Genomic DNA, 72089 nt, shown 5'->3' on the forward strand with positions numbered 1-72089 from the left:
CCTAACGTAAACCAAGTACCTCTACTTATACTTGCCAAAATGACCTATAGAAGATTCTAAATCATTACATAATAGAAATTTTGGCATTAAGATAGTCCCCACTCATCCCAAAACAATATCATATCATTAAATTCATGATCCAAATTAAATATAGAAGTTCTCTCGAACTAAGAACCAATCATAGACAAAGTCAGTCAAAAAGGGAATGGAGCATCAACAAACATCAAGTTCACTCAGCACATGAAGGAATGCTTGGATAATATTCAACAACTTGACACATACAAAAATGCTTAGCCAACAATGGACAACTTGGTCAACACTAAACAACTTGACAAACACTGAACAACTTGGCAACATCTGCATCTTGGAAACCACTAGAACTTGACACTAACAAGAAAAATGAACTAAGACAAGTAGGATAGAAAATCAACCTAGGATGTTCTTGCATCAGGTTTGGTGAAATTACTTCATCATTGCTCACATCATCAGGATGCACTCCTCCTCTCTTGGCTATTTCCATAGCATCTAATCTAGATACAATTTGTCTCAACATGTCTATAGTAGAAATTTCAACATTTTCTCTATCATGAACCATCTTTATTGATCCAGGTGGATCTTGAAAGGCCTAAAAATTTATAGCCTCATAATCTCTCAAATTTAGCAACATGCAAAGAGCTCAAAGAATGAAACTTGATACAACTTGAATGGGTGAAAAGGAGCTTAGATGTAGAAGTTATGCACAGTTAAACTTTGGTCAAATGAGGGAAAGAGGCCATTAAAAAGATGAAAAAAATAATCATCTCATAAGTGGTCAACAATGGATTTTAAATTAAAGATCTTGGCAATAGCTTTCCAATGGCATTCATTTTATCAAAAATAGAGTTCATATGTTAAAGATATAGTTGTTTGAAATTGGAGGGAAAATGTAAGCTTTATAACATCATCATGATGTCATCATTCTCATTTCATGCTCTTAATAATATAACAAGTTTTAAAATAAGGTATACTGCTAAATATAATATATGGTTTATATGAACCATATATTATTATGATTTTTATTAGATAAACAGGTTTTACAGGGATCTTGAAACCCAATAGTTAATACATAAAAGGCTGAAAATAAGCATGAAACCCTAGCCAAAAAAGTATAAGTTCATAGGTTGATAATAAGCATAAAGCCTAGCCAAACAGTAGATTTCTGAGAAAAGATCAGGAAAAAAGACAATCAAAACCATGGCCTAAAGTTAGAACAAAAAGCCAAAAGACAATGAGAAACAAAAGAACAGGCAAGAGTTATTCCTCGTTCTTTTGCTCCAGCTCTTGCATAACCTGAGCAACCTCAAAGGCCAGTTGATTCTCCTCTACTTCTATTTGTTGTGCCCTTTCATTCCCCTAGTTTTGATTAGGAATGGTGTTTTCCCTTGCAGAGTCATCCTCCATTCTAGCTTCATCCCTATCTTTTCCTTCCTCATGATCCTGCATTTCTCTGTCTTTGATCCAACCCATAAGAGAGATGATGTTGTTGTTAATGGAGCTTAACAAAGAGAACATCTAATTTTCTAGGTTGTGATTGTAGTTCTCCAAGTTATGTATCCTTTTTTCTACTAGATTGAGCCTGTCAATCGAATACATCCTCATGTTAGCATCCATCCCTTTCCTTATTGCCTCAATATGTTTCACCTGATCTTTGACCTCCTCCAGCTCATGGAAAAGCCATTTGATTGATCTAAAATTGTCAATCATACTATTATGAGAATTATTCAGAAGATTCATCTATGTCTCCCTAGCTTTGTTCAAAATAGCCACAATCGTTGGGTCAATGAGTTCTTTCAGCTACTATTCTTCTTGATTTTCCACGATGATTTGCAGATTCATGGCCTACCTGAAGATGCCCATCTTTGAAGTCTTGACATTGAAGTTTATCCAAGCTTTCCTCCTATCATTGGTCTGCACTTCCCCTTCTACATACCCAACTTTCTCCTCTTTCTGCTACTCAGGTTGAGGATGGACAGGAGGTAGGGGCAGCACAGATGCTTCCTCAAACTGAGAGCACACTTCCTCCAAACTCTCCCTCTTGCATTTGTTCCTTCCACTTTCCTCCTTAATTTCCTTCTGCGTCTCCTTAACTACCTCCTTAGACTCTAGCTCCTCCTCATCATCCCTATCTCCCTCCTCAGCCTTATTAGGAGGCTTCTACCCGAGATCCCTAGGGCTTTTTCGGCTAGGGGTTATGGGGGAGGGCAATTTTTTAGCTTGGTAAGTTGCTACTTTCCCTGAAGAAGAGATCCCACCTTTCTTAGAGCTGAGGCTCTATATTTCATCCAAGTCAAAGGAGTAACTAGAACTACCAAACTCCACAATCTCTGCTTGAGGGAGAGTGATGCTTATAGTCTAAGCCTTGAAGTGCTCATAGATAAGTAGCATCAACCCCTTGTGCAGAGCCGAGTTTGCAGTGGACTTCTTTTTGAAGATGTCCACTGCGTTTCTCATAGAGGTTAACAGATAATATGGAAAGGAAATTTTGACATTATGCCGAAAATGATTCAATATAACAAAGTGTTGGGTATGAGCTCTATCAAACCTAGGGTCCAAAGTAATATACTCGATAACAACTTTCAGAACATACCTCCATCACTTCTTCATGGAGTAGGGGACATAGTAGGTGTCAATATTTTTTAGCACCTTCAATTCCTTCTCTCTCCAAAAAGTCCCTAACCGCATTGGCCAAGAGCTTCTTGTCCCTGAAGAATTTAAAACCCTTGATAGGGATTTTGGTGATAGTCGCAATCACCTCCTCCATTATCTGGAAGTAGACACCATTTAGCTTTACCCTACCATCCTTCCAGGACCCCACCATACTTTTGGTCACCTCCTAATCGAATCCATACAACTTCATGATATAATTGGTAACCCCACCCTCTTCAAGCTTTTCCCACACTTTTTCCCTACTTCACTTCTCAAAATCTCCCATAGGCTCCTTTCTACATCTCTTGCCAACCATTTCTGCATACTACACACCCTCTTCACTCATGTGCTCTTCACTTTGTGACTAAAATGGACATCTGAGAGTAAGCAATGAATAGAGAAAAAATAGCCCTACTATTGCCCCAAAAGCGATTGCGAAAAAAACCCAAAAAGCATGTCGATTAATCAATAATGGATTACTGCATTTATGATTTCCCATGCTTCCATCTTGAAAAGTACCCTCATTTCTTAAAACCTTCATATTCATAATTATAGCTTGATTTTCTCTGTACTTCCTTAGATTTTATCCAAGTCGATCAGACATTTAATGTCTGTCAAAAAACTAGTTCTGGGAAGCCAAGTTATTTTTTGGTCTGTGCCAACCCCTATATTCACAAACTTGTCGGCAATTGAGTTTGCTTCCTAGAAAGTATGAGTGATGTGGATTCTATTAAATTTGGTGAGGGTCACATGAGTCTCATCAATAATATTAGCAATCGTCCATGATGGATGTGAGTTTCCATTGATGCACTTTATAATGTTATTCAAGTCCCCTTCGAGCCATAAATTGGTAACCCCAATTTCAAAAGCCACTTTTACTACATTGTACATAGCAGTGGCTTCCCAAAATGATTTGTTTGGAATCCCAGTAGGAGAGAAAAATCCACAATACTATCTCCATTTTCATTTCTTATCACACCTCCACTACCCGAGGATCCAGGGTTTCCCTTGGAGGCTCCGTCAAAGTTGGCTTTATTGTTATTTGTTATGGGGTTGGTTTATTTTGTATGAATTAAAATTATAAAACCGAAAAAGGGAGTTTATTCATTTAGATATAATTTTGAATAGGGTTTCATATATTTTAGAGATTATAATGTATGTCCAAAATTATAAGGGCCATTGTTTTTAGGGATAGTGGTAAAATTTGGAGATTTGGGTTATTTAGTTATTTTAAATAAGGAAAATAGTAATTATATTGGTTATATGGTTTCATGCCAAATATAGTCAATATCAAATATAAAAGGGGAATTATTATCCTTTGAAGGACAAGCCTAGAGAGGAGAAAACTCTAAGGAGAAAATTCTTGTAAGAAGAGAGAGTATTCTTATTTCTTAAATTCTTGGATAGTTATTTTACTCTTGATAAATAGTTTTGGGGAAGTGAGAGTTTTTCTTATATGTAAGCTAAGTTGTATCTTGAGAGATAAAAACTTTATGAGTTCCTTGAGAGAGCTTTCATGATTTTTAAACTCATTTTTGTAAAGGCTTAATGCCCATTGAGAGAGAGTTGCAATTTTATTGCTTAGCATTGTAAAAAGTGACAAAGGATCTAGGCACGAACATGTTGCTAGTAAGTTCCTATCATCATAGTATGGAAGTAGGAAGTAGGTTGTAACTCCATGGAAGACAATGGTGATGTCTGAATTTTGCATCATAATAATGGCATTGATCTTGCAAGTTTACAAATCCAGAGATGTAGCCAAAGTCTTGTGAACTCTAAAGTCAAATCCTTTGTCTCTTGTTCTTTCTAATGCATATTTTTGTCTACTTAGTTATTTGCTACATTTCTAGGTATTATTTTCTCAATTCACAAGCAATGTCAGTGTCTATCTTTATTATAAATCTATATCCTAGTGAATATTAAAATTGCAAGTCATTCATAACACGGAGTTTATAGATCAAGTTTTGTATTAGAGCTAGTCTGACAAGTTGAAGGTTATGAGATACTTGTAGAAAATTCAAGAAAAGTAAGCCAAGATGGCTTCACATAAGGAAAATCAGTTTCCTATTATCTTTAATACATAATTTTACAAGGTCTTCATGGAGATGAAAGCCAAGGTTGATGAGATGTACGAGGAATGGAAGTATAAAGAAGAAGGCTTCTCAAAGGAAGCTAAAGATGCAGACTCGGTGAAATCTCCTCATTCTTCTTATTCTCTTCCTTGCTCTCTTGGTAATTATCAAAAACAATCTCAAAATAAAGTATGGTTGAACCTATGAAGGTGAAAGCTAGACCTCTTGATGCAAGATTGGGGGTTGGTGAAGGAGAATGCTCCCATGTAGTGGATGGAAATAATTCTCTAGATGAAGAACAATCTAAGAGAGGAAATGGAACATCATCTTCAGGAAATGGTGACACATGAAAAATGTCCCAGAGAAGAGTGAACATAGGTTCTTCTCAGCATCCATGCATTAAGGATAACCATGAACAATATGTAAATCCTAGTAAATCCAATGTTTCTTTTGATTTTAAAATTTTTGACAATGTAAAATGTTTATGGTTTAAAAAATTGTGCACATTTTATGGGTTGAATAACCATAGTGTTGCCAAGTGTTGGAAAAGAAATATTTTGTATAGGAAGTTCAAGTTAGCCAATAAAGAGACTATGCATGAAGAACCATCCCCAAATTAGAAGAAGGAAAAGGGAAAGAAAGTTTGGATGTTGATAACACCTTTCTCTTATTGCAACAAAGTTGGACATCAAAAAGCTCATTGTTGGAAGCTTCATCTAGAGCTTTGTCCAAAGGAAAAAAGGAAGATTGTAGTTGATTCTCCATTGGTGAACAATAGGAAAATGAAGAGGCTCATTTATGTAAGAAAAAATTATTCACTCATGTATATAAATGTGGGAAAACAAGGTGATCCAAAGCATGAAAATGATGTTATTGCTTGTATGCCTTTGAACCATCATGTGCTTTAGGGATCATCAATGCTACAACATGAGGATTTGTCATGAAAACCTATTACAAGGATTAAGATTATTATTAGTTCATTGACATTATCATTTTTTTATTTTTTATTGTTTCTAATGTGTTGTATATGGATAGTAGCTAGGGTAATAAATACAAAAAGATGTGGGAAAATGTAAATGGGTAGCAATGTGATTGTAGTTTTCATAATTATTGTATAACTTTTTGGTGAAGTAGGTGTATAAATAAGGTACAAATAATACTAGACAAGTGAGGAAAACATGCCCTCACTTTCTTTCTATTAAAAAAAGATTTTTGGAGGTCCAAAAGCTTATTGGTGGGGAGGAATGATACAGGTGAATCTAAAAGGGCCTAAACATTTATAGCCTCATAATCTCTCAAATTCAGTAGCATGCAAAGAGCTCAGAGAATGGAACCTGACACAAGTTGAATGGGTGAAAAGGAGCTCAGATGTAGAAGTTATGTTTAGTCAAGCTTTGGTCAAACTAGGTAAAGAGGCCATAAAAAAGATGAAAAAAAAATCATCTCAAAAGTGGTCAACAATGAATTTTAAATTGAATATCTCAGTAAGAACTTTCCAATGGCATTCATTTCATATAGAATAGAGTTCATAAGTGAAAGTTATGGTCATTTGAAATTGGAGGGAAAATGCAAGCTTTGATGATGTCATCATCCTCATTTCATGCTCTTAATAATATAACAAGTTTTAAAATAACTACTCCTAAATGTAATATGTGGTTAATATGAACCATATATTATTATGATTTTTATTTTATAAAGAAGGGATATATATATTGTTATTTGTTAAGGGGTTGGTTTATTTTGTATGGCTTAAAATTACAAAAGCCGAAAAGGGCAGTTATTTATTTGGATATAATTTTAAATAGGTTTACATATATTTTGTAGATTATAATGTAAGTCCAAAATTATAAGGGCCATTGTTTTCAGGGATAGTAGTAAAATTGGGAGATTTAGGTTATTTAGTTATTTTAAATAAGAAAAATAGTAATTATATTGGTTATATGGTTTCATGCCAAATATAGTCAATATCAAGTATAAAAGGGGAATTATTTTTCTTTGAAGGATAAGCCTAGAGAAGAAAAACTCTAAGGAGAGAATTCTTGTAAGAAGAGAGAGTATTCTTATTTCTTAAATTATTGGAGAGTCATTTTACTCTTGTTAAAGATTTTTGGGGAAGTGAGAGTTTTTCTTATAAGTAAGATAAGTGGTCTCTTAAGAGATGAAAACTTGGTGAGTTCCTTGAGAGAGTTTTCATGGCTTTTAAAGTCATTTTTGTAAAGGCTTAATGCCCATTAAGAGAGAGTTGCAATTTTATTGCTTAGCATTGTAAAAGGTGATGAAAGAGCTAGGTACAGATATGTTGCTAGCAAGTTCCTATCATCATAGTGTGGAAGTGGGAAGAAAATTGTAACTCCATGGAAGACTATGGTGATGTATGAATTTTGCATCATAATAATGGCATATATCTAACAAGTTTGTATTTTCTAGAAATGTAAGCAAAGTCTGTGAACTCCAAAATCAAATCCTTTGCCTCTTGTTCTTTCTAATGCATATTTTGTCTACTTAGTTATTTTTTGCATTTCTAAGTATTATTTACTTATTTCACAAGAAATTTTAGTGTCAATATTCATTTTAAATCTATATCTTAGTGAATCTTAAAATTGTAAGTGATTCATAACAAGGAGTTTATAGATCATTTACAAATAGGTTCCTACTAGATCATAAGCCTCTACAAGTTATAGGTCAAATCCATGATCTTCCACCCTTCAACCAAACTCAACTTAGGGTTCTACACAATCTAATCTCCACAAAGAAAAACCTCACAAAAAAACTCAATCAAAGAAGGAACCCAATATCAAAGAAAAATATGGCTCACTTGGCACACAAAGGAGTACTCGGCTGATACTAGAATGCTCAACACATACAAAAATTCTCGGCTAACACTAGACAACTTGACACATATAAGAATTCAGCAATAACTACAAATTAGCAACCACTAGAACTCAATGTTAATTAGAAGATTGAATAACATGAGTAGGATAGCAAGGCAACCTAGAATGCACCTACATAAAATTTCCCACTATCATTCCTTGTTTGCATTCCATCCCCATTGTCTTCTCACAAGTCCTTCAAATCTCTATCATCTTGGGTGTCAACTAAGGTCACATTCTCATTATCCCCTTTATCCATCCTGATATCATCACTCTCTCTATATATTTTCCTCTTACCAAAACTAAGGTATTTCACCCTTCTTTTTAATTTTCAAACTAGCATTAGGAGTTCCCGCTTTATAATATTCTCCAAAGATTAGGATAAGACCTTCATCTAGTATGGGGTGAGTAGGTTTCTTCCTATGGTGAACCACTTTCTCTTTTAAAGATTTAATGATACAATAGAGAAATAATTTTCTCCCCATAGATGAAGTGGTTAAGAAAGAAAAAATTGAAATAATGGACCTGCTTCTTTCTACCATATAAAGAAAGATAAGCCCGTATACAAAAAAAAATGCCTCCATAGAGTCTTAATTTGAGTATTATAAAATAAATTTCCCACCTTAACTGACACTCTTTTCTTTCTACATTATCCTTGGAAATTTATTGCAAAGCCTCCTTAGTAGTTGATGTAGGTATGGTTGGATATTAGGGCCAAAGGAACACCTAACAGTCTAAACACCCTACAGAATTGACACAATGGAATAAAATAATAGAGAAACAAACCAAGGATTGAAGAAACAAAAATATCTTTATTGATTCATCAAATTATTCATCAACATGCCCAACTCTATGGCCTTCTAAGTTATGGCCAATATAAGAAGATGACAACTTCAAGAACCATGATCTCTACAATTTCTAACTCTAGACTTTCTCCTTACATTAAATTCACAATTCTAATTAAATGAACAAGTAGGAATTAGCATGAATGCTAATGATACTACTTTGGGGGAGTATCTTAAGAATTCGAGAGATGAATGTGTTTTTCGTTGATGTCAACATAGCATGGTTTTTGTATAGGCTAGCTAAGTAGCATACAAATATCTCAATAGTATGGAAAATGTTTTCATTTTCTAGTGATGTTTAGTTATGGACATGTTCAATACAATGTCCTAATGATGTGGTTCAATGCACAGAGTCTAAGTCAAAGACATACAGAAGTTATACATGATTTATAAAGAACATCTTAGAAATAGAGTATTGGAAAAATAGTTTTTGATTTATTTTTGTTATGTTACATGAAATATGTAATAAGAAGTTGCACAGTCAGGCAATGATAGAGGACAATCCCATTGATGATGTCAGTAACTGCACAAGCCCTATTGTCACACATGTGAATTTTTATATAGAGTATGAGCTAATAGTACTATTGTAATTGTGATTAACTAATTATCTTATTATAATTAATTGGGAAAGCCTCAAGGTTGTATCAAGGAATTATTATGAAGATATGGTATAAAGGAAAGATGTTTTCCTTGTCTATAATGAGAGTCTAAGAGTATTGATTATTCTATGAAGTGTTAAGTGTGAAAAGGAGTAGATGCTTACTAAATTCATGTAAGTGACCAAGGGATTATTGGATTCAAGATTTGTGATCTAGTTACAAGATTAGAAGGAGTAGAGGTCTGGTCGATAGGAAAAAAGAAGAGGAAGGAAGTACATTTTATTTCTACTATTCAATAAGGAATAGTAAAAAGATCATTTGGACAATGGGTTCATTGATCTTGCCCTTGAAGTTGTTCTGGTAGTGGGTCTAGCTATCTTTCACAACTCCTAACAAGGTTGGCACAACTCCTAATAGGGATTCAAAGTCTCCTAACAAGAACTCATATGTATTGAATGTATTCATAGACTCCTAATAGGGTCCATCCTCTAACAGGGAATATTTATATTAGTACATCATCTTGTGGGTACCATCCCGACTAAGGTTTTCCCTCTAACCAAGGGTTTCTCTAGTTAACATATTTGGTGTTATTATGTATGAGTATCTTATTATGTTTTTATTTTACATTGCTCATATGTTTAAGTTTTCTTAAGGATGATAATTGTGATAATAGTTGGATAACTAATTCATCCCCTCCCTTCCCCCACACCCCCTCTTATTAGTTATATTAGTGGACTATATATTCCAACAATCGGTATCAGAGCATCAAGTCCTTAAAGAGAAATCTTAACAACTTTGAGAGATCAGTGGTGAGAAAAGATAGCCCTAAGTCAGATAGAGGAAATTTTGAAACCCAAAAGATGGAGATTCTTGGTGAGATATTAGAATTGTGTATATAAATGACCATTGAGTTTCTTGATCTAGAATCCTTTTGTTACATACAAAGGAACAAAAGCATAACTAAAGACATATTTAGATTCAAAGAAGACAAGAAGATCAAAGAAGGTATTGATCTACTTATGAAAAAAGAGCCAAAAGGTATGGAAATTTTTGTTTGTTAGACATGTAAAGAGTTTAGTCATTTTTCTTCTAGCTGTCTAAAGAAAGTAAGAAAAGGTACAAAGAGATCACTTTCTAATAAAGATGAAGAATTTAAAGCAAGTATGGAAAGATTCTTGAATGACTTTGATGTTAAAGATAATGAGCTTGAATTGGTTAATAAAGAGGAAGTAGTAGAAGAGATAGTGTTGGTAACTAACTTTTATCAAAGGGATAACTATGAAAAATGTGGAAGTTTTCATTGAGACTAACAATGATTTGTAGAATGGAAATAAAATTGAAGAATAGAGATCTAAGCCTACAGCAAAAGAAAGAGTTGAGTTGATGAATCCTAGTAGAAGTATATCAAAGAAGATGAATGAAAAAGGAAAAGTTGTGATGAACAAGGCTAGACTTGTGTGAAAAGGATATTCACAACAAGAAGACATAGACTATGAGGAGACATATGAACCTATAGCTATAATGGAAGAAGCAATAATGTTCTTGGCTTATGCAATGAATAAGAAGTTCAAGGTGTAACAGATGGATGTTAAATTAACCTTCTTGAATGAAGAAGTTGAAGAAGAGATGTCTATTGAGTAGCCTAAAGGTTTTCCTTTGACAAAAGATAAAGACATAGTATGCAAACTAAAGAAATCTCTATATGATCTGAAGCAAGCACCTAGAAGCTAGTATGTAAGGTTTGACAATTATTTGGCAAAGCTTGGATTTGCTAGAAGTACAAAAAATAGTAACTCGTATTTCAAAGAATTTTAGAATGGTTTGTTGATAATAGAAATATTTGTTGATGACATAATTTTTGGAGGTAATGATGAAGCAAGTGGTAAGTTTGTTGAAGAGATGAAGAATGAGTTTGAAATGAGCATGATAGGAAAAATAAAGGTTTTCCTAGTATTTCATATTGTATGAAACAATGATGGTATTTTCACTTCACAAGAAAAGTACCTGAATGACTTGTTGAAAAGGTTTAGTTTAGAAAGTTGTAAACATGTTGATACACCTATGATAACTGGTCACAAGTTATCCAATAAAGATGAGAATAGATAGAAGAGAAGAAGTATAATTCCATGATTGGAGGTTTGCAGCATCTAACTCACACCAAACTAGATATAGAAAATGCAATTGGGATTGTAGCTATATTTCAAGCCAATCCTAAGAAGTATCATTTTGCAGTAGTAAAGAGAATATTAAGATATTTTAAAGGAACATCAAACTATGGAATTTGGTATGATAGATCGAGTGATCTCACTCTAGTGCATATACTGATGCTGATTGGTCAAGTAGTATAGATGACAAAAAGAGCACTAGTGGTGAAGCATTCTTTCTTAGAGGAAGAATGGTTTCTTGGCTAAGAAAGAAGCAAGATTGTATTTCTTAGAGTACAACTGATGCAAAGTATGTTGCAGCAACAAATAATTGTAATCAAGTTATGTGGATAAAGAAGATGCTAAAGGATATTAGAATTGAGTTTGAAGACCCTGTTATCATTTACTATGATAATAGAAGTATAGTGACTATGTATTAGAATCCTGTATTGCATTCTAAGAATAATTATATATCTATTAATTATCATGTGTTGAGAGAGAAAGCAATTTAAAAAGAGATTAGATTAGGATATGTGAGTATTAAAGATCAAATTGTAGATATATTTGTGAAGCCTTTGCTTAAAGATACATTTGATTACTTGTGAGGTATTCTTGGGGTTATGCCCTTTCCTACTTTTGAGTAGATGATGTAGAGAGTACATCAGTCTAGTGGTATAGAGCACAATTTTTAGTCTAGACTGAATGCTAATGCTTCCTATATGGGGGAGTATTTGTGATGAGTAGAGTCGTTAAGGACTCTTGGCATTTGGTCTTGAATAGTGTCTTTGGACACTTGAGCTGTTTAAAGACTTAGAGCAACATATTAGAAATTGGTATGTAACATTTGGTATGTTGTAACATTGAGATTGAGACCTTTGACATTGATGTCAATGAGGGAGAAGAATATGCATGAAAAACCATTCCTAAGTATGGGGGAGAGAATATGCATGAAGAACTATATGAATGAGGGAGAGAAATATCTTTAGAGAGATTTAGAAGGATTCATGAAAAGAAGTAGGAGTATGCACCTATTGTATTGAGATTTTTTTAGCATGTGGACAACTGATGCTGGTTAGTAGTAGCAGTAGAACACTATTTAATATTCTTCGAACTAGGATGTTTTTTAGTGGTGAATATTTGTAATTTTGTAAATTTTAGAAAAATTATTGCTATTAATTTATCTCATAATTTAAGATTTAATGCAACCTAAATCACCACATTTTTATTAAATTTAGCTCTAAAATATTTTAGATTGCTCAATAATATATTTTATTGAAAATTTTAAACTTAAAGATTCACCACAATATTCATACATTTTTAGATTTGATTCACCTAGATATTATATATTATCAAAGAAATTAAAATTAATTAACCAATAATTATCATAATTATTAATTACCTTAGGGATATATTACCAATACTTAGTTTTAGCTAATTATTTAAAATATAATGTAATTATCCTCATAATTTCCATGAGATAAAGCATGTTCAATTTTGATTTATAATATTCTATGATGATTAGCAAACTTCCTATTATTATTGAGATTCACCAATATTTTCTATTCAAAAATTATCATTCCAAAATAATTGCCAATATAAATAATATTTAAATTAAAAAATTGAGAGATTTGCCAAAAAAAATAATTTAGTTTTTCAAAATAATGAAAGATTTTTTAATGCCCCGCCAAGGGATCCAAAGAATTAACCTAGAATTTCACTGAGTTTGGTAGCATTTTTTTTTTTTTTAACAAGAAAGTAAATACCACATATAACTTATGCATAATAACAGAAGCAATATCAATGTCCATCAAAAGTAAACATAACATACACAACTGGTTACATTCTTTAAAGATCCCTTAACGTTGAATTACATCTAAACAACTAACATACATGAATCCATCTAATACAACACCCACATGAAATAATAATGATAAGTCCAATGTTTATAGATTACATTTCGAAATGCGCAATCATCCATTGTACATGTCACAGGGTATGAAAAGCCTAAAAGAATATATATATATGTGAGATAAGATACATCATCCTATTCTAATCCATGATACATCAAAGTAAAGATAATCACATGATAAACATGATACATGATCATAGAAGATATAAATCCATCATAAAGGTCAAACATAATAAACTAAGTGCATGGTTCCTCCCAACCGTTAATAGCATCATTAGACCATCATGGGCCCTAGCCATCCCTCCGTGCGTAACATTCAAAAATCACTGAAGAGATCATCGGTATTAACATATTTGGAATGTCACTCCTAACATATACTATATCATATGCAGAAAGTAATCTAACATGCAAATAAAAGCATAAGATAACATCATCTAACATATGCTAATCATCAATAAAAGGATACATATCCATCATCAGGAAGAACGCATCAGCCACGATGTCTCAATGAATCTCAAATGATAAGAAAGCAAAAACACTACCACCCAACTGTGTGGTACTTATGTGGTCCACTCCCACCGTGCTAAGGAGATAATCTACAGTCCCATACAGGTTATCCAAAAGCACATAGCATAAATCTCTTTAAGTCCAGCAATCCTAAAAGTATACTAACTCAAAGGTTCCAATCACAAAACCGGCATCTAATCCCAGAGGCACACAATGACATGTAGGAACCTACTATGCAAGCGGGAAAGTGTCATCGCATTTATCACGTACAAGTTACCCTGGTAGTTAGCTAAACTCCACAGGCCCATATACTGATCTCATGCGGCCACTAGTATCCTCTCATACTGACAAGGCATAATATGGAATGCAAGGTCGCAACCATACATTCTCTCTACTCCCATTCTAGTCTATACAAGCACTCAAGGCATGGGCGAGAACCAAAACACTTATCTTTTTAGGTTCATTCAGTTAGTATTAGGTGTGAATGTTTTCACTTATTAATCCAACTTAAAATGAGTTACCTTGGCAGCCTCTTAGGTCCCCGGCCCCCATTGCAAGCCACTTCCCGACACTACATGCAAATATCCTACTCTAAGCTCATGGAATCATAAATCTCAAAATCACAAAAGATAATCCATAAATTCATCAAATATGCATAAAAGCATCAAATCTCCATGAGCAAACATCCATAGAAAATCATGATCACAATAGCTCTCTATTGGCAACTGAAGTATCATTGATAATCAAAAGTATCCATTGGTTCTCAATAACCAAAATATATCTCAATCATACTGATCGTAGACTCCAAAATGGTTGAGTCAAAACATGTCACAACATGACATCATCAAGAATAAATCCACATTTCAATCGCATCATGGCGACTAGAAAATAACCAAGGATAACTAATCGATGACCAAAAATGGTTAAGTCAAGTGTCTCATACATAAGAATCTCAACTATAACAATCAGTAATTTGCAAACATTACATAGAGCATTCCATCACATAACCATGGTTGGGTTTATAAAGATTGAGATTAAAACATCATCATGACATCGCAATCACATCACCCCCAAGCCTTTGTTAGACGTCCTATAACTGGTCAACACTAGTCAACCCAAAACCAAAAACAATAGCATAAAGAATACATAATGCAAACACATGTTTTGGTTTTGCTAAATTTACATACTTGAGTTTAAATGCAGAGGTTTATGTTTCCAAGTTTGGGGAATGAATGGAGGAACATTTTGTACAGTTTTCCTAACACATATATTATTTTGGATGAATAAAAAATTTCCTTAAAATCCATCTTTCAATTATAATCTTTGTTTGAAAACGTCCCCCACCAAACTATCAATATACTTTATTTAATAATTTAAAATAATTGAATTATGAACCTTTAATCATTTATCAAATAATAATAATTTAAATCTATTAATAACATATTTACATATTACATATATACATATATATATATATATATATATTTAAATATATATATATACATACATATATAAATACGTAAATAATTATTTTTTCATTTTATTAAATCAAATTAATAATTTCGATTGATACCATATATCATATGAAAATTAAATAAAAATGAAAAGTCGAATTCATACAAAACGATTGTCATACCACATATATATCAGTGTGTACCACCAGCGGTACGCAGGACCCTGCGGTCACAAGGCTTACGATGTCAGCAGGTACTATGTACCCCTGCTATTGTAGTACCTACGGCAGCGGGTACACTGCAAACGCAGTGGGCATGGGGGCATAGGTCTCATCCCCCCTTATTAATGCATATCACCTTTTTTAAAATTGCATAAGCGATTTTCCATTCAGGTATGCGATTTTGATTTTAATAAGGTTTAACATTTTTTCAAAAATGTTTTCGATTACTGGTATGATGTTCGATTTTTAATTAAATAAATATTTTTATTATATATACATATGTATGTATGTATGTATGTATGTATGTATGTATGTATGTATGTATGTATGTATGTATGTATGTATGTATGTATGTATGTATGTATGTATGTATATATATATATATATATATATATATATATATATATATATATGTATGTATGTATGTATATGTATATGTGTATTCAGATTCAAAAATATAAACATGTATATACATAGTTTATTTAGAAATTCTAATTTTTTAGAATTTTCCTATAAACTTTTAATCTCAAATTTATCCAAATATTAATCTAATGGAATTTGCTACAATTTAAACCCTAGCCCCGTGAACTTTTCTGATCTATGCATATAATCAATTTTAACTACCCATATTGAGAATGCATACAAATTAAATTAAAAAAAAAACCTCAGAAGACATATGGAAGACACGAAGAAGATAGGGAATGCAAAAAGTGAAAATAGCATAAGTAAAATCACAAGAATCTACCCAGATTATGATGCTAATTCACTCTTCCTCAGAAAACTCGCAAGGCAAGCTCCTCCCTTCTTCAGAGTTCCCTAGTCCTCCAATGCTCCAAATGCTCTCCATGCTATGTCTAAGCTTCTAGGAAAGCCTGAATATAAAGAGCTCTCAGGAAACATCTAGAATGCTACTAGAAACAGCTAGAAGGTGTCACCAACTAAGCATGTGTCTTTTCCAACCTTCTAGATGAGTCATAGGGTTGTAGACACCATGTGCTTAATTGATGCACTAACCCCCATGTTGTTGACATATGAGAAATGAAAAGGTGCATTAACTCCCATGCAAGCTTATAACTCCAATTTACTTTTTATATAATTTCTATTTAAATTTTTATAACTTTAATTTTAATTTTTATAACTTTTATTATTATTATTTATTTATTACTTTATTATTATTTTTTTATTATTATTAATTTTAATTTCTAATTTTCTTTTATTTAATTCATTTTCCTCAATTAATTCTCATTTAATTAATTATAATCAAAATATCAAAACCCATGATATTTTATATTAATTTTCTCAAATAATTAATTTATTAATTAAATCTATTTATTAAGACTTAATTAATAGAAAATTCACCATAGACCTCCAAGATAAAATATAAAAACCCATCATAGAGCAATTCACACAAAATCAATCTAAAGGGTTAAAAGTCACGAAATATATCATCCGACACATTTGGTGGGTAAAATATCCAGATACTTGTCCTATCTCACTAGGACAAATGGTTTAAGGGTTTGGGATTTGGACTTGAGAATTTATCTCCCTTCTCTTATCATTGAGATAGTATAATAAGGTACACTCATCCTAGCAATTCAGAGAAATCGATACCCGGTACCTGCAACCTATAGAAAAACCATGCATGTACATACAATATATAATGCTAAGCTAAATAGACAATGGCAGGAAGTGGTGCATCATGTAGATCCTGACTAGTAGGTGACTATGACTCCCTTCCTTAACCATATTAGAAATGCCATACAATAAAAAAACACGCACACCATACACATGGAAGTATGGGGTAAGTATCCATAATAAAACACATGAAATAATAAACCATCTGACTAGTCATCAACAATAACTGAAAGTAATATAATGATCATCATGCATACATGAAATGTAAAGTCTAAATGATCTCATCATGTAACCATTGAATCCATAACATAATGTCTGATAGTCTCAAAAAAATACTACTAATCGATCAACATAAAACTAATCCAACATAGTCTAATAATAACAACAACAATGCCAGAAAAGATGTGAATGAGGGTAGGCACTACATCCACCCCCCATTGGATTAGGCTTACTCCTGGAAGCCTACAAACAAGTAGGGATATAACTCCCGTAATCTAGCTGCATCCTCTGAAGTAGCTGAAGTAGCTGAAGAGTCATCAGTAGGGTCCCATTGGACCCTTACCTGCTTGATGGTTTGACCCCTAAGGGTCAACTCCCGCTACTCCAGAATACAAATTGGCTCCAAAGCCAGCTGCCTGTCCTCTACCTACAATGCATTCCAATCCAAAACATGTACAATATCAAGAATATACTGCCAAAGCACTAAAACATGGAAAACATCATGAATGCGAGTTAGGCTAGGCACTAGATCAAGGTGATAAGCAACTGGGCCAATCCTCTCTAGAATCTTGAATGGTCCCATAAAGAGAGGTGCTAGCTTAGAACCCTTTCTGTATCAGATCAAACTCTTTCGTGGACGCACTCTCAAGAAAACCTTATCACCCACAGCAAACTGCTTATTAGTCCTATGAGCATCAGCATACTTCTTCTGCCTATCCTGTGCTGTAGTCAAGTGCTCACAGATACGCACTACCTGTTGCTCCACATCACGAAGCATCTCAGGACCCAACAGGATGTGATCCTCAAGATTGTCCCAACTCAAGGGTGTATGCTAAGGATGTCCATATAATGCCTGAAATGGTGCCATGCCAATAGAACTATGATACCCATTATTGTAAGCAAAATCCACTAGGTAGAGATAGTCCTCCCAATGTGTCTGCCTATCCATCACATACATCCGTAACATATCCTCCAAAACCTGATTCACCCTCTCTATCTAACCATCAGTCTCTGTATGATATGTCAAACTGAAGTTTAACTGTGCTCCAAGCTCATGCTATAACAATGTCCAGAATGCAGATGTGAATACAAGATCCCTGTCAGAAATAATCTTTCTAGGAATACCATGTAGTCTCACAATGCCACACATGAAGACATTAGCTACAGAAGCTATTGTGTAGGAAGACCTGATCGGTGAGAAATGTGCCACCTTAGTCAACCGATCAACGGTAACCATGATAGCATCATGACGTCGAATAGTCATAGGTAATCCTACTATGAAATCCATGGAGATGATATCCCACTTCCAAGAAGGAATGAGATTTGGCTGCAAAAGTCCAGCCAGGTGCTGGTGTTCTGCCTTAACTCTCTAACACTCAAGGCACCTAACCACAAAATCAGCAATGTCTCACTTCATTCCAGACCAAAAGAACAAACATCTCAAATCAGCATGCATCTTCTTTACACCCGGATGTGCTGAGTAAGGTGTACGATGGGCTTTTGCTAGAATCAAGGTGCGAAGCTCATCCAAAAATCCTCCCCAAATATCTCAAAAGACCATCTGATTCTTGAACGTAACCTGCAAACTTACCTTCCAAAGGTCTTCCTGAATCTATCTCTTTGCACACCTCTTGATACTAAGAATTTGACTCCTCTAATCCACACTAAGAGTCATCGATGATATCACATGTCTCCTGTGACTCAAGGCATCCGCCACCACATTCTCCTTACCTTGAATGTACTTAACCTCAAAATCATACTTGCATAGAAACTCCATCCATCGCCTTTGGCGAGCATTCAAATTAGGCTGAGTGAAAATGTGCTGAAGACTACAATGATCACTATGTAGCTCAAATCTGTGCCCCAACAAGAAATGTCTCCACCTTCTCAAAGCATGAACTACTGCTTCTAACTCAAGATCATGTGTAGGATAATTTCACTCATGATCCTTGAGCTTGCGTGATTCATACACAATCACTCGTCCATTCTACATCAACACTGCCCCAATCCCTTTAAGAGAAGCATCTGTATACACCATGAAATCACCCTCTGGATTAGGTATGGCTAAAATCAGTGCACTGGTCAAAAGCTCCTTGAGTTTCTAGAAAGCTTCCTTAGATTTTTCTATCCATACGAACTTATTTCCTTTCCTCTGAAGAGAAGTGATAGGATGTGCTATCCTAGAGAAGTTCTAGACAAATCTGCAATAATAACTAGCTAAACCCATGAAACTACGAATCTCTAACACATTAGTCAGTGTAGCCCAATCTATTATTGCCTGAATCTTTGTAGGATCCACTATAATATCATCACCTGAAATGACATGCCCTAAATACTGAATCTTCGATTTGAATAATTTGCACTTAGCTGCATTGGCATAAAGCTGATTGTGCTGATTTTGTTTATTACATTGAGCATTGTGGTTGTTCTTGGAGTTAGAACCTTTGCCACCACCTAGAGCCTGAGAATTTGATCCCTTCTATTGTTGTTTCTGCTGAGACTGCTGCTAATACTGTTTCCCCTTAGAGAAGGAAGACTTCTTGTTACCACCTAAATTGTAGTTGCCTTTAGATCCTGATGCTGTTGGCACTCCTACAAAACCTCCCTGACCAAGGTTGACACTTTTCTCAACAACGATAGCTCGACATACCGCATCCTTGAGGGTTTTTGGCTCAAATACCTTGACAACCCCAATTATATGATTGTTCAAACCCCTAATAAAGTGTTGTGTCAACTGAGCTAAATTTTCACTGAATCTTGAAAAAGACATGAGCTCATAAAACTTACGCTCATACTCGGTCACTAACATAGTGTACTGTCTGAGGTTATGAAATTCATCTGCCCTTTTCTATTTCCATTCCTCTGGTAGGAATCGTTCACGAAAACTCTCTAAGAATAGTTCCCACATGACACTGCTCATATCGATTCTCAGCTTCTTCTCCTCAATCGTCCACCAAGTGGCCCCAAAATTCTTCCAAATTAGTGATCGCAAATCTTGCCTTAACATTGCTGTCAAAATCTTGCATGGCAAAAATTTTATCAAGGGAAATAAGCCATTGTTGGGCCACATAACTAGAACCTTGCCCATTGAAAGGCCTAACTTTGGCTCTTGAAAGATCCTTCATCTGAGTGGACACAATGGACCTCTGACGATCCTTCTGAGGACTCCTAGATCTAGGTCTATGCTCTTGTTCTGTCTAGTGTGCTTTGGGCTATTCTTGAACAGGAGGTAGATGTTCAAGAATAATTTTCATCATCTATCTCAAACCAACCTCTTCAAACTCAGCTTGGTCCTCTCTACGGCTCTCTTCCTGTTGCCTACTAGTGTGCTCTTCCCTGCTCTCTACATGAGCCGATCCCTCATGGGCAGACTCATGGACACTAATAGCTCTTCCACAACCACGGCCTCTACCACGGCCTCTACCATGGCCTCTAATAGAAGAACTAGTCCCAGATACCATCCTACAATAGTACAAAGTACTATTACAATCAAAGGCACATGTTTGCAATAGACTAAGTTCAATTCTATATTTAGGTTTAAGTAAAATTTTCAGTTTTGAAAACTAAGTGTTGAAGTATGAAAAATATACAAGTAACAGTTCAAGTTCTGTTTCAGTTCACCTAGCTTCAAGTTTGAAAAGATACACTTAATAGTTCAAAGTTTTCTAGTTGTTCCAAAATACCCAGAGCTCCCAATGTAGAAACTCGGGCTCTGATACCAAATGTAATGCCCTGCCAAGGGATCCAAAGAATTAACCTAGAATTTCACTAAGTTTAGTAGCATTTTTTTTTTTTAACATGAAAGTAAATACCACGTATGACTTATGCATAATAACGGAAGCAATAGCAATGTCCATCAAAAGTAAACATAACATACACAACTGGTTACATTCTTTAAAGATCCCTTAACGTTGAATTACATCTAAACAACTAACATACATGAATCCATCTAGTACAACACCCACATGAAATAATAATGTTAAGTCCAATGTTTATACATTACATTTCCAAATGTGCAATCATCCATTGTACATGTCACAGGGTATGAAAAGCCTAAAAGAATATATATATATGTGTGAGATAAGATACATCATCCTATTCTAAACCATGATACATCAAAGTAAAGATAATCACATGATACACATGATACATGATCATAGAAGATATACATCTATCATAAAGGTCAAACATAATAAACTAAGTGCATGGTTCCTCCCAACCGTTAATAGCATCATTGGACCATCATGGGCCCTAGCCATCCCTCCGTGCATAACATTTCAAAATCATCGAAGAGATCATCGGTATTAACATAGTAGGAATGTCACTCCTAACATATACTATATCATATGCAAAAAGTAATCTAACATGCAAATAAAAGCATAAGATAACATCATCTAACATATGCTAATCATCAATGAAAGGATACATATCCACCATCATGAAGGACGCATCAGCCACGATGTCTCAATGAATCTCAAATGATAAGTGTGGAAAAACACTACCACCCGACCGCGTGGTACCTAAGTGGTCCACTCCCACCGTGCTGAGGAGATAATCTCAAGTCCCATACAGGCTATCCAAAAACACATAGCATAAATCTCTTTAAGTCCAGCAATCCTAAAAGTATACTAACTCAAAAGTTCCAATCACAAAACCGACATCTAATCCCAGAGGCACACAATGACATGTAGGAACCTACTATGCAAGTGGGAAAGTGTCATCGCATTTATCACATACAAGTTATCCTGCCAGTTAGCTAAACTCCACAGGTCCATACTAATCTCATGCGGCTACTAGTATCCTCACATACTGACAAGGCATACTATGGAATGCAAGGTCGCAACAATGCATTCTCTTTACTCCTATCCAAGTCTATACAAGCACTCAAGGCATGGGCGAGAACCAAAACACTTATCTTTTTAGGTTCATTCAGTTAGTATTAGGTGTGAATATTTTCACTTATTAATCCAACTTACAATGAGTTACCCTGGCAGTCTCTTAGGGCCCCGGCCCCCATTGCAAGCCACTTCTTGACACTACATGCAGATATGCTACCCTAAGCTCATGGAATCATAAATCTCAAAATCACAAAAGATAATCCATAAAATCATCAAATATGCATAAAAGCATCAAATCTCCATGAGCAAACATCCATAGAAAATTATGATCAGAATAGCTCTCTATTGGCAATTAAAGTATCTCTGATAATCAAAAGTATCCATTGGTTCTCAATAACCAAAATATATCTCAATCATACTGATCAAAGACTCCAAAATGGTTGAGTCAAAACATGTCACAACATGATATCATCAAGAATAAATCCGCATTTTAGTCCCATCATGGCGACTAGAAAATAACCAAGGATAACTGATGAATGACCAAAAATGGTTAAGTCAAGTGTCTAATACATAAGAATCTCAACTATAACAATCAGTAATTTGCAAACATTACATAGAGCATTCCATCACATAACCATGGTTGGATTTATAAAGATCGAGATTAAAAGATCATCATGACATCACAATCATATCACCCCCAAGCCTCTGGTAGATGTCCTATAACTGGTCAACACTAGTCAACCCAAAACCCAAAACAATAGCATAAAGAATACACAATGCAAACACATGTTTTGGTTTTGCTAAATTTACATACTTGAATTTAAATGTGGAGGTTTATGTTTCCAAGTTTGGGGAATGAATGGAGGAACATTTTGTACAGTTTTCCTAACACATATATTATTTTGGATGAATAAAAATTTTCCTTAAAAGCCATCTTCCAATTATAATCTTTGTTTGAAAATGCCCCCCACCAAAATATCAATATACTTTATGTAATAATTTAAAACAATTAAATTATGAACCTTTAATCATTTATCAAATAATAATAATTTAAATCTATTAATAACATATTTACATATTACATATATATATATATATATATATATATATATATATATATATATATATATATATATATATATATATATATATATATATATATATATATTTTAAATATATATATATATACATACATATATAAATATATAAATAATTATTTTTATGTTTTATTAAATCGAATTAATAATTTCGATTGATACCATATATCATATGAAAATTAAATAACAATGAAAAGTTGAATTCATACGAAATGACTGTCATACCACATATATATATCAGTGTGTACCACCGACAGTATGTAGGACCCCGCAGTCGCAGGGCCTGCGACGTCAGCAGGTATTGTGTACCCCTACTGTCGTAGTACCTTTGGTAGCCAATACACTGCGACCATAGTGGGCACGGGGGCGCGGGTCCCATCTCCCCCCATTAATGCATATCACCTTTTTTTAAATCACATAAGCGATTTTCCATTCAAGTATGCGATTTTTATTTTAATAAGGTTTAACGTTTTTTCAAAAACATTTTCAATTACTGGTATGATGTTCAATTTTTAAATAAATAAATATATATATATATATTATATATACATATGTATGTATATATATATATGAAGGTGTGTGTGTGTGTGTGTGTGTGTGTGTGTATATATGTATATGTGTATGTAGATTCAAAAATATAAACATGTATATACACAGTTTATTTAAAAATTCTAATTTTTCAAAATTTTCCTATAAACTTTTAACCTAAAATTTATCCAAATATTAATCTAATGGATTTTGCTACAATTTAAACCCTAGCCCTGTGAACTTTTCAGATCTATGCATATAATCAATTTTAACTACCCAAATTGAGAATGCATACAAATTAAATAAATAAAAAACCCTCAAAAGACATATGGAAGACACGAAGAAGATAGGGAATGCAAAATGCGGAAATAGCATAAGTAAAATCACAAGAATCTACCCAGATTCTGATGCTAATTCACTCTTCCTCAAATAACCCGTAGGGCAAGCTCCTCCCTTCTTTAGAGTTCCCTAGTCCTCCAATGCTCCAAATGCTCTCCACACTATGTCTAAGCTTCTAGGAAAGCCTGAATATAAAGAGCTCTCAGGAAACATCTAGAATGCTTCTAGAAATAGCTAGAAGGTGTCACCAACTAAGCATGTGTCTTTTCCAACCTTCTAGATGAGTCATAGGGTTGTAGACACCATGTGCTTTATCGATGCACTAACTCCCGTGTTGTTGACATATGAGAAATGAGAAGGTGCATTAACTCCCATGCAAGCTTATAACTCCAATTTACTTTTTGTATAATTTCTATTTAAATTTTTAGAACTTTCATTTTAATTTTTATAACTTTTATTATTATTATTTATTTATTACTTTATTATTATTTTATTATTATTATTAATTTTAATTTCTAATTTTTTTTATTTAATTCATTTTCCTCAATTAATTCTCATTTAATTAATTATAATCAAAATATCAAAACCCATGATATTTTATATTAATTTTCTCAAATAATTAATTTATTAATTAAATCTATTTATTAAGACTTAATTAATAGAAAATTCACCATAGACCTCCAAGATAAAATATAAAAACCCATCATAGAGCAATTCACACAAAATTAGTCTAAAAGGTTAAAAGTCACGAAATATGTCATCTGACACATTCGATGGTTAAAATATCTAGATACTTGTCCTATCTCACTAGGACAAATGGTTTAAGGGTTTGGGATTTGGACTTGAGAATTTATCTCCCTTCTCTTATCATTGAGATAGTATAATAGGGTGCGCTCATCATGGCAATTCATGGAAATCGATACCCGATACCTGCAACCTACAAAAAAACCATGCATGTACATACAATATATAATGCTAAGCTAAACAAACAATGGCAAGAAGTGGTGCATCGTGTAGATCTTGACTAGCAGGTGACTACGACTCCCTTCCTTAACCATATCAGAAACACCATACAATAATAAAACACGCACACCATACACATACAAGTATGGGGTAAGTATCCATAATAAAACACATGAAATAATAAACCATCTGACTAATCATCAACAATAACTGAAAGCAATATAATGATCATCATGCATACATGAAATGTAAAGTCTAAATGATCTCATCATGTAACCACTAAATCCATAACATAATGTCTGATAGTCTCAAAACAATACTAATAATCCATCAACATAAAACTAATCCAACATAGTCTTATAATAACAACAACAATGCCCAGAAAAGATGTGAATGAAGGTAGGCACTACAGATTTGCCAATAATTTATATCTTTTTCTAGAAGGGGGTTTCTTAAAGTTTACCTTGCTTGGAACTTAGATATTTTTCATCTATTTTTCCATCAATTCTAAATGGGGTGATTATTATCATAAATGTTCGTGATAGTACTTTGGGGGAGTATCCTAAGCATTGAAGAGTATTGACATGTTGCATTCATAACTGTGTTTGTCATTGATGTCAACATAGGATGGTTTTTTATAAAGACTGGAGTAGCAAATAGAGATCTTAATGGTACTGATAATCTTTTGATTGTATGGTGATATGTAGTTATAGACATGGTCAGTATGTTGTCTTGATGACGTGATTTAGTTCTCATATTCTAAGTCAAAGATGTACAGAAATTGTACCTAATTTACAGAGAGTAGTTGAGAGATAGAGTATTGAGAAATTAGTTTATGATGTTTGTTCTCTATCTTACATCTAAGATGCAATGAGAAGATGTGCAGTTAGGAAATGATAGAGGATAGTATGTTAATGATTTCAATGAGTGCACAAGCACTAGCATCACATCTATGAAGTTTTGTATAGAGTGTGAGTTGACAATGCTATTGTAATTGTAATTAACTAATTATCTTATTATAATTAATTGGAAAAGCCTCAAGACCAAGTCAAAGAATTATTATGAAGATATGGCATAAAGAAAAGATGTTTTCCTTGTGTGTAATGAGAGTATGAGAGTAGTGATCATTGTATGAAGTGTGAAGTGGGTATGTGCAGGATCATGGTGTGCCAAAAAGTGGCGATGTGAAAAAAAAAGAGTTTGAAGACGCCTAAAAGTGCTTCAAAATCCGCTCTGACTTTTTTTTACCTATCCAGGAACCAAACCTGGAACGTTAAGCCGAGCCTTATTAGATATCCGATATCATATTGGATATCCAATATCATATCAGATATCCGATTTTAAATCCAATATTTGACTAATAATTAAAATCATATAATAGTATGATATATTATTTAATATTATTATTATAATAATTATTATACTATAATATAATAATAGTAATATTATTATATTATAATCGTATAATATTATACTATAATAATAATATTATAATAACATATTATATTATAATAATATAATATAATATTTCATATATTATAATATATAGTAATGTAATATAATATATATATATTATATAATATAATAATAAAAAGTAATATCTTATAATATAATATATAATAAAAAAGTATAATATATTATAAATTATAATAATATAGTATAATAATAATATTTTATATTATAATATATAGTAAATTAATATAATAAATATAAAATATAATATAAAAATATATAAAATGTAATATATATGTTATATTATATCCAATATAATATCGGATATCCGATACCTGTGCATGGATTAAATACAAAATCACAGACCCGCGGCCCTTATTTTCACACGAATTTGGGCTAGTCAGATCGGATATCAGATATCAGGTATGTTCCCCCCCCCCCCCCTCATTTTTAACCTAAATTTAATAGATTTTAACAAGATCTTGTTTGTTTTAGTTGAATCTAGGGTTTTTTTGACAAGAAAGGTTAAAATTTAGATTTTTTTTCAATATATATTACGTTTTGCAATTCAATAGGAATGGCTGATCAAAATGATGACACTGAGGCAGGGAATAATATTCCTCGCAACCCACCACCAAATGATCTAGTATCCCCACAAAACCGTCCACCAAATGATCCTCTACCTCCTCAAAACCCTCCTCAAATCGAGGATTTGATAAATGAAAATCTCACTGAGTTGAGAGGTTTTCATAGAACATACAGTAATGTACCTGCACTGGCTCCTATGTTATCCACGTTAAACACCATAGTGGATAACATTGAAACTCTTACAAACCAACAAAATGCCGCTCTTCGTTGGTGTGATGAAATGCACCAGATGTTTGATGATGGTTTGGATTATGATGAGGTCGCGGCCCTCAACATAACCAAAGACGATTTGACAAGCCTTTTTGCTAACCCAAAAACGGGTATACCAGTTGACCCAAAAAAAACCAAACTATCGATTAAATGGTGCACAAATGATGCCATACGTGCAAATTTTTGGGACCGTTGGTGGATGGTCTTTGATATCCCTCCACATGGCAATTTAGACATACCATTTTATTTCCTTAAAAAATTATATGCAGAATTTGTGTTGAAACTTAAAGTGAACTATTGGAGCATGAAGCCCAACATGGGCTTAGGACTAGGAGCTCCTTAGGATAGATCCTCTTCCCAGCAGAAGAAACTTGGCACTTTTGTCCCCCCCCCCTAATATCTCCCCCCCTCCTCGAGTGCAGCATCCAAATATTATGGCAGAGGCTAGCTCTCAGACCATCAGAGCCATTCATAGGCTGAGTAGCCTAATGATATCTCAGGCTAGGTCAGTCTTGCCTCCTCGTGTTGATGATGTTGGTGCCAGTTCATCATCGGCTACCTCATCACACGTTTGTGTGCCTCACACTTGCATTACATGCAAGAATATTTGCCTGGGTCCCATAGGTGATCTTCCTGAGTATCATTTTGTATTAGATGAGGATACACCAGACGCACGTGCAGAGGCTACAGACCCTGATGCAAGAGAGGAGGGGAATGTAGAGGTATGGACTCCTTCGGTGTCGGTACGTGTATACATTTTTTTTTTATGACATATGTGATTTAAAGTTAATTTTTATAATAGAGTAATTTTAATTTTTATGCCATACTGACTTTTACATGTATGTGATCTTCATTCATGTTTAGTTGATGACCGAGGAGGAGCTCAGACAGATAGATGATGCTACACTCTCGGCATTTCATTTGGCCTTGAGACATCTACGGTACATTATGTTGTGTTCGCATTTCTTTTTTCTATTGGATATTGTAGCATATATGGTTGCTAATCTTTCTTTTATCTTACAAATACCACCTGCCCCGGGGGGACAAAGTGCGGGGGGTGAGCCAGCATGCATTGACAAAGGAAAGGTAATTAGATGTTTTCTAATTGATTAAATATTGATGCATTCTTGTAAAATGTTTGTGGTAATCTCATTTAATTACATTATTTATTGTATATAGGGTGTGGCTACTAGTGATGAGCCTGTATAGATTCGGCATCCTAGATCATCAGAGATTTTCATTCGCACAGAGAGCCCCATTGTATGTATAAGTATCATTTATTTTTTATTTTTTTAATTGATGCAGAAATCCTAAAATCCTAAAATCCTATCTCATGCCCAATTACAACTTTCTTCCACATATGAGTCCAACATTATAACTTTTTATGCTTCCATGAGCCATAATTGTTGCAAGGATTGCCCAATTGACTTCAAGAGATGTTCCATGACCTCTGTAATGCCTTGGATCTTCAATGTTCCCCTGATGAGCATGGGATGCTCTTGCATCACTTATCTTCATAAATAAATTCAAAACTAATTTCCGTGATACTAACAACTACTATTTTGTATCTCATAGGAGACTCCTAGTGCACATGAGGTTCGACGGGATAGTTATGTAGATTTGATGACACGGCCACTCACTCCTGAGGAGGAGCCTACAATAGTAAGTTGTAGTTTGAATTCATGATTAAATATGTTATAAATTTAGCATGCTATGAATTATAATGTTATAGTTTAAATTGTAGATTCATCTGACAAAGGTATTTGAACATATACAACCCACAATCATAGAGGTACCAGCATTGCCGAGGGCATACGAGAGGACTCCTGAGCGGCACAGGAGGTCGACAAGAGAGGTATTTATAATGAAATTTTGATAGTATTAATCTCCAATATGGAAATATCATTATGCATTTGAGTAATTCAATGTTAGATATGTAGAATCATATAAATTTAGTAGTCTAACTTTGGGTTTTCCTTTTTTGTTTATGTAGGAGGCATCTGATCCACCTAGTGCAGCAAAGAGGCTGCATTTTGATCATCCACCAGCACCCTAGGATAGTATATTTTTCGTAGGATGCATCATGAGACATTTTGAGATGGCATATGCCACATTGTATATAGAAACATTGATATTATACACATTCTGATGGCAGGATCAGCCACATTTTGTATATGGATCTATGTATTTTGATATATATATATATATTTGAGTACTTTGTCTATGGATACATGATCTTTGATATATATTTGTGTAAAATTTTGTCTATGGATACATGTATTTTGATATATATTTTTATCATTTATGTGCACAATGATATACATATTAATTTAGTATCTAGTATTGTTCAATTTATCGTGGGTGTCATGCCCTAAATTTTACTAGTAAAAACACAACAATTTTTTTTTTTTTTAGCTTATGAAGTCACATAAGAAATTACATATTGTAAAACAAGGTTATCATTGAATAGGAGTTCAAGACTCATGTGAATAGTGTGAAGGTGTTAACATTTTAGTTACAGGTGGTTTTCAAATAGATTGGATGACAGTCTAGTTCAAGTTAGCGTCACGATTCAAATGAGAAAGTTCAATATACAACACTCATAAATTAGTGAGGTAATTCATATCCTAACAAGCCTCTGATACTAATATTCTATTAGGGTCTGTCAGTTGTATCATATGGACTAGGTCGTGATTCTAGCATGTAAGGGAAGGGGATCAGAATTACTTATTATCCTCATTACCAATGTACACACATTCATTAATCATTACAATATATATTAATGTGACAATTAGTATATTACTATATCCTCATTATCTATCAACATTGCTTCCTCACCAAATTATTGAGTGCACAACAAGATTGTAAGCAATCTACTAAGTTTTAAATTTATACAATCAATGGTATCACATAACATCTATGGATTGTTATTATCAACTAGTCATTTACAATACCACAAGGAGAAAACTTTCTTTCACATTTTCAAATGATAACAATGATGTCAAAGCAAATCTGTGACTCGTACCAATGCTTTCATAACAATATAAACTCCAAATGAAACATGCATATACAACCTTATCAATATTTTCTTCTACACGTACATTAGGTAACAATGATACAATCTCCTTCCATCATAATGGGGCAACATAAGGGACTTTTCAAAATCATAAGGAACATGGACATTGAAAGATATTGACAATGAGTAGCATGAACATTGTCCAACATGATCGTTGAGAACATGAACAAGCTGGTGAATCCTCCTTCACAAATGAGGGCACAATGTCAAGTTTTCTCATCCAACATCAATCTGCAAGATGATTATTCCAAGCCATTTCCATTGCTCCCTTGGACACAAATCTGCATATGCAACACAACAAAATAACAAGGACCGTGGGTGCTTTCCACCCAACCATAGGCCTCAAAGAGACCACCCCCGCGCTAGGGAACAAGGCTCAAACTGGGATACACATACAATCTTTCAATGCATAAACATTACATTTAAAACTTGAACAATTTCCCCCCAAGACCATTTCACAATGGCTTCACAGATGGAACCATAAACATAGGGTGAAGGTGTGTAAGTCCCAATCCCATAACAATACTCAAGCACAAAACAAGAAAACAAAACCAAGTAGAAATAAAACAAGAAATTTTGGCAAACACCCCACTAGTTTGGCCAAGACCCTCTAATAAAGCCTTCCCACTAACTTATTTTAGCAAAAACACTAAGCCACTCTATCCTTATGAACTTGTCTCCTCTAACGGTTCATCGATAGCCCTCACGAGCTCTGAGTTATGACCCTTAAAGGATCGACCTCAAAATGCACTTAGAGCACCTTGAAGACTCCTCAGTACGGGGTGGCCACAAATGATGGATGGTCTTCGTGGCCAGAACAAAGGTGTGACTAGGGTTCACCCGCTCATCTAGAGCTAATGGGACTGACGATTCGATGCCAAGATTAGCGGTTTCAAAGTTACGTTGTGGTGCACCTATGAACTAAGGCACACTGCAAATTTTGGCATCGAGCGAGATCATTGTGCTGAATCCAAATGGAATGTGATCTCTCAAAAATGAGATAGGTTATTTTAGGCCTCAGGATCACCATCTTGTAGCATTTGACAGTTTGTCGATAGCCCTCACGAGCTCTGAGTTATGACCCTCGAAGGATCGACCTCAAAATGCACTTAGAGCACCTTGAAGACTCCTCGGTACGGGGTGGCCGCAAATGATGGATGGTCTTCATGGATAGAACAAGGGTGTGACTAGGGTTCAACCACCCATCCGGAGCTAATGGCACTGACGATTCGATGCCAAGATCAGCGGTTTCAAAGTTACACTGTGGTGCACCTATGAACTAAGGCACACTGCGAGTTTTGGCATCAAGCGAGATCACTATGTTGAATCCAAACAGAATGTGATCTCTCAAAAATGAGATAGGTTATTTTAGGCCTCAGGATCACCGTCCTGTAGCATTTGACAATTCATCAATAGCCATCACGAGCTCTGAGTTATGACCCTCGAAAGATCAACCTCAAAATGCACTTAGAGCACCTTGGAGACTCCTCGATACGGGGTGGCCGCAAATGATGGATGGTCTTTGTGGCCAGAACAAGGGTGTGAATAGGTTTCACCCGCCCATCCGGAGCTAATGGCACTAACGATTCGATGCCAAGATCAGTGGTTTCAAAGTTACGCTGTGGTGCACCTATGAACTGAGGCACACTACGAGTTTTGGCATCGAGCGAGATCATTGTGCTGAATCCAAATGGAATGTGATCTCTCGAAAATGAGATAGGTTATTTTAGGCCTTAGGATTACCGTCCTGTAGCATTTGACAGTTCATTGATAGCCCTCACGAGCTCTGAGTTATGACCCTCGAAAGATCAACCTCAAAATGCACTTAGAGCACCTTGGAGACTCCTCGGTATGGGGTGGCCGCAAATGATGGATGGTCTTTGTGGCTAGAACAAGGATGTGACTAGGGTTCACCCGCCCATTCGAAGCTAATGGCACTGACGATTCAATGCCAAGATCAGCGGTTTCAAAGTTACGCTGTGGTGCACCTATGAACTGAGGCACACTGCGAGTTTTGGCATCGAGCGAGATCGTTGTGTTGAATCCAAACGGAATGTGATCTCTCAAAAATGAGATAGTTTATTTTAGGCCTCAGGATCACCGTCCTGTAGCATTTGACAGTTCATCGATAGCCCTCACGAGCTCTGAGTTATGACCCTCGAAAGATCGACCTCAAAATGCACTTAGAGCACCTTGGAGACTCCTCGGTACGGGGTGGCCGCAAATGATGGATGATTGTTTGAAGACTACTCCATGTGTCACTATCTTTCTTGGAAAAAAATTTGATTTTGAACACCAAGCTTGCAATATTATCAATTATTGTCAAACTTTTTCAACCAAGTCAAAATGTCAAATGCAAATATTTGTTTGCATTTTTTGCTAAGGGGAGTTTCATAAATTGAATTTGATTTTCTATGTCTCTAGTGCTTGAACATACTTAAAATGGCTCTTTGGTCTTAGAGCTATTGGTATTTTCTAACTTCATGGTCTATGATATGCATACTAAGAATTTCTTTCACTAAATGGTTTCCTTGATCTATTGACTACACTTAAATTTGTTCACTTGTCATCTCTCTTTCTATATGTTCAATACAAAGAGCTAGAAGAGACAAATAATCTTTCTTACCTTCATCTCTCTAAGCACATGATAGAAATCAATTCTAAACTTGAGAAAAGGTTAGAGGAGAATATTGCATTCTTAAATTAATCTCCCTTAAGACCTTTACATACACATGGGGCATTCTTAAATTAATCTCCATGGAAGAAAATTTCATAAAACTAAAGATTCCATAGTGTTGAAACATAAAATCCAAGATCTCATTTATGATGGGATTGTTGATACCTCTAATGACTCATCCACTCATAGCCTTCATATCCAACTTCATATCATGTCAGTATGCATGTGCTATCTTGCTTATTGGCTTTAATTGCTTATCCTACATGCTATCTTCTTTCATGGATTTTATGGCTTATCCCAAATGTGCTTCATACAACTTTTCAATATGAAAGTCTTTCAAAACATTATACAATATTATGACTCTTTATGCTTTCAAATGCTATGATTGGTTGTAAAATGGAAGAAATCAAGTATTCTAATTATTCATCCGTACTTTATGGATTTTTCTTATTTGATTAGTTTGATAAAAATAGTTTTAATAATCATAATGTCAGCTTTATGTCAAATAAGGAAAAAACCAAATTTGTAATAAGATAACCGCATGCAATTATCTTTCATATAGTTATAAATGCTCTTAAAATTGTCATTATAGCCGTGTATCACATGCAAATATGATTTGGAAGAACTTGTTCAATATCTTCCTCTTATAATTTCTTACAAAGAACCTACCAAAATACAAAAACCATATACAAAAAACTACACATTTTACATCATAATACATCATATATTTTAGAAATTCTCCCCAATACCACCCCCCTCCAACTCTTCATGATGTACCTACATTCCAATATCATACAAAAATTAGTAACTTATTGTATTAAACAAGATAATCATCAATTCATTAAATCATTATGAAGAAAATAACATAAGAAGTATATATACCTAGTCAAGTATTCCAATAGGGTCCTCTCTCTGTTTTAGGGTCTCCAACAAGGCTTCATGATTAGCATTAGCAATAGTAAAAAGTTCTTTTACTTTTGGTCTTCCTTGATGCTTCAATAACTTTACATTTTTTGCTATAATAAGATGCGAATATATGAGAATTACTTTGTGCTTCTGATAGTCTTCGAATGCAGGAATTCCATTCCTTCTAAGCATGTATGTCCGTAGCCATGTTCCAGCAACAACCACTGAACCAATAGGATACGTGAATCCATCATCATCTGTGATCGGTTGTGCAAGTTTTTGTTTTCCTCTTACACAACGTGCTAACCAATAATTGGATTTCTCATCATTCCCCTGTGGTGCAACCAATGCAAAGACATGTCCTGGCTGAAGTAGATCTGATAGATGATTATGCTCAAGTGAACTTTCCATGTCATCATTTTTGATAGAGGGTATGATAGACAATGGAGTAAGATAATGTGGAGCCCATGTGTCCACCCACTCACTTGACTCACAGTGATCCCAATCACACTGAAAACAAGTACGAAAAAAACAAGCTAGTTGTCGTGTCCAAATGGTCCATGTACTAGAATTAGAGCTCCGAAATGAATGCATTTTTGATGAGTTTGTCACTGTAGCACAATCTGATCTATCACCTATGGACCCTTCCTCAACCAACCAAAAGAACTTGCGTACCACTAAATTAAGAGTCCCCCCCTGTGATAATGCTAAACTACACCAATCAACAATGCTACGAGCATCAAGAAGCTCTTTTGTTGAAATCTTCAGTTGCTCCTTAACTAGAGCTCTCTTCACACATGCCCCTGCTCCATCATGTTCCCCTTTTCCATGGCCGGACTCAAAAAAACTCCAAATATGAGGCACCCCTCTCTCTATGTGCATCCTACACAACCAATAAAACATGCGAGCATTCTTGAATTGACCTGTACAGTTATCTGACCAAATGATATGTCTATCCATAGCAATTGCATGCTCATGTAAGAAATAAAAAAATTTCTCAAAACAATGTTGCATAAACTCGTGAGAGTGAGATCTATCATCACTCATATAAAAATGATACTCTCTAATAATCTTTCGATTATCTTCCGCACTATCAGGGGCATGTCTATATGTTATGTGAACAAAAATTGCAATCTGAATAGAGTTGTAATACTGAGATTGTGTCTCATTTTGAGGTTGCAATGTGTAGTTCTCAGCAAAATCAACAACTGATATAACAGTGCCAATGGGAAAAGTCTACTTACACGTTCTAAATTGTTGATCCAACCACTAAGACCTTTGACTATGTCTTGCATACTTGTAAAAAAGATTTTCCTTGAAATCTGAAATAAAATTAGCCACATTGATATCTTTTCCAACCAATTCACATCTAGAGCTCTCACTCCCACTCTTCAATTTGTATTTCACCATTTCATAGACCCTTTTTTTCACTATTGTCTTTACAAGATCTTGTTCACACCCCTCATGGAAACATGTGTCAAACTTGGATAAGCCACCACATTCTGAACACTTCTCATTTAAGCAAGCATTTTTATAAAAGGAACAACCATCAACTCTACGACATAAGAGTTGATCTAACAAGTCTCTTGATGATTTTGGAATCCCACTAGCCCCACAATCCTCCAACATTTCTTTACTATGCAAAGTAGAATGGATGGAGCATAATAGTTCATGGTGCATAGAAAACTCAACATGATATTTGCAACAACATGTATTTCGAATTTTGAGTGGCACACAATAAAATGGCTTCAAAGATTCAAAAGCCCTTTGTGATATATGAACACTTGGATGACTCTCTCTAAATTGCTTGAACAACATAGTTTGACTTACCTCCAAATAGTGTTTAGGATGTGGCGTGCGGTCTCTGATGCCAATTCTCAACTTTAAGACATCTTTAGCATTGGGTGATACTCGTGAGTTAGAGTGCCAAAATTGTATAATTTCTTCCTTCACATTGTCGGATAGCTTCTTATCAAAACGTGGAAGTCTCCCACCAAATGCCCATGTTTCATTTTGAAGAGGATCATCAATTTTCTCCCGTCGACTAAGTGCTCTTCTCAAAGTAGTATGATTTAGATTCAAATCAATACAAGTTTGTCTCATATATCTACCCTTTCTCAAATGATGACTTACCAAAGAGGTTGTAATAACCCTTCGAGCAGCTCTATTATCCTTCTCTCTGCTATTTTTCCCAATGCTATTGAGAGCACTGAAAAGATTCTTCACAATAATGGCATTTCTTTCCAACTTTTTATTGACATGAATTTTCAATTTGGAAAGCATAGGTCTCATCTTTTGCATCTTTAATAAGTGCATGAAAAGCTGACATTGCTCAACCACTGTCTTGTTGCCGAAAAACATCTGATATAGTCTTGAAGTCCATAACCGAATGGTTCTTTCTGATTTTTTTCCTTCCAAACTAGTCATAATCATTTCATCAATTTCAATTATCCATTTTGGTGTTTTAGAACCTTCATGTCGATTATAATTAGGAGATATGTAAGGTTCTTGTGCATTAAGTTCCTGTGCATTGTCATCTTCAACATGGTCAATTATGCAATTTGGATTATGACTTGGTGGCATTTCTTCTTCAAAATTTTCAATCTCTACATTTTCAATTACCGCATTATCATTTTCAATAGGTACATTTTCATTCCCCAACTGTACATTTTCATTATCTGACTCTATGATTCCACCTTCTATTAATTCATCGTCAACTTGATTGATATTTAGCATACCTTGTCTTTTTTTTCGGTGTTTCATTTTGTCCTTTTCCCTATATGCTGCAATGTCTTCATTGGATATCTTCCTTTTATGTTTATTCTTTCGATGACTGCTACTCCCCATTCAGATGACAAATTCGAACACCTAAGGTTATATTTTCGAATTCTTTTCGATTGGTTGGGCCCCAAAACACGACTTTTTACAAATCCCGTCAAAAAAGAGGTAAAAAAGTAATGTTGTCGGGTCTGTAGGGACAATCAAATATTTGAAATTGATGCCAGTATAATCGGATATCCGATATTGGATCAGATATCTAATATAGGAAGAGGACTTTTGGGGGGAAAACTTGCTAAGGTTTCCCTCCTTTGCCACAATAATATTAATATTATGAAAATATTTGGAGGCAAACGACTTTAATTTATAACTAAGTTGATAGTATATTAGTATTAGTATAAAATATCAATAATATTAATATAAAATAGTATTAATATACCTATAGTATCAATATTATTATTATACCTATAATAGTATTAATATTATTAATATAGATATAATAGTGTAAATATATAGTGTTTATTTATATTAAGCTACAATATATAGTATTAATATATATTATTATTATAGCTATAATAGTATTATTATTATTACTATATATATAATAATATTAATATTTAGTGTTTATTTATATTATAATTATTATTCTAAAATAGTATAAATAGTATATCCTAAAATATTACGTTATATATGCTAAAATATTACGTTATTATATAGATATATTAATATAATAATATTTATAATATATATTATATTTAATAAAAATATTACGTTGTTATATATATTATATTATTATACATATGAATATAATAATATATAATACAAAGAGGGTTGTCATTTAATGGGTCAAAGGGGGTCATAGGTCACCCTATGACCCCCTTTGACCCATATGAACGACTCGACTATGTCCCTAGGGGTCCTAGGACCCCTAGGGACATACGTCATCATTTAATGGATCAAAGGGGGTCATAGGTCACCCTATGACCCCCTTTGACTCATATGAATGATTCAAATATGTCCCTAGGGGTCCTAGGAACCCTAGGGACATATGTTGTCGTTTAATGGGTCAAAGGGGGTCATAGGTCACCCTATGACCCCCTTTGACCCATATTACCCATTCGAATATGTCCCTAGGTGTCCTAGGACCCCTAGCGACATATCTCATCGTTTAATGGGTCAGAGAGGGTCATAGGTCACCCTATGACCCCCTTTGACCCATATTACCCATTCGAATATGTCCCTAGGGGTCCTAGGACCCCTAGAGACATATATCGCCGTTTAATGGGTCAAGAGGGTCATAGGTCACCCTATGACCCCCTTTGACCCATATGAACGATTGGAATACGTCCCTAGGGGTCCTAGGACCCCTAGGGACATATGTCGTCATTGAATGGGTCAAAGAGGGTCACAGGTCACCCTATGACCCCCTTTGACCCATATTACCCATTCGAATATGTCCCTAGGGGTCCTAGGACCCCTAGAGACATATATCGTCATTTAATGGGTCAAGAGGGTCATAGGTCACCCTATGACCCTCTTTGACCCATATGAACGATTGGAATATGTCCCTAGGGGTCCTAGGACCCCTAGGGACATATGTCATCGTTTAATGGGTCAAAGCAGGTCATAGGTCACCATATGACCCCCTTTGACCCATATTACCCATTTGAATATGTCTCTTGGGGTCCAAGGACCCTTAGAGACATATATCGTCGTTTAATGGGTCAAAGAGGGTCATAGGTCACCCTATGACCCCCTTTGACCCATATGAAAAATTGGAATATGTCCCTATGGGTCCTAGGACCCCTAGGGACATATGTCGATGTTTAATGGGTCAAATGGGGCCATAGGTCACCCTATGACCCCCTTTGACTCATATGAACGATTCAAATATGTCCCTAGGGGTCCTAGGACCCCTAGAGACATATGTCATCATTTAATGGGTCAAAAAGGGTCATAGGTTACCCTATGACCCCATTTGACCCATATTACCCATTCGAATATGTCCCTAGGGGTCCTAGGACCCCTAGGGACATATATCATCATTTAATGGGTCAAAGGGGGTCATAGGTCACCCTACGACCCCATTTGACTCATATGAACGATTCGAATATGTCCCTAGGGGTCCTATGACCCCTAGGGACATATGTCATCATTTAATGGGTCAAAGGGGGTCATAGGTCACCCTACGACCCCATTTGACAAATATGAACGATTCGAATATGTCCCTAGGGGTCCTAGGACCCCTAGGGACATATGTCATCTTTTAATGAGTCAAAGGGGGTCATAGGTCACCCTACAACCCCCTTTGACCCATATGAACGATTCAAATATGTCCCTAGGGGTCCTAAGACCCCTAGGGACATATGTCGTCGTTTAATGAGTCAAAGGGGGTCATAGGTTACCCTATGACCCCCTTTGACCCATATGAACGATTCGAATATGTCCCTAGGGGTCCTAGGACCCCTAGAGACATATGTCATCATTTAATGGGTCAAAGGGGGTCATAGGTCACCCTATGACCCCCTTTGACCCATATTACCCATTCGAATATGTCCCTAGGGGTCCTAGGACTCCTAGTGACATATATCATCGTTTAATGGGTCAAGAGGGTCATAAGTCACCCTATGACACCCTTTGACCCATATGAACGATTCGAATATGTCCCTATGGGTCCTAGGACCCTTAGAGACATATGTCGTCATTTACTCTGTCAAAGAGGGTCATAGGTTACCCTATGAACCCATTTGACCCATACTACCCATTCGAATATGTCCCTAGGGGTCCTAGGACCCCTAGGGACATATGTCATCGTTTAATGAGTCAAAGGGGGTCATAGGTCACCCTACGACCCCCTTTGACTCATATGAACGATTCAAATATGTCCCTAGGGGTCCTAGGACCCCTAGGGACATATGTCATTGTTTAATGAGTCAAACGGGGTCATAGGTCACCCTATGACCCACTTTGACCCATATGAATGATTCGAATATGTCCCTAGGGTCCTAGAACCCCTAGGGACATATGTCTTTGTTTAATGGGTCAAAGAGGGTCATAGGGCACCCTATGACCCCCTTTGAACCATGTTACCCATTCGAATATGTCCCTTAGGGTTCGAGGACCCCTAGGGACATATGTCGTCATTTAATGGGTCAAAGAGGGTCATAGGTCACCCTATGACCCCCTTTGACTGATATTACCCATTCGAATATGTCCCTAGGGGTCCGAGGACCCCTAGAGACATATATCATCGTTTAATGGGTCAAGAGGGTCATAGGTCACCTTATGACCCCCTTTGACCCATATGAACGGTTCGAATATGTCCCTAGGGGTCCTAGGACCCCTAGAGACATATGTCATCATTTAATGGGTCAAAGAGGGTCATAGGTTACCCTATGACCCCATTTGACCCATATTACCCATTCGAATATGTCCCTAGCGGTCCTAGGACCCTTAGAGACATATATCGTCGTTTAATGGGTCAAGAGGGTCATAGGTCACCCTATGACCCCCTTTGACCCATATGAACGATTCAAATATGTCCCTAGGGGTCTTAGGACCCCTAGAGACATATGTCGTCATTTAATGGGTCAAAGAGGGTCATAGGTTACCCTATGACCCCATTTGACCCATATTACCCATTCGAATATGTCCCTAGGGGTCCTAGGACCCCTAGGGACATATGTCATCGTTTAATGGGTCAAAAGGGGTCATAGGTCACCCTATGACCCCCTTTGACCCATATGAATAATTCGAATATGTCCCTAGGGTCATAGGACCCCTAGGGACATATGTCATCATTTAATGGGTCAAAGAGGGTCATAGGTCACCCTATGACCCCCTTTGACCCATATTACCCATTCGAATATGTCTCTTGGGGTCCAAGGACCCCTAGGGACATATTTCATTGTTTAATGGGTCAAAGAGGGTCATAGGTCACCCTATGACCCCCTTTGACCCATATTACCCATTCGAATATGTCCCTAGGGGTCCTAGGACCCCTAGGGACATATGTCGTCGTTTAATGGGTCAAAGAGGGTCATAGGTCACCCTATGACCCCTTTTGACCCATATTACCCATTCGAATATGTCTCTTGGGGTCCAATGACCCTTAGGGACATATGTCATCGTTTAATGGGTCAAAGAGGGTCATAGGTCACCCTATGACCCCCTTTGACCCATATTACCCATTCGAATATGTCCCTAGGGGTCCTAGGACCCCTAGGGACATATGTTGTCGTTTAATGGGTCAAAGAGGGTCATAGGTCACCCTACCACCCCTTTTGACCCATATGAAGGATTCAAATATGTCCCTAGGGGTCCTAGGACCCCTAGGGACATATTTCATCGTTTAATGGGTCAAAGAGGGTCATAGGTCACCCTATGACCCTCTTTGACGCATATGAACGATTCGAATATGTCCCTAGGGGTCTGAGGACCCTTAGGAACATATGTCATCATTTAATAGGTCAAAGAGGGTCATAGGTCATCCTATGACCCTCTTTGACCCATATGAACGATTCGAATATGTCCCTAGGAACATATGTCGTCGTTTAATGGGTTAAAGAGGGTCATAGGTTACCCTATGACCCCATTTGACCCATATTACCCATTCGAATATGTCCCTAGGGGTCCTAGGACCCCTAGGGACATATGTCATCATTCAATGGGTCAAAGGGGGTCATAGGTCACCCTATGACCCCCTTTGACCCATATGAACAATTCGAATATGTCCTTAGGGGTCCTAGGACCCCTAGAGAAATATGTCATCATTTAATGAGTCAGAGAGGGTCATAGGTCACCCTGTGACCCCCTTTGACCCATATTACCCATTCAAATATGTCCCTAGGGGTCCTAGGACCCCTCGAGACATATATCATTGTTTAATGGGTCAAAGAGTGTCATAGGTCACCCTATGACCCCCTTTGACCCATATTACCCATTCGAATATGTCCCTAGAGGTCCTAGGACCCCTAGGGACATATGTCATCGTTTAATGGGTCAAAGGGGGTCATAGGTCACCCTATGACCCCCTTTGACCCATATGAATGATTCGAATATGTCCTTGGGGGACCTAGGACCTCTAGGGACATATGTCATTGTTTAATGGGTCAAAGGGGGTCATAGGTCACCTTATGACCCCCTTTGACCCATATGAACGATTCGACTATGTCCCTAAGGGTCCTAGGACCCCTAGGGACATATGTCATCATTTAATGGGTCAAAGAAGGTCATAGGTCACCCTATGACCCCCTTTGACCCATAATACCCATTCGAATATGTCCCTAGGGGTCCTAGGCCCCCTAGAGACATATGTCATCGTTTAATGGGTCAAAGGAGGTCATAGGTCACCCTATGACCCCCTTTGACCGATATGAACAATTCGGCTATGTCCCTGGGGGTCCTAGTGATATATGTCGTCATTTAATGGGTCAAAGGGACCCCCTTTGACCCATTAAAATATGACATATGTCCCTAGGGGTCCTAGGACCCCTAGAGACATATATCATTGTTTAATGTGTCAAAGAGGGTTATAGGTCACCCTATGACCCCCTTTGACTCTTATATATTAATAATATACATATCAATATAATAATATATATATACATATACATATTACATTAATATATTTAATGAAAATATTACGTTATTATATAAATATATTAATAACATACATATTAATATAATAATATTTATAATATATATTATATTTAATAAAAATATTACGTTGTTATATAAATATTATGTTATTATACATATTAATATAATAATATATAATACATATTACATTTAATGAAAATATTACATTATTGTATATATTAATAACATACATATTAATATAATAATATATAATAAGTATTTTATATATATATAAATTACGTTATTATATTTAGTAAAAATAATAATAATATATATTATATTTATAGATTGTAATAAGATTAACATAAGATATTATTATATATTACTAGATTATATCTTGTATGTTTACATTACGTTATTATATATATATAATATAGTAAAATATGCCTTTAATTATTTATTTGGAATAAAAATATCAAAAAATATGCGTCACATCCGAGCATGAGTCTAGTTTTCATATCTATAATTATATTAAAAAAATATTATGATTTGATTTTGATTAAGGTGGTCAGACATACACCTACTTTTTATTTTTGCCCTGAAATTTTCTTAGTACTGCATTAAAATTCAAACTTTTGACCAATCAATTTTTTTTTCTCCTGATAAGGCCTAGTAGTTTAGAAACTACATTCAATTTTCTACAAATTTTTTTCTTACAACTTTTTGATATAAAGTCCATAACCACTTCAAAATTATGTGTCAAGTTGGCATAACCCTGATTTGCTGATTTTTCACTGCCACTTAAGGCCATAGTTTGGTACACCATGATCTTACACATACCCAAGTGCAAAATTGAGCAAAATGCTTATTAAATGTGTGTAAGCAATCCAAGGGATTATTAGATGTAAGATTTGTGATCTAGTTACAAGATCAAAAGGAGCAAAGGTCTGATTGATAGGATAGAAGAATAGGAGGAAGTACATTTCATATCTATTATCCTACAATGAATAATATAGAGATCATTTTGATAGTAGGTTCATTGGTCTTTACCTTGAAGTTATTTGGGTAGTGGGCCCAGCTATCTTCCATAACTCCTAATAGGTTTGGAATCTCCTAACATGGATTTAAAGTCTCCTAATAGGGATGCATATGTCTTGAATATATTCATAGACTCCTAACAAGGTCCATCCTCTAACAAGGAATATTTATATTAGTACATCATCTTTTTGGTACCATCCCCTTCTGGGCCTTCCCTTTGATTAAGGGTTTCCCTAGTTAACGAATCTAGTGTTATTGTGTATGAATATCTTATTGTGGTTTTAGTTTACATTTCCCATGTGGTTATTTTTTTAAAGGATGATAATTATGATAATAGTTGGCTACCTGATTCAACCCCCCATCAATTATATCAGTAGACTATATATCCTAATAGTGGGATCATACTAAGAACCAATCACAAATAGAATCAACCAAAGAAGGAATCAAGAATTAGTAAACTAGTGAGCTCACTTGAAACTTGAAGAAACTTGACAACAATAGGACTCAACCAAATAAGGAACTCAACCAACACTACAAGAACTCGGCCAAAGAAGGAACTCAGCCAACACTGTAAGAACTCAACCAATACTATATGAACTTAGGAATAACTGGCAGAATACACAAAGATGATCAAGGTAGCAATGCAACCCAAGATGCTCCTTCAAAAGACAAGCTAGGTTGAATGAAATGATTCTCTTGAATAATTGAGATGTCACAATCCAAGTTGAATCCAACTTAGATTAAAAAAATCCATGTAGAATCTTCCACTAGTCTATTGTTCCACATCACCAAATATTCATGGTAATCTTTTCCTTTTATTCTCTTATCAATTCTCTAATCCAATATATATTCAACCTCTTCAATCTACTTCTTAAGGTAATAATCTGGTACAAAAAAATTTATCATCTGCCTCATGACATGCATACATATAAGCAATATTAAGTATAGAAGATATATCCATGTCATTAGGTAACTCAACCTCATAAGTATTACCATTTTCAAACTTTCTCAAGATCCTACAAGGACCAAACCTCATGCAAAGACTTCATAAAATCGAAAAATACTTCCCTTCAACACTTCTCTTCTCTTCACCAACAACATCCCTCAAGTTTTATATACATCTAGGCTACATTCCAGCAACAATCTCAAAATGTACTTTTCCAGTACTCCTATTCACATAATTATTATATGAAAACTCATCTTGTACTAATACTATATCCCAATTACTTAGCTTCTCTTGAACTAAGCATCTCAACAAATTTCCCAACTTTCTATTCACAACCTCTATTTGTCCATCTATTTGTGGATGGAATGTAGAACTAAATTTTAGGTTAGTATCTATCTTCTTCCATAAAGTTCTCTAGAAATAACCAACAAATCTACTATCTCTATCTGAGATAATGCTTCCCAGAAATCCATACAATCTAACAATCTCTTTGAAGAAAAGCTTTTCAATATGTATTTCATTTTATGTCTTCTTACTTGGTATGCAATGTGTCATTTTATAAAATCCATCCACAATGAAAAAAATGGAATCATACCCCCTTGTTTTCTTAGGTAATCCAAGAACAAAATCCATACTGAAATCACTCCAAGGTTTGTCATTAACATAAATATGTGTATACAATCCAGTATTCTAGGTTACTCCTTTTGCAACTTGACATATTCCACAACTCCTAACAAACTTCTAAACATCCTTACATATTTGTGGCCAATAATAATTGTGCTTAAGAAAACTCATTTTTAATCAATTCCAAAATGTCCAAAAAATCCACCACAATGTTTTTACTTAATCAAATTCACTCTCATAGAACTTCTTGGTATACACAATTGAATTTCTTTGAACAATGTACTTTCTTGAATCAAATCTTCTTCATACTTACTCAGTTGATCTTATAGATTTGGTGCTCCACACTCTCTCCATGCCTCAGAAAAATTGGGGTTAGTGTCATATAACTCCTTCATCTCATCAAAACCAAGACCATCAACTTTCAGCTCAGTCAACAAAGAATTTCTTCTACTCAATGTATCTTCAACTTGGTTAGTGACTCCACTTTTATGCTCTATCACAAATGTGAAACTCTACAAGTACTCAACCCACTTCATATGTCTCTTATTAAACTTATGGTTACTTTCAATATACTATAAATATTTATGACCAGTATATAACACAAACTCCTTAGGAATCAAATAATTTCTTGAATTTTTCAAGGCTTGAAAAACACCATAGAAACTCTTGATCATATAGAGAATACATATTTTTAGCATTATTTTACTTCTCATTAAAGAAAATAATAGGTTTACCTTTTTGACTCAACATAACTCCTATTGAGCTACCACATGCATCATAGTCAACTTGAAATAATTTATTGAAATTATGTAAAACCAATATAGGTAACTCAATAACATTTTGTTTTAGAGTCCCAAAACTCTTGTGAACTCTATTTTTCCACTTGAAATCTTTTTTGTCTCCTCTCATAGTCTCAGTCATAACATTACAAACATAACTAAAATTCTTTATAAACTTTCTATAGAAACTAGCCAAACCATGAAATGATCTTACCTCGTCCACATTATGAGGTGTGAGCCACTCCAAAAATTTTACCTTCTCAGGATCCATACTCAAACCATCATCCAAAATTACAAATCTCAAATACACAATCTCCTCTTGCAAAAATGAACACTTCTTCAAATTAATCAACAACATGTCCTCTTTTAGCCTCTGCAAGACTTTCTTAATATGATTATGATGTTCTTCCTTAGTCTTATTGAATATCAAAATATCATCCAAATAAACAATAAAAAACTTACCCAAAATATCTTGATAACTTCATTCATCAACCTCATGAAATTACTTAGTGCATTAGTCAAACCAAAATACATAACCAGCTACTCATACAAACCATCTTTTGTATTAAAAGAAGTCTTCCATTCAACACCTTCTCTAATCCTTTTATGATGATAACCACTCCTCAAATCAAGATTGGTAAAAAAATTCTCCATTAAAAAAATCCTTAATATCATCCATCCTCAGCATAGAAAACCTATATTTTATAATTATCTTGTTAATAACTTTGGAATTAGTACACATTCTCCATTCACCATTCTTCTTAGGTGTCACTATAGTAGGTACAACACATGGACTCAAGATTTCTCTAATCAAACCTTTTTGCAACAACTCCTACTTGTCTGTTAAGTTCTTCATTCTTCATAGGTATCAATCTATATGGTGCTTTGTTCAAAAAACTATCTCTAGGAAGCAAATCCATACTATGACTTATACTTCTCATTGATGGTAAACAATGAGGAATTTCTTCTACAATAATCTCCTTGTATTCATTTATCAAGTTTTCATTTTATGTTGTCACTCAACTAACATTGTCATCATATGTTGTCACTCAGTCTCATTGTCTTCTATTGCTCAACCTTTACTATCCTCTATCACTTGGTCATTACTATCTCAACTTTGTCATCTAGGAATTACTACAAAATAAACGTGGATCCTTTTCATCTCCTTCTCAAATTGTTTCCCATTGACCATACAATACCTAATAGTAGTATAATTTACCTCATCAAGAACTTCAATTAAAGGAAATAATTTTTTCTTTACTCCATTCACCCAAAGAGTGTATTGATTCAATCTACCATCATGCACAACATTTCTATTGTATTTCCAAGGTCTACCCAACAAAATATGAAAAAAATCCATAGGCATAATATCACACATAACGTCATCGAAGTCGTTTCCAATCATGAATTTCACAACATATTTCTCACTTACCAATATCTTATGCTCATCCTTAATCCATGAAACATGATAGGGTTAAGGGTGTCTCAACCTCTACAACTACAGCTTTCTAACCACCTCCCATGCTACAAATTTTTTTGAACTGCCTTAGTCAACAATCACTTTATTATACTTTCCTATCATCTTCTATCTACTTTTAAAAGACTTTTCCTTGGGATAGTTTCTTCATCAACTCTTTCATTACACAAATTTCTCCTTACCATCAAGTTTTCTCTAGCCTTAGGTCCTCTTAGTGAACCCTCAAGTTCTCCTTGAATAATAAAATTTATGTTACTATTTTTATCCCCACTAGGATATCTACTTTCAAAATATTTATGCTCTTCTTTACCACATCTGAAATAATTACCACAAAAACCACCTCTAGGGTAAGAATTACCTCTTCCTTGATAAGAACTAGTACCTCCTTGATAAGAATTACAACCTTTTCATTCACTCTTTCCTTTATCCCCTTTCTTCTATTTATATTTTCCTTTATCTTGTGCAAAATTGTTAGATCTTCCACGTTCTCAATAAGATCTGCCTCTACCTCTCTAGAATCTTAAACCTCTACCTCTCTATCTTTGCCCATGTTTCTTTGTTAAGATCTCCTTGACTTTCAAGGAATATTAATTTTCTTCTTCCACAATATCTAACTTTACAAAATGTATCTCATCTTCAATTTCATATACAACACCAAGGATAGAAGAAACAATAATATCTTTATTGATTCATCAAATTATTAGTCAGCATGCTCAATTGTAAAGCCTTCTAGGCTATGGCCAATACAAGAAGATTATAATTTCAAGATCCATACTCTCTATAAATTCTAACTCTAGACTTTCTCCTTTTTGATCATTCACATTTCTTTCCAAACTCTCTAAGCCTGGATACCTCTACTTATACTTATTAAAATGGCTTATAGAAGATTCTAGATCTTTACACAAGCAAAGGTTGACCTCAAGATGGTTTGCATGCATCTAAATTCACAATCCTTACGATAAATTCATGATTATATAATTAAATGAACAAATTGGATTATACTAAGAACCAATCAATGAGAAACTCAGCCAAAGAAGAAACCAAGCATCTGAAAACTAGCTAGCTCACTTTGCACTTGAAGGAACTCAACAACAATCGGATTCGACCAAAGAAGGAACTTTACCAAAAATAGAACTTAGCCAAAGAAGTAAGTCAACCAACACTATAGGAACTTAGACAATGCTATATGAACTTGGAAATAACTAAGATAATGTACAAAGATGTGAGGGATAGCAAGGCAACCCAGGATGCTGCTACATTAGTCATTCTTATTTCCTTTAAACATTTCAAACTTTCACTCAATAAAATAGTGATTTGAGAAATAAAGAAAATGTTAAGAGGGAAAGAGACTCCTTACATGGTAACATTATACTCCCTCCAACCTTTAAAAAAATCCATAGTAGCTTCAAGATCAAAGCCATGAATTCTTGCTTGATAAGTGGTGACCCCTCCCATATCTAACCATTCCCAAGCCTGTGACATATCCCTCCATTCCTTACAAGAGTTCAACTCTTGCCTCTTAGATTCTATGCCCATGACTCTTCACTTTTTTGAACACCCACTTATTTGAAAACTAGACCACCCTAACTAATGACAAGAAAAAATAAAAAGAGACGCAATATTACCCAAAAGGTGTCTCATTCATCAATACCCTTTATGACCAAGTTCCCATCCATTAACTTATAATTACCATTATACAAATTTAACATGTTCATCATTTTTTTAAAGTTTCCAATGAGGCAACATTCCCATCCTCATTTATTCTCTCTTTCAAAATGAAATCACTTGCAAGATTATCTTACCAATAAGTCATCCTCTCCACCTGTACACCCAAGTTGGTGATGCACGCAGTACAAGAAATAGCCCTACGATACATATGGGAAATAATGAATTTCTCAAACATGTTCAAAATTGATCTCACCCCTTTTATGATTGCTTCAATGAGGATAAAATTTAAGAAACCAGCCTCTAGAAAAAGACATAAATTATTAGCAAATCTTTCATTATTTTGAAAAACTAAATTATTTTTATCAACGAATCCCTCAATTTTTTATTTTAAATATTACTTACATTGGCAATTATTTTGGTATCATAATTTTTTAGTATAAAATATTGGAAAACCTCAATAATAATAGGAGGTTTGCTAATCTTCATGGAATATACAAATCAAAATTGAACAAGTTTTATCTCATGGAAATTCTAAGGATAATTATATTATATTTTAAATCAATAGTGAAAAAAAAATATTGGTAATATATCCCTAAAGTAACTAATAATTATGATAATTATTGGTCAATTAATTTTAATTTCTTCAATAATATATAATATTCAAGTGAATCAAATCTAATCATGTATTGAATCTTTGAGTTTAAATTTTTGATAAAATAAATTACTGAGTGATTTTAAATATTTTAGCACTAAATTTAATAAAAATGTGGCAATTTAGGTTGCATTAAATCTTAATTTATTAGCCAAATTACTAGCAAAAAATTTCTAAAATTCACAAAATTATGAATATTCACCACTAAAATATACTCTAGCTTCAATAGTCCACATAGGTGTGGTTTTCCCATTTAGACAGTTAATAATGTTTTTTGAGTCACCTTCAACCCAAACATATCTTCGATTAGCAGCTTTAACAATGAGGAAGGAACCTTTTGCCTTAGCCATGTGGTTGGACTACTTTCCAAGTGGATAGGCAAAAACATCAATATAATTACCATATGAATCCCTTATTATTTCCCCACATCTGGCTTCCCTAGGGTTTTCTTTGGCTGCATCATCAAAGTTGTCCTTAAACCAACCATTAGGACATAACTAAATCACATTATATTTACTTTTTTAAATCTTCTTAAAGTTTAAATCATATATTAGAGGGGTATCGTAGGAGAAACCTTAATTGCTGAGGTCGATGCACTTCCTAATGATTGGAATATTTTTCTTCATTCCTCTTATAGATTTTGTTGGTGTTTTAAAACTTCACATTCCAAAAATCCTAATGAGAAAAAAATACATCCAGGGATAGCTAATTCCCATCTCCTATACTTATGCAATAACAAAGATGTGTAGTAGCAAATATCAAATCCTATGAAATCCACAACCTGAGTAAGGGAATCCTTTCAGCTCTTAAACAAAAAGGGAAATGGATGATTTTAAATTTGATTTCAATAGATCCTAAATATGCAATAGTAAGAAACATGTTGATCCTATAGCTAATCAATGCCTTATCTATTGGGCAATTCCATAAATCACATGCATACATCTTTGAAACTAGCAACATGTTCCATACATCAAAATATCAAATCTATCCTATCATTTTGTGAATTAGATGCCAGTGTTCATAGAGACCCATTCTCATGAAATATCCTTCTCAAATAATGACCAACCCTGTCAAATATATCAAACATTTACTTGGCTCTTTGGTCAAACAACAAAATACATAAGACATATAACCTTAAGGGGATTCAAAAGGCTTTAGGTTCTTTGTCCCTAAACCACAAAACTTTACAAATTATAGATATAGGAGATGAGAATCAAAATAAAACTAAGAAGTTTGTTGTTCATTGTATTCATTTCTTTGAAACTATACATTCAAGATGCATTTAAATAACTCCTAAAACCACTAAGCAGATCAAAACTATCTATTTTAGCTTCATTACTATTGTTCATACAAAAGGGAAAGTTGAAGAAATGGTGGAATCACAATCATGACAAAGATTTCAACCTAACTAGATCCATCCTTCTAGTATCATAGCAATGAAAAATTTCCAAGAACTAAAACTAACCCTTACAATTAGAGAGAAAGAGAAAGATATAGGGAAGGAAGAAGAAACTGGATTTAATTTGGAAGTTACATATGTCTACTTGAATCTCCATCCCTTGATGCTGCAAAGCATCTCTCTTCTCTCTATAACTCAAAATGTGAAAGGGATCTCATCATTATGTGTAAGAAACTTAAAATATCTCTTCTAACTAATGAGAAACCTTATCCTAACAAAAACATTAGGTATCCATCTGAAATGATGATTAAATCATCAATTATGAATCTAAAATTTTTATAAATCATCTACTAAATTGATGTAGAGGTGGAAATATCATCACTAACTACATCCCTAATAACCTTGGTGCACACCCAACTCACCATTTTCCCAAAAACTAACTCTAGGTCGCTATACTATGATGTGGTTGAAAAATGAGTACTTGGGAAAAACCCATGAAAAGCTCAAAAATATGGCTTCCTATGCAAAAGTAAAACCCCAAATCTAGAAATTTTCTTCTGAGGCCTTTCCAACGATATATGATAGTCCTATACTCGCTCATAAAAAATGCTTAGAGTAGCCATTTGAAGTTTAGGTTCCTCACTACTTCACAAGTCTGCATCTCATATCAAATTTTAAATTTGGCACCTAAAGTTAAAACTTTATCATATAAACTAGGGTTTATTTAAAAATGTCTGCACATATTTTCAAAGGAAAATAATTAAAATTTACCTTTTTTTTTGCACTTTAAATTTTCCCTCTATTTTCCTCTTCTGTTCAAACCTACTTTGACCACCCTAACACATGGCAACACATGATTGGCTCATCTCTACTTTGTCACTACCACCTAGGTGCCACATGGTACCCTTTGATTGGCCCACTAATTTTCCACTTCTCACCTGAGAGACTACCACGTAGAAGCTTCTCATTGGACCTCCTTACATAGTCATCTCACCACATCATCTACCTACTAGGTTCCCTACCACATCATTTCCATGCGATGTCATCTAATTGGCTAGAATACTCTATCATTGCCACCTAGGACCACTACCATGTGGTGACATGTTTCTTTCCTGCATTCTTTAATGATCGAGCAACTTCAATTTTCATAGAAGTGGCATTTGTTGGATCTGATACGTGGCAACATCCTATGAATTGCTCCTAGAATCTTCCATGTCATTGTTGACTACCACATGGTGACATGTTTCTTCCCTACATTCTTTAATGACCTTGCATCTTTGAAAGGCATGGAAGTGACATTTGTTGGATCTAACATGTTGCAAAATTTGAAGCCTCCAAATTTGGACCATGCCACATTATCTTTCCTCAATTTCTATACTAAGTTTCATATTTTAATTTGTCAACCAGTCCATGTCATTACTAACATCAGCTCTCCATCTCAATGTGTTAGTTTAGAATTTTATTATGGTCACCAAGCTGGCTGGGTTGGGCCCCATACGAGTCTATGGCTTCAAAATCCATTCTTCTTTGAGACACTATGAATGTGACCACTTTTGTATTTAAACATGATAAAGATCCCTCATTCCTATTTTTAATATTGCACTTTTCCACATACAACCATCACTTTATCAGGCTAGAGAACTAAATGCTCCTTATTCATTGATGGTGTTTTCATACCATCCTTCCAAATGGCAATGCACGGACATCTACAAAGACAATCCTCTTGTACCCCACAATCCCAAGACACAAAAGGTTGTCTACTTCATGAGGAAACATAGCTTAACCATGTAACTTGGGCATTCACTATTATTTTCCTCTAGTAGAAAACCTCTCAAATATGCCACAAAGAAAAGGCAAATAACTAAGGAGCTTGTAACTACATGATCCAAATATGCTCATGATTCCTACCAAAATAATTGTCTCCCTTGCTTGAAAAAATCAGCAAAAATATGAGATTTACCATTCAGTAAACTTAAAAGCAATAAGTTGAGGCCTATAGCTCCCCTACATTCTTGCTAAACCTTCCATCAATCATGGTTCCAATTTAATCTTCCAACATTTAGCAAGGACCCTTTTCAATTTTTTAACTTGAAATCTTTTCCTAAGAGCTAAGGTTTTCAACATAAGACAAGTATGTTGTCTATTGTATGTATAAATGTGTCAACTTCCCCTAACTAGCCTCCTCTATGTTTTACTCATCACTACATTGAGCTACCTTTTGAATCTCTATTGTGGTGCCTTAAAACTACCTCTCATTACTCAACACTCCATGTCATTAGTTAAGCTCCACATATGAAACATTACACATGGTAGAGAAGGTTAGTTTATCAAACAATGGACAAAAATGACACCAATATCCCCTGTGGTCCCTATACAAACTGTGAAATCCTAATCGATGTTGAAGTCCTAAAAATGGGTAGATTTCCATTCTAATGTGTATATTAAAGGCCTTTTCAAAGTTAAAGACTCATTAGAAACATCCCATAACATGTAGGCATCAAGCAAGCATGGCTCTAGGCTTATATTATACATGTCTCCTTGCCACCTACCCACCACAACAATCTTTTAAGATTTTTCATCTCCCTTCATGGAGGGTGATGTGGTTTCAAATCTATATTTGGTGTGCATGAAAATCAATACATCATTTCCACACAACTCACACATTACACTTTGTTAAATATAAAAATGGTTTGACAGTGTTAGTGCATGCTTCTTTAGTGTACAAGAAAGTTCAAAAATATTTCAATTCATTCTTTATGGTATTTCAAACCATTTTGGGAGAGAAATTTAATGATAAATATAAAAAATTAGCAATTGAGGTTTCAACCACAGTAATATTATATTTCTCAAAATTCTCAATAATTGTGGCACATAACTTCCTTCCTAAGGCTGAGTTCCATCTCACTAATAAAACATTATGGCCCTTTTTATATGTTCAAATCTCTTTTCACTGATCACTTTGTGTCTAATCTCACATAGTTATTTTATCTTGAAAAATAACATGCACACACTGGTTATTTCATAATGATAAGAATCAATATAGTCCTCTTAATGAAACTTTTCAATCCCCAATATCTTATTGTCTTGATGAATCCAGCTGAGCCCCTAAAGTGAGTCCAGCTAAAAAAAAATTCAAACTCAAACACTTGACAACTCAAACTAACCTATTGAACCCATCATACTGATCAAAATCAAAATTGACTATTGAAGAATTAAAATTTAACTCAATTTTCAACCTTCTACAAACTATCAATTTCACATGAAGGGGTCCTTTGATTGGCCTTAAAAATTGACTGAATCAATTGGTTAAGCCTTAAGATCTGACGTGTTGGTTCTTTGTTTTGCATTCTCTTACCTTGCCAAATCTTGTATTATAATGATGCTTGGGTCAAAAGATATTAACTATCAAAGTTGCCCTCGTGAAACTACCTATAAGCAAATATGTTAGAAAACCATAAATCAGATTTAGTTTTGGCTTTGAAAATAGGACAAATTGGTAGTTGAGGGCACAAAAACTAGGACATTGATTCATTTTCAGGAGGAGAATATGAATCTAGGTTTTAGGCTTATGATGAATAACTAGGTACATTGGGCAAATGTTCAAAGTGGGCTACTCATAATTTCAGAACTGGGAACACTAACAAAAAAGTGATTTTGGCAAATGGAATGGACCTAGGGAAGTGTACAGATGGATTGATCAAGACTTTAAAAATGGCATACTTAAAGAACTTTAAAAGTAGAATATAGTGGTACAATCCATTTTCTTTAGGAAATCATGGATTCAAAGTTATGACATCCCAAATAGGGGTACTAACCAATCTACACTTTATGACACCAGTGAAACTTTACAAATTGAATCATATTCGAAAACAAGTCAAATGGATTTTTTATAAGCTCAAATCTGAAACATAGAAAATATTTGACTCCAAGAATGAAATGAAACAAGAAATTTTTCATTTTTATCAACTAGAGAAAAGTTGCAATTGGTCAAACAAGGCCTCCCATAATTGTAAACAATTTACATCAACGTGACAATAGTAAACAATCAACTTTGAGGATTCAAAACTTGGTCAAAATATATTGAAATGACTTGAAAATTGAATCATAGGTTTTTTGATATACCTACTAAGCACTCCCAAAACAGCGACTCATGAAACTTAACTAGTTTCAAGATATTCAAATGCAAACTAGGCTACCTGTCAATGTTTGACACAAGCAAAACATGCAGATTTGAACATTGCTCAAAACGGAACTTCATAGAATGACTCAGAATGGAAATTTATCTTCAAAGGATGCATGGATATATTGAATGCAAAGTTTTAGAAATATTAGAGACTTCATAGGCCTCAATAGGATTGTCAAGTACACATGCATTCAATACTCTTATAGCAGCTCAAAATGACTCAAAAGCTTAAAATGGTACTCAAAATGAGAATGCATTTTTGAGTCCCATCAAATTTTATGGAATTTACCCAAGTGGGGTCCTACTTGTCCCCAAAAATTTGATGGTTCTTGTCTTTCCATAATGTCCAACATATATTAGGATGTGTAATATTCCACATAGTCTTAGCATTGTCATTCAACTCTCATAAATACAATTGTTTAAAAATGTCTTCCATATTTCTAGGAACAATCTAGTTAAGATTCCAATTAACAACAAAGTGATCCTAAAGTTTATGAGCATAAGAGAAATCAAAGAACATGTGAAAAATAGTCTTTTGATCCTTTTTAGAAAGAAAACATATATTTACCAAATTGAAGCCCCTTATACAAAAATTATCTAATGAAAGAATTATTTTGTGAATCATAATAATGGCCACTAGGATTATTACCCAAAATGATAAAATAAGAAATATCACCATTGATTTTCTAGGAATTGAGTTTGAATTGTATTTTTTCTAAGTTGGGGTTAACCAATAAAAGATTCACCCCATTACCATTCACCTAGTAATCTAAACCCAAACTCTCACATATACTTTAAAATTGATCCATGGTCTCCAAATACTAAATCTTTTCATTCAAGGGACCATCCACCATCCAACTATCCTTGAAAAAATGGATTTTTCTACTATTTTCCAGCTTCCATCTCACACCCGTGTTAGCAACATGTTTGTAGTCTAGTATAGATCTCCAAATGTATTAACCACCTTCAACATTAGGAGCACTAAAAAATCCTCTATAGATGGAAAAATAAATAAATAATTCCTTCAAATTTTCATCCCACTCCCTTTCCTTAGAGTACATTCTCCAATTCTTCATAGTTAATAAAGTCATGCTCATCCTTTTAATTGGTCTACTACCCAAGTCTCTAGCTTTATTTGGATTTCATATTTGATCTCACACAATGAGAGACATTATTTTCCTATATTCCACTCTTGAACACAAAAAATTTTCTAAACCCTTTCAAGCAGTTCAACATATATTTGCTTGGAATTTACATAATTTAAAATCTTACCCTAGCTATAATCCTAAATATAGTCCTATGCCTTAACATTAAACCCTTTTTCCAAATCTAACCCTAACAATAAAAATCTTACCATAATGATAATAATTAAACCCTAATAATACAAATGATCTAAATTCTAAACCCTAAACCCAAACCCTAAATCCTAACCCATAATTCTAATTTCTAAACCTAAATCGTAACCTTAATTACCATGTTATGTATAGACTCCTTGTTTTTGAGAAAATAAAATTGTGTAAACATATTGATAATGAAAAGATTTTATGCAATCGACTACATCTCTTTCTCATTTTCACAAGGATGTACTAATAGAGATGGATAACATAATTTGCACTTGGAATCATGCTAATGACAACTGTCACTAGTTAGGAAAATATTTGCAAAGGTGTCTCTATTAAATAAAACATTTTTTAATTCTTATTCAGATTTTTTTTTAAATTGTTAACATAATCCTTGGAAAATTCAAGACTATTAACAAGGTGGGAAGCTCTTATTCAATTTAATTGTGCACTTTTGAAATATTTTTTATTAATAATTATATGTATTGATTTTATAAAAGTTAAGATGTTCTCTTTGCATCAAAAACTAATACACATGTATATTTTTTGTGTTAAATAAATTTGGATTTGTTAATAGCCACTGGAAAAAGTAGACAAAAATAGTTTAGCTCAATTACAATGAAAGCAATCATTAAATAAAATAATTTTCTTAGTAAAAGGACATGGAATTGGATTCCTATTTCTAAAACACCACCAAATGCTTATACATTCTTGTTTTATAGCAAGGCTCTTAATAATTATATTTCAATGATTATTGAGTCTATGGGAGGAAACTCTACACCAACTGTGTGTGACATTTCCATTAAAGCATAAAATAGTTTGATACAAGCTAGTAAGATTGCACCGATGCATATTTTGCGTTATACTAAAGAAACTTAGCCTATTATACTAGTTGTTAATCTATAGTTTACATCACCATTAAAAGAGCTTCAATATCATAATCAACTACTAAAAGAGAAAAATCAGACTATGTTAAGGACCTTACAAAACTATGGAAACAATATTTCTAGTTTGGAAATGTAGAACAAAATTTAAGTAACTCGTAGAATCAAGTTTCTTATCATCATACTTTCCTTACTTTATAGGTTGGTAATTAAATTTAGAATAGATTTCTTTATCAAAGGTCTAGTCATCCATATAATTCTATGGTTCTAAACACAAATACCTCAAGAGTTGGTACCTTAATTTAACTACATGCCATAGGAAGTTCAACAACAACATTATTTACAATATGATCAAGTTATTCCTAAAAATAGCCATACAACCACACAAACATAGCTAAAAATTGTAATTACATGATGCATGAAGAAAGTATTGTTGTTCCAAATTTGATAAAGGATCATGTGCAACAGCGCAAGAACTTGGTAATTCATTGTGTTAGTCATTACTGTATATTAACACTTTCAATAGAGGAGATGAATAGACACCACAAGAGAGCACAACTACTTCTTGTGAAATGGGTTCCTAAAGTCAGCATTCTAAAAAAATTGCAAGGTAGGCCTTCTAATCCATCTTATAATAAAATTTAAATATCTACATGTTCAACATTTCGAGAAGAGCTTGTTCTTGAGAAACTATTTCCATATTGTAAAATTGATGACACTCAAATACTCCAAGAGCTAGTACCCTTTAGTACAAAGTATGTGAGAAAAATAGAATCATTTTACCAATAGATTTTCATGTATGTAAGATTCAAAATCGTAAGTAAAATAAGTTTCAAGTAGTAACATAGGTTTTTTTTGGTAATATGCATGTTCATGAGATTCAAGATGATGTGATAGACAAGCTACAAGTTGTTGTAGGGGTTCCATTCATGTGATGATGCAAGTATTTTACCCATCTAGTTCAATGACCTACCTAGTTATATCCAATAGGAGAATGAAATTATAGCTAAAATATTTAGTCTATTACCTAATTGAGTGGAAGAAACTAATAAGCATGTTTATATTTTAATGGGAAAAGTAGGTATTGACTAGCAGAATAAAGGATCAATTTGTTAATAAAATATTCATAAAAAGTAGAATAAGGGGTATCAACATGGTCAAAGAGGTATTTTGCCAATTTTTTAGAATTCTAATCATGTTGATGTCATAAAACATGAAAAGAATGTTAAAGATCAAGATGAATATTTTGAGAGAATAATAAATGAGTTATGTTCATGCCTCATTGATGATCCATTACTTTCTAAGGTTCGAGATGTTGACATTCCATTAGATAAAATTAGAGGAGTTGTCTTTTTGTTTGATCCATTTGGGATAAATGGGGTTAAGGAGGAATTATATCTTAATGAGATAGTTGACAAAGGAGTTAAATATTAATATGATTGGTAAAAAGTTTCATATCAGAAAGAAATTACTACAAAACCGTTATTTTTTGTGCATTCTAGAGGTTGTCCAATCAGGCACATTACTCAATCAGAAGTGAATGGAATACCTATTATGATATACTTACCTAAAGATTTGATTCTTATTGAGAAACCTATCGGCCAAGATCCACTTGGAATAAATGGGGTTAAGGAGAAATTATATCTTAATGAGATAGTTGACAATGGAGTTAAATACTAATCTAATAAGTAAAACGTTTCATATCAGCAAGAAATTATTACAAAACCATCATTTTTTTGTGTGTTCTAGAGGTTTTCCAATCAAGCCCATTACTCAATCAGAAGTGAATGGAGCACCTATTTTGATATACTTACCTAAATATTTTGTTCTTATTGAGAAACCAATTGTCCAATCTACATGCTTGTTTCCTATCAATGTTGTAGACAACTAACATGATCAACCGAGTATTTCTCATGTCTTTCATACATATCAATTACATAATTGATCAACTTTATTTTCATTCTTAATATCCTATTCATAATTGGTGAATGCATTAAGTTATCTTAGATTAAGAGATCAAACATCTATTTTGATTATCCTTTTATTAGTTTCATTTGAGATGGAGATTTATATCTCATAGCTTAGTGTATTTCAGTTTTAGTTTGTGTATGTGTGGAAGACAACATAAATATTCACCAAAATATGGCACTATAATTCATAAACCTACATCCTTTACACTATCTACATGGAATACATTCTGATGTGTCATACAAGTACATTGGCTCATTAATCATCGTGGCATTTAGTGATGGAAATTTCAGTTATCTTCAATTTGGTTTTGTTTTTAATAAATGTTATAGACACAAGTTTCAACAAGTTGTGATGAATTCTAATGGCTTCCTCCCTTCATGATCATTGCATGAATGATGCACCTCATTAAGAAATAGAAACATAAAATGGAGGTAGTGTTTGCTCCTGGCATATCACCCATACAATGATGATGAAGGACCTAAATGGGTTTCTATAATGAGTTGCTATTTTAGTTTTTAATTTGTTTGGATTTTGAGTTTTCAATTTCTAAGTTTTATGGTTTAAGTTTTAGTTTGACAAGGTTTCAAGTTTTTGAAATTTCCAAGTATGCCCAATGGATGCAAAAAGGGAGAAATGGTCTTGTTTTTTTTAGTAGAAAAAATGCCTAAGTCACCAAAATTGTTACCAATTTTACCATCCTTCTAAAATCGACATACCTAGGCAGAGCTTTACAATTAAGGTACATTGGTATAATTTGAATTTTTTTAAGTGACATGTGTTATGTTTCATTTTGAGTTGTGTATGTGTGAAAATGAGTGGATTATAAAGTGCAAAAATAAATAACTAATTAAAAATGTATGAAGGATAAATCATTTTATTCATATACAATAATTTTACAAGAAAAAATTTACAACTGCAATTTAATACACACACACACACACACACACACACACACACACACACACACACACACACACACATTTCTTTGAACATTTTAATGGAAAAGAATAGTTTATAAAATCTATGCACATAGGCCAAAACTAATGTAGGAGAATCCTAAGTTACCTTGTAATCTTGCACCTTTTGTTCGTTCTATCAGTTGGTGTCGAGTTCTTAGTAGGTGTTGAGCATTTAGTTGGTGTTGGGCATTTAGTGGACATCAAGTTCTTAGTTGATGTTGAGTGATTCCTTTGGCTTCCAAGTGATCCCTTTGGTTGTTGAGTCATCTAGTTGTCAAGCATTGAAGGATGTCAAGCTTGTAGTTGATTTTGAGTGACTCTTTAGATGCCAAGCATTCATTTGGTTATCAAGTGTCAATATTTTGTGGAGTCTTCATTTGTCAAGTAGTCTTCATCTAGTTCTAGTTTGGGCTGACCTTGATTGTATTTAATTTATGTTTAGATAGTTAATAACTATTGAGAGCTAACTTGTGGCTTTTCTATGTTCTAGAATCTTCTGTAAGCCATTTTGGCAAGTATTTAAGGAAGTCTTGGGTCAAGTTTTAGGTAGAACTTAAAGGATGGGAATCAGGGTTACGAGTCTAGAAGTGCAAACTTGAAGGTGGATCATGAATTTGGAATTTTTATATTGTAAATGGCCGAAACCCAGAAGGCCTTATAGCCAGGCATGTATAATGATTATCTAATGAATTGACAAGCATTTTGTTCCCTCTCTCCTTGGTGTTGTTCTTTTGTTGTTGTGTTTCTACTATGTTGACTCTTGTAGGGTGGATTGGATAGTTGTGTGCCCCTTTGGTCCTAGTTTTCTTGTTACTTCCTTGCATTAGGTGGTATTAGAGCTCAAGGTTCAACCTTGTGGTGATTGGATCCATGTAGAACCCTAAGTGAATTTGGTTGTGGGGTATCAGATCTTTGGATTTGACCTATAACTTGCAAAGGGTTATGATCTTCTAGGAACCTAATTTATAAAGATGGTTTGAGGTAGAGGAAGTACTAATAATGCAATATTAGATACATTGAGACAAATTGCAGCGAGATTAGATGTCGTGGAGATAGCCCAGAGGAGAGGAGCGCATCTTGATGATATAAGTGATGATGAAGCAATAGCATTGAACCCTAATTTAGAACTTGAAGAAGATCAAGATGAAGTAAGATTGTTGAGAGTGTTGTGTAGGGAAAATTCAAAGCCTATTGTAGAAGTTGTTCCTTATGATGGGAAATTGGACACCAATGTTGTGTTGGATTGGATCTCTAAAATGGAGAATTTCTTTGAGTATGAAAAAACTCCTAAAAATAGGAAGGTGAAGATTGCAGATACTAACTTGAAAGGTCATGCTTCTCTATGGTGGGAGCATTTACAAACTAACAGATAGAGGAGAGGAAAGGAAAAGACTAGAACTTGGGTGAATATGGTGAGCAAGGTAAAGAAAAAATTCCTTCCAACTAATTACCTAGTTAGCTTGTTGAGAAAGATGCAAAATTTGAGGCAAAGAGACATGAGTGTGAAGGAGTATACTGAGGAATTCTATAGATTGGACATCAAATCTAGATATGTGGATGATGATGTTGAGAAAATTGCAAGGTACATAAATGGGTTGAGATCTAGAATTCAAGATGAATAAGTTTTGTGAAATTGGAAAGTGTGGAGGAAGCATACCAATATGCCTTGAAGCTTGCAGACATCTTGACAAAGAAGCATGAACAAAGACAAAGAAGTAGATGTGGTAGATTCCAGAGAGGCAGAGATAGATTTTATGGAGGAGATGGCAGATTTGGAAATTTTGTGCAAGATAAAGGTAAATCTAAATGGAATAATGATGAAAAAGGAAAGACTGAATGGAAATGTGGTGATTCTTACTAAGGACACAATGGTTCTTATCGAGGAAGAGGTAATTCTTATTCTAGAGGTGGTTTTCATGGTAATTTTTTTAGATGTGGTAAAGAAGGGCGCAGATCTTTTGAATGTATATCTTCTAAAAGTAAGCAAGGTAACAAAAATTCTATGATTCAAGGAGATAATGAGGGTTCACCAAGTAGACTTGAGGCTAGAGAAAATACGATGGTAAGAAGAACCTTATGTAATAAGGGAAGTGATGAGGAACCTATTTAGGAAGAAGTCTTTTCAAGACTAGATGTAAGATGGTTGGAAAATGTTGCAAAGTGATCATTGATAGTCTAAATTCAACAAATTTGGCACCAAAAGAGCTAGTTAGAAAGTTATAGTTGCAAAGGCTGAAACATCCCAAACCTTATCATGTTTCATGGATCAAAGATGAGAATAAGATATTGGTAAGTGAACAATGTATTGTAAAGTTCAAGATTGGACATTACTTTGATGAAGTTTTGTGTGATATTATGCATATGGATTGTTATCATATTTTTTTGGGTAGACCTTGGCAATATGATAGATATGCTATACATGATGGAAGATTGAATCAATATATTATTTGGGTGAATGGGAAGAAGAAAATATCACTACCTTTGATTGAAAGTCTAGATGAGGTTAGTTGCACTACAATAAAAGTTTGCATGGTTAATGGAAAGACATTTAAAAAGGAAGTAAAGAAGACTCAAGTTTGTTTTGCTATAGTTCCTAGAGGATGGAGTGTTGGTAGTAATGACCAAGTAGTAGAAGATGGTAATGATTGAGTGGCAGTAGATAGTAGAAGCTAAGTACCAAAAGAAATTGTTGAATTGTTGAATGAGTATAAATAGATTGTTGTTGAGGATATTCCTGATGGTTTACCACCAATAAGGAGTATAAGTTATTGTATGGATTTGATTCCTGGAGCTAATTTGCTAAACAAAGCACCATAGACCAACAAAGAATGAAGAACTTAATAGACAAGTTCATGAGTTGTTGCAGAAAGGTTTGATCAAAGAAAGTTTGAGTCCATGTGCTATGCCTACTGTATTGGCACTTAAAATGAATGGAGAATGGAGAATGTGTATTGATTCTATAGCTATTAACAAGATCACAATGAAATATAGGTTTCCTATGACAGGGATGGATGACATAATGGATTGTTTGAGTGGAGCAAAGTATTTTACCAAGATTGATTTGAAGAGTGGATATCATCAAATCAAAATTAGAGAAGGTGATGAATAGAAGACTACTTTCAAGACAAAAGGTGGTTTGTATGAATGGTTGGTTATGCATTTTGGTTTGACTAGTACACCTAATACTTTCATGAGGTTGATGAATGGAGTTTTGAAAAGATTCTTGGGTAAGTTTGTGACTATTTATTTAGATGATATTTTGATATTTAGTAAGACTAAGGAAGAACATCTTGAGCATGTTAGACAAGTATTATAGAGATTGAAAGAGGAGAAGCTGTTGATTAATTTGAAGATATTTTATTTTATACAAGAGGAGATTATGTATTTGGGATTTCTAATTCTAGCTAATGGTTTGAAAATGGATCTTGAGATGGTTAAAGAAATTTTGGAATCGCCTACACCTAAGAATGTGGGTGAGGTAAGATCATTTCATGGTTTGGCAAGGTTTTATAGGAAGTTTATAAGAAATTTTAGTTATGTTTGTAATGCCATGACTGAGACAATGAGAGGAGATAAAAAGGAATTCAAGTGGACACATGGAGCTGATAAGAGTTTTGAGACTTTAAAACAAAAGGTTGTTGAATTACTTGTATTGGGTTTTCCTGATTTCAATAAGGTATTTCAAGTTGAATGTGATGCTAGTGGTAGTGCAATAGGAGCTATATTAAGTCAAAAAGATAAACCTATTACTTTCTTTAGTGAAAAGTCGAATGATATTAAAAGAAAATATTATATGTATGATCAAGAGTTTTATGCTATTGTCCAAGCATTGAACAAGTGGAGACATTATTCCTAAGGAGTTTGTGTTGTATACTAATCATAAAGCTTTATAGTACTTGGGAAGTCAACATAAATTGAACTAGAGACATATGAATTAGGTTGAGTACTTGTAGAATTTCACATTTTTTATGAAGCATAAGAATGGAACTACTAACAAAGTTACTCGTGCATTGAATAGAAGTCATTCTTTATTGACTGAGATGAAGCTTGAAGTTCTTAGTTTTGATGAAATGAAAGAGTTGTATGATACTAAACCTGATTTTTCTAAGGCATGGAGAGAGTGTAGAGAAACAAATGTAATAGATCACATAATTAAGTATGATGAATATTTCATTCAAGAAGGTATGTTGTTCAAAGGTATTTAGTTGTGTATTCCTAGGCATTCTATGAGGTTAAATTTGATCAAGGAAAAGCATAGTGGTGGATTGGCTAGACATTTTGGAATTGATAAGACATTAAGTTTGATGAAGGATAAGTATTATTGGCCACAAATGTATAAGGATGTTCGAAAAAATTTAAATAGTTATGGAGTTTGTCAAGTTGCAAAAGCAGTAAGTCAAAATATTGGTTTGTATATGCCTATTACTATTCTTGAGAAACCTTGGAGTGACATTAGTATGGATTTTGCTCTTGGATTAACTAAGATAGTGAAGGGGTATGATTCCATATTTGTTGTAGTAAATAGATTTTCTAGGATGGCTCATTTCATACCATGTAAGAAGACATCAGATGCAGAGCATGTTGCTAAACTTTTCTTCAAAGAGATTGTAAGATTGTATGGACTACCAAGAAATTTTATTTCTAATAGAGACAATAAGTTTGCTGGTTATTTTTGGCAAACTTTGTGGAAGAAGATGGGTATTGAGTTGAAGTTTAGTTCTACATTCCATCCATGGATAGATGGATAGATAGAGGTTGTAAATAGAAGCATGGGTAATTTGCTAAGATCTTTAGTTGGGAACAAGTGAAGTAATTGGGAGATGGTATTGGCACAAACTAAATTTGAATATAATAATTCTATGAATAGGAGTATAGGGTAGACACCTTTTAAGGTTTTTACTAGAATGCAGCCTAGATGAGTATTAGATTTGAGGGATGTTGTTTGTTGAAGAAAAGAGAAGTGCTATAGGAGAATAATTTTATGAATTTATGGAATTTTCCCATAAGGAAGTAAAGTTGAGGTTGGAACAAAGTAATCAAAAGTATAAGGAGAATGTTGAGGAGTCTATAAGACATTATGATTTTGAAGTTGGTGATGAGGTGATGGCTCATTTGAAGAAAGGAAGATTTCTTGTTGGAACATACAGTAAGCTGAAGATGAAGAAGTTTGGACCTTGTAAGATCTTGAAGAAGTTTGACAGTGGTAATGCTTATGAAATTGAGTTACCTTATGACATGGATATATCTCCTATATTCAATGTTGCTAATTTATATAAGTATCACGAGTCAGATGATGAAGTTTTTGTATCAGATGATTATCCTAAGAAGTGGATTAAAGAAGTTGAACAGATATTGGATTAGAGAGTTAGTAAGAGCACAAGAGGAAAAGATTACTATGAATATTTGGTAAAGTGGAAGAACAAACCAATTGAAGATGCTACTTGGATTTCTCAATCTTAGTTGGATTTAGCTAAGGTTGTGACACTTGCATGATTCTGGAGAATCATTTCTCCAACCCTATTTGTCTGATGCAAGAGCATCCTAGGTTGCCTTGTAATCTTGCACCTTTTGTTCATTCTACCAATTGTTGCCAAGTTCTTAGTGGGTGTTGAGTGTTTAGTTTCTACCAGGCATTTAGTGGATGCTAAGTTCTTAGTTGTTGTTGAGTGATGCCTTTGGTTGCTAAGTAATTTCTTTGGTTGTCAAGTGATCCTTTGGTTTCCAACTACTCCATGGATGCTGAGCATTGAAGGATGTCATTTAAATAGTTGATGTTGAGTGACTTTTTAGATGTTGAGCATTTATTTTGTTGTCAATTGCCAATATTTTGCAGAGTCTTCATTTGCCAAGTAGTCTATGTCTAGTTCTAGTTTGAGCTGACCTTGCTTGTATTTAATTTATGTTTAGGTAGTTAATAATTATTGAGAGCTGACTTGTGGATTTTCTATGTTCTAGAATCTTATGTAAGCCATTTTGGAAAGTATTTAAGGAAGTCTTATATCAAGTTTTAGGTAGAACTTAGAGGATGGGAATTAGGGTTCTGAGTCTAGAAGTGCAAACTTGAAGGTGGATCATGATTTTGGAAGTTGTATATTGTAATTGGCTAAAACCCATAAGGCCTTACAATTGGGAATGTATGATGATTATCTGATGAATCAATAAGAATTTTGCTCCTTCTCTCCTTGGTGTTGTTCTTTTTTTGTTGTGTTTCGACTGTGTTGACTCTTCTAGGGCAGATTGGATAGATGGGTACCCCTTTGGCCCTAGTTGTCTTGTTACTTCCTTGCATCAAAAAAAACTATGCAATAAAACATGCATTTTTATGAGAGAATTTTAAGACTCATGGAGAAGGATTAAGTTTGTCATTTCTTGGAGGAAATGGAAAATACTAATGTGTTGCATCCATGTTTGAATGCTTGAAGAGGGGATCATTCTCATAAAAAACTTGCATTATGTTAAGAGATGGAGTTAGTCTACATGAGACTCATTAATAATGGAAATAATACCTATATATAATCTAAACAATGATACAAAAACAAGCCATATGACAAGGTGAAAGGTGAAGATGAGAAGCTGCAACAAACATAAACAAATCAAATGTTTTATTAACTAGTTATTTCTATGTGCATAAATAAGCACTCAAGGAATAAAGATAAATAAGGAATCAAAGTACCATGAAACACATATTACACAAGGTTTCATAAATGAATTTGATTATGAAATATTCCCAAGGTTTGAAAATTTGGTCTACAACACTATATAGTTATGCAATAATTATAGAGAATGTGGTTTTTTTGGTCGATGGTGGTGGCCTAGCATGTCCTTTTTTGGCTTAGTTACTTCCTTGAATATATGTGTGTCATGGATTTTTGGTGTTTCTCCTATCTTGGTTTAATTTATTTTTGTTCCTTTGTCTTAAAGTTCCTATTTGTTAGTTTGGGAAGGATTTTTTTACCCCCTTCTTTGGTTCACCCATGTGAACCAAGGTTGTTGGAAGATACTAATAATGTTTCAAATGATAAGCTAAGGGAGTATGAAGAGCATGGTGATTACAAGGAGAGGGTTAATGGAGTGTTTGATAATGATGATAAATCTATCTATGAGATCAAGAATTATAAACCAATGGAGAAACCATTGTATAAAGTAGTACTTGTAGAGGATTCATTCCTAGTATGTTTGGTTTCTACATGTTTCAATGGCAGGTTTGAAAGAAAAGTTACTATAGAATGTCCAAAAGGAATGGGAGGGACTACAACTGATGGAGATAGATGAGATACTAGAGATGAGGAAAAGAAAGGAGGAAGTGATGGTAGGTCTTCCTCTGATGATGTAAAAACCCTAACCTTGTCTCCCAACAAGGACATGATTAAAGAAGTTAGGGCTAAGAAAAGTCATTTGAGAAACATTGCAAATTTTTTTGTATGTTTGGATCATAAAGTTTTTCCTTCTTGTAATTTTTTTGATGAATGGATGAATGGGGTAATAAATTTGGTATCCATGTTATCTTCTATAGAATGATTCAAAAATGGATTTTTTTTTTCTGAAAAGTCATAACCTACAAGAAAGAGTCCTCAAAAAAGGTTTCTAGAATGTAGGTTATTCCTTATTTTGTGACTTTGCTTGGTCTCCAAAAGGTAATTTTGATAAAGTTTTAGAAAGATACACACTAAACTAGGTGGAAATAAAAAATCTTCAAGAAAAAATTTGATCTTTTATGTCATGGATTTTTAGCCTACTTGGATCTGTGTTACAAATTTAAGAATCTAGGGTTACTTTGCCTCATTTACATGCAAGAATTGTCATATCTCTGGATTTAGAAGAATAAAAAAATTCTTAGGAGATTGCCATGTTGGGAAATCTCCATGCTTACTTCCATTGCAAGCTTGATGGGCATGTTAAAAAGGACTATTTGATGGTAAAAATTCAATTTTATAACGTTAAAATTAATGTTGAGGTAGCTAAATATGCCTCTCCCAAAATTGTATCTAAAACTTAAGTCCCAATTCAATGGCTAAGGATAGTTCTAATTCAGCCCAAATTGTGCAAAATAATTTGACAGTAGAAACTATTGATAAGGGTGAGTTTAGTACCCTCTCCAATCCTTTGTATGATAGAGATTTTGTGGTTATCTCATCAAGGAACTCTAACCATAATGATATTGAGACTCATCCCATGACTCTAGATTTAGAAAGACGAATAGGTCTAATTGAGGCTAGTGCATTTAACGCTTCTACTAGATTAAATGCTCAAGAGTTGGCTATTAAATCTTTAAATGAGAAGGCCAATAAGATTAAAAGTTCTATTGTCATTCCTAAGGACATAACTACTCCCTCTCTTGATACCCAAAAAGAGTTGAATCCTAACTCAAGATAATAGTTTATTGAAGTTGTAAGGAAAGAAAGGAAGGCTTATATGAGAAGCTCGCTCTCTAGTAACGATAGAAACAAGAATGCTATTCCTAATTTCTCTAATAGGTTGCATAAGAATAAAAAACTTCCCTCCAAATAAAATCCCTATGATGTTTAACTTACATAGTTAGAATGTTAGGCAATTAGAAATGGAAAATAGAAAGTATTTTGTTAGGAATTGTTGTAATAATCTAGGACTACAAGTGATTAAAGTAGTTTTTTTTCAAGCTTCTTTCATGATAAAATTTATTTTAGAATAAGATAGAGGATTTCACTCCAATCATGATAGAGGAAACGAGGGTATTGCCATCCTAGTGGACCTGAAGTGGTTAGAGGATATTGTAGAGCATGGATGCTCTCCATGTCAAAGATCTTAATGGGTTATTCTTAAATGTGAAGAAAATTTTATTGGGCATGCAATATATATGCCTTGAATGATTATAGGGAGAGAACTAAACTCTAGGAGTGGTGCTCTTCTAGGTTTCCTAAGGCTTTTTGGAGTTTTTTTGGTGACTTTAATCTAGTGGAGCATAGGTTTGATAAGAAAAGGTGGTTTAGGAAACTCTTGGAAAGGAAGTGAACAATATTTCCAGTCTAAATCCAAAAGATGGTTTAACTTCTTGGACCCTCTTGAACATAGTAATGATAAATTTAAAGGCATTTTGTTCACATGGTTTAATAATCAAGGAGGAAAGAATTAGAGTTTTTTTTAGATTAGATAGGATGAATGGAGACTCCTCTTTTTAAATTCAAACCAATGAAGGAAACTCTCCTATAGTAGTTAACTCTACCTCTCTTTCTAACCATTATCCTATTCATAGCAGGATTTTTTTTATAATACTAATTTTGATAGTAGAGATAACTCTAGAGATAAAGTCTTTAAGATGAATACATCTTTGCTTAAAGATTATGACACAAAAGATGTTATTAAACTAGTGACTCATCTATCTAAAATCTTTTCTCAATGTAAAAGATCAATTGAACAATGGGTTTTGTTAGTGGATGCATGGAGGAAGGTGTATCAAATCGTTGGGAAAAAGGTAGCTAGGGATAGAAACAAATTGGAAAATGAACTTCAATTTAAACTTAATGAAATTGAATTGAATCTTCAATGGAAAGGAGAGGATGGCATGCTTGACCAAATATTGACCAATACTAAACATCAACATAGATTTATTCAAAGGTATAAAATCCAAGGTCAAAGAATCATAGAAAAAATGAATTGGCTGAGAGAAGTGGATATAGGATCAAGATACTTCTTTAATATGATCAAATCTAAGAAAAAGAGAGAACTTATTGGGAATATTCATACTGGGGAGGATAGAACTAAAGACTCCAACCTAATTAAAAGGTCCTTTTATAAGTTATATTCAAAACTCTTTCCTTTTGAGTTTGAACAAAAAAAATAAGAGGCCCAAAATAAGTGTTTGATGATGATTCCTAGAAAGGTTTCAAAATTGGATTGTGACAACCTTAGTAAAGTCATCACATTAAATAATATTGAAGGAGCCATCAGGTCAATGGATAACAAGAAATTTCCTAGACTCAATTGACTCCCAATAGAGTTTTATAAAGATAATATTGACTAGATTGGAGAAGAACTACTTAGCCTGTACAAAGATGCATATGAATGTGGATCCTTAGGAAGTAATGTGAATGGAGGAGTTATCAAACTACTTTCAAAAGTGGGGGACAATCTTTGGTCAGGAAATGCAAACCAATTACACTTTTGAATTTTTGTTATAAAATCACAACTAAAGTCTTAAAAAGATGAATTCCTACAATCATGAAGAACTTTGTTCCAGTTTCAGCAATAGGTTTCATCAAGGGAAGATATATCTTGGAGAATCTTATAACCAATTGGGAGACCGTGTACTAGAAAAATTCAAAAGGAAAAAAAATGGCCATGGTCCTTCTAGATTTTGAGAGAGCATATGATAGAGTTGAATGGTCATTCATTATTAGCACTCTCAAATCTTTTGGATTTCCTCCTTATTTTTGTAAATGGATTGGAATTATGTTCAGATCTCTTTGATTTCTATTGATGTGAATGGGGAATTCTCTAACCCTATTATCCTTAGGAGATCTATAAGACAAGGGTTCCCCATTGCCCCCTCTCTCCTTTTGATTGTTGCAAATGAATTATTTTATACTCTCAAAAATAGTTCATTTGGTCCTCCTATGTAAGGTATTACTCTTCCTAATTCTAAAAATATGATAAATGCTCAATTTGCCAACAATTCTACTTTATACTTGGATCTTTCTAAAGAAATTTGTGTTAAGGCTCTTGATAAACTCAAAAAAAAATTGTGAGGCTTCTAGTGCAAATTTTTCTTAGTACAAGTCTTTGGTGCTTGGATAGTCAAAATTGCCACCTAATTAGTTGAGAAATATGGGATGGAACTAGGCTAGTTTGATATCTATTGTCAGATATCTCGACATACCATTTTTTGTAGAACCATTTTTGTCTAATATGTGGGAGTGGATTTATAGTAAAATTAACCAAAAACATATTAAATTTAAAACACATCCCCTTTCACTTCCCAAGAGAGTGTAGGTTATCTAGAATGTGCTCTCTTACCACCATTTATACTTTTCCTCCACTTGATTGTTTACTAAATACCAGATCAGCATGCTTGAATTTTTTTTGAGAGACTTTTATGGTCAAACTAAATGAGTGTTAAGAAGATAAATTGTGTTAAGTGGGATTCATGTTGTCTTCCTAAAAGGCTTGGGGGCTTGGGCTTAAAAGATATCAAAGCTCATAGGGCAGCTCTTGCAACAAAATGGATATTTAAAGCTTTCTCAAGGAATGAACCTTGGAAGGTACTTTAGAGGAATAAAATGGAATGATCATTATTAAGAACGGTAGAAAGTGGTCTAACATCCTTTTTTGGGATATGATCATGCAAGATTTTAAACTAAAAATATTTGGGTCCAAGATGTTCAACTCTACCTAGAATGCATGGTCTCGAGTGAGGAAGTTTGTCTCTTGTAAGGGTGTTGTTTGTGGCCCTCCAAACTATGTTGTTGTTGATAGATTAATCTAGTGGGTATTGCACCTTAATAATAAGACTTTGGCATTAAAATAAAGCTTCTCTACTAAGAAATGGAATAGTAAAGGTATTTCAGTATTTAGTGATACACTAGTGAAAAATAAACTAGGTTCATGGGATGAGATCTCTTCCAAATATGGTATTCCTAATTCTCAAAAGAAAACATATAATCTATTATCCAAAGTGATTAGCAATGAGGGGACTAGGAAGATTTCAATAATGATAGATATGGTGGATTTGTTAAATGGGATGATGATACACTACTTAAATATGTTTCTACTAAATAGATCTATGGTCTTCTTTAAAATGATTGCTTTGTGCTCACACAGGTGGTTAAGTGATGGGGGTTTGATTGTCCTTTCTCTAACTAGCAATTCCTTGTTTATTATTTCTAGAAAAAAAATCCTTATAAACCAAAAATTACATACTTTAGATGGCTTTTTCTTATTTAAA

This window comes from Cupressus sempervirens, chromosome 7 (genome assembly GCF_028749045.1).
Source record: "Cupressus sempervirens isolate cs-2001-9-10 chromosome 7, ASM2874904v1, whole genome shotgun sequence".
In the NCBI taxonomy this organism is placed as follows: domain Eukaryota; kingdom Viridiplantae; phylum Streptophyta; class Pinopsida; order Cupressales; family Cupressaceae; genus Cupressus; species Cupressus sempervirens.